General features: G+C 39.7%; 8 protein-coding genes and 1 long non-coding RNA gene across 9 annotated transcripts; 5 read left to right on the forward strand and 4 right to left on the reverse strand.

The window, feature by feature from the left end:
* Positions 1-983: 983 nt before the first annotated feature.
* On the forward strand, positions 984-5,496 carry LOC110806124 (guanine nucleotide-binding protein-like NSN1). Its single transcript, XM_022011763.2, has 9 exons — positions 984-1,184; positions 1,274-1,518; positions 2,357-2,456; positions 2,555-2,728; positions 3,327-3,550; positions 3,696-3,960; positions 4,379-4,558; positions 4,649-4,866; positions 4,951-5,496. The coding sequence occupies exons 1-9, from the start codon at positions 1,166-1,168 to the stop codon at positions 5,344-5,346; spliced, it is 1,821 nt and encodes a 606-aa protein (XP_021867455.2). The 5' UTR covers positions 984-1,165; the 3' UTR covers positions 5,347-5,496.
* A 3,345-nt stretch (positions 5,497-8,841) lies between these two features.
* Positions 8,842-15,585, forward strand: LOC110806131 (uncharacterized). The gene is made up of 12 exons (XM_022011768.2): positions 8,842-9,234; positions 10,382-10,576; positions 10,689-10,773; positions 10,872-10,947; positions 11,171-11,347; positions 11,710-11,812; positions 12,172-12,281; positions 12,523-12,612; positions 12,745-12,825; positions 13,123-13,950; positions 14,134-14,290; positions 15,267-15,585. The coding sequence occupies exons 1-11, from the start codon at positions 8,979-8,981 to the stop codon at positions 14,224-14,226; spliced, it is 2,094 nt and encodes a 697-aa protein (XP_021867460.2). The 5' UTR covers positions 8,842-8,978; the 3' UTR covers positions 14,227-14,290; positions 15,267-15,585.
* Positions 15,586-24,571: 8,986 nt separating this feature from the next.
* LOC130467534 (uncharacterized) lies at positions 24,572-25,387 on the reverse strand. The gene has a single exon (XM_056836067.1). The coding sequence runs from the start codon at positions 25,385-25,387 to the stop codon at positions 24,572-24,574; it is 816 nt and encodes a 271-aa protein (XP_056692045.1).
* On the reverse strand, positions 25,384-26,586 carry LOC110806128 (uncharacterized). The gene has a single exon (XM_022011766.2). It carries the CDS (start codon positions 26,584-26,586, stop codon positions 25,384-25,386), a length of 1,203 nt encoding a protein of 400 aa, XP_021867458.2.
* A 902-nt stretch (positions 26,587-27,488) lies between these two features.
* On the forward strand, positions 27,489-32,697 carry LOC110806123 (uncharacterized). The gene is made up of 6 exons (XM_022011762.2): positions 27,489-27,828; positions 27,947-28,079; positions 28,812-28,915; positions 30,343-30,487; positions 30,577-30,717; positions 30,957-32,697. The coding sequence occupies exons 1-6, from the start codon at positions 27,785-27,787 to the stop codon at positions 32,331-32,333; spliced, it is 1,944 nt and encodes a 647-aa protein (XP_021867454.1). The 5' UTR covers positions 27,489-27,784; the 3' UTR covers positions 32,334-32,697.
* Positions 32,698-34,803: 2,106 nt separating this feature from the next.
* Positions 34,804-36,752, forward strand: LOC130467535 (uncharacterized). The gene is made up of 5 exons (XM_056836069.1): positions 34,804-35,582; positions 35,677-35,857; positions 36,029-36,247; positions 36,310-36,696; positions 36,744-36,752. Exons 1-5 carry the CDS (start codon positions 34,804-34,806, stop codon positions 36,750-36,752), a joined length of 1,575 nt encoding a protein of 524 aa, XP_056692047.1.
* A 461-nt stretch (positions 36,753-37,213) lies between these two features.
* On the reverse strand, positions 37,214-40,853 carry LOC110806132 (uncharacterized). The gene is made up of 2 exons (XR_008927989.1): positions 39,507-40,853; positions 37,214-39,412 (listed from the first exon to the last, which is right to left on the reverse strand). It is a non-coding gene; the product is annotated as an uncharacterized lncRNA (long non-coding RNA).
* Positions 40,854-55,821: 14,968 nt separating this feature from the next.
* LOC110806126 (uncharacterized) lies at positions 55,822-57,205 on the forward strand. Its single transcript, XM_022011765.2, has one exon. The coding sequence runs from the start codon at positions 56,208-56,210 to the stop codon at positions 56,982-56,984; it is 777 nt and encodes a 258-aa protein (XP_021867457.1). The 5' UTR covers positions 55,822-56,207; the 3' UTR covers positions 56,985-57,205.
* Positions 57,206-58,112: 907 nt separating this feature from the next.
* Positions 58,113-60,460, reverse strand: LOC110806133 (ras-related protein Rab5-like). Its single transcript, XM_022011769.2, has 8 exons — positions 60,313-60,460; positions 60,058-60,135; positions 59,815-59,982; positions 59,637-59,685; positions 59,477-59,550; positions 59,115-59,208; positions 58,899-59,011; positions 58,113-58,801 (listed from the first exon to the last, which is right to left on the reverse strand). Exons 1-7 carry the CDS (start codon positions 60,340-60,342, stop codon positions 58,920-58,922), a joined length of 585 nt encoding a protein of 194 aa, XP_021867461.1. The 5' UTR covers positions 60,343-60,460; the 3' UTR covers positions 58,113-58,801; positions 58,899-58,919.
* Positions 60,461-70,105: the final 9,645 nt, after the last annotated feature.

The raw sequence follows: 70,105 nt of genomic DNA on the forward strand, positions 1-70,105 counted from the left end.
GAGTTCGGGTCTGGTCATCCTGAGTCTCGGGTCATGATTTGATAGGGTCATGTCGGGTCATTTTATCACCCGAGTGCATGTCGAGTTCAGGTCGGGTTCGGTCAGGTCGATTATTTGTCAGGTCATGTCGGGTTATTTTTTCATTTTGGTATAGGTCGGGTTCGGTCCGGGTTCGGGTCGGGCCTTTTTCTAGTCGGGTACAATCTCGGGTTCGGGCCTTAACGAGTCGGGTTTGAGTCAAACTTGTAGAAGTTAATTTCGGGTTCGGGTCTTAACGAGTCGGGTTTGAGTCAGACTTGTAGAAGTTAATTTCGGGTTCGGGACAAGTTCGGATCGGATGATTATCGAGTCGGTTAAAATTAAGGTCGGGTTCACTATCGAACACGGGTTAAGATCGGGTCCGATAACTATCAGATCTATTCAAGATTTAACTTTTATAAATTTGGTTAAATTTGGCTTAACGCTTTTTACTTATTCTAGATTAGGTAATTATGAAAAATAATATTAACTTGATTTAAGTTATTATTTAGTTAGGTCAATTACAAATCAGGTTGTCAACAGGTCGTGTAAAATCAGGTAACGGGTTGTTACGAGTTGAGTCAATAACAAGTTTATCGGGTTATAATCAGTGTCGGGTGTTGAATCGGGTCCAACTTATTTTTCGTTCGGGTCAATTGACTTAGTTCTGTTCGGTTATATTTTGGTCGGGTGCCAGAATCGGGTTCGGGTCCGGGTCATGCATTAACGAGTCGAAATCGATCATCGATTTTAATGGGTTGGATACAATCGGGTTACAAATTTGCTATTTTAACTACATTTCGAGTCTTAGATCGGGTGCAGATCTTTAAAAATACAGGTCAGTGTAGGTCGATTTTTCAGGTCGGATCAATTTTTAATAGCTCTACTCGAACCCGAACTGGATGCCACCCTCTCAATTCTCAAAGTCCAATATTGGATTTCTCCTCCGTCAAATACTTTTTGGACCCGTATTGGTAAACGGGGCCATTTCTCTCTCCTCGCCAAAACCTCCCTATTCCCTACTTGTGAGTTGTGAGTCCCTAAACCCTAATCCCTCTCTGTCGACCGCCAAACCCCTGCAAATAACTCTTCAGTGTTCACCAGTTCCTTCGTCCATTGTCTCCTCTATACCTCTCAGTCAAACCCAATGGTGAAGAAAAGCAAAAGTAAGATTAACCCACCATCCATAACCCCCTGAAATGTTCTGGGTCGTTCGAATTTCTAACTTTTGATCTTGTATTTAATTTGATTGCAGAGAGCAAAAGTAAGAGGGTTACATTGAAGCAGAAGCACAAGATTATACGGAAAGTGAAGGAGCATCACAAGAAGAAAGCGAAGGAAGCAAAGAAACTTGGACTCCATAAAAAGACCAAGGTTGAAAAAGATCCTGGTATTCCTAATGATTGGCCTTTTAAGGAGCAGGAGCTTAAAGCTCTAGAGGTTCGCCGTGCTCGTGAGCTCGACGAAATAGAGAAGAAGAAAGTGGCCCGTAAAGAAAAAGTAAGTAATTTTATTTTGGTTTTAATGATTTTGATTTTGTGAGTTGCAGAGGTTGTTATATTGTTCGGTTTTAATGATTATTTGGTAATTGACTCTGTAATTTAGATATGAGTATGATATTGTTGAGTGTATTATGCTGGAAAATGTTAGTTTATAATGTAATGTTTATGTTAGTCGACACATTGTTATTGGTATGAGATTTAGACATTTCATTTTGGATCAAAATCATGCAAAAAAATTCATTAGATGGTCATATTGACACTTGGGCTCGTACCACCAAGGCACAAAGTGACAAAGGTGTGTTTTTAGGCTTTATTGATAATTTGGTGAATTTCTTGTAGTTGTAATTTGGTGTGTGTATGGTGAGTTTATTTCAATTAGTTTGGCTACGTATAGTGGTTGCCTTTTGTGTTTGGGGGTGTGCCTAGTTGATTAGCTGCCCGAGAATGGTTATTTTTGGGGGTGCCCTGATAGAGGTAATCTTGTTGAAGAGTTGTGGTTGATGAATGTTGTAGCAAGAAATGAGGAGCTTTGTACATGAGGTGAAGTGTTGTGGGAGAATGAGAGATCTGCCATTGAAAAAACAAAGATAGAGAACGGGTTGGTGTGTGAAAGGCTCATTTGATGGTATTGCAGGTTTTATTTCCTTCAATATGTTGGCCGAACTTTCTAGCTCATACCTTCCCCAGGATAGTGTGGTATAGAATAGATGGTTGATTGATTTATATTCAATAAAAATGTATTTTCCAATTTAAGTACTGTCTCTCTTTTGCGTGAATTGACCTTAATCATGTATTCCTAAGCTGATATGCTGAAATGCTTCCTGATGTACTTTTAGGCCCGTCTTAAAAAGTTAGGATTACTTGGGGACACTGAGGATACACCTCTTGAGGAGGAAAAGGGAGCAGATCCATCCAAAGAATTTAGTAAAAGCCGAGGTATGCAAAGATAAGAGAGTTTGTTACAGTTAAATTTGCATTTATGCTACAACTTTTCAGATATTTTCTTCCTGTGGTAATAGTTTGATTTTTTGCAGATAATTCCGACAGGGCCTTTTACAAGGAGTTAGTCAAGGTCATTGAAGCATCTGATGTTATTTTGGAAGTTCTAGATGCTCGTGATCCCCTTGGTACCAGATGTGTAGACATGGAGAAATTGGTCCTTAACTCGGGTCCCAATAAGAAGCTTGTTTTGCTCTTGAACAAAATAGGTTTGTCTTTCTTTTGGCCTTCAGGTGTTTTGTTGTGATACTAGCTGTCCAATATGTAGTCAATGTTTGCTTCCTTTATCGTAGTTGGAGCTCTGAAAAGTTCATGCATATTGAGATGTTTCTTTTAGGCTAATGGTCGTGGTTTTGGGGACATGTGGTGTTGTCGGTATATGTTCATGACATGAACTAAGCTAGACGCCAATGTTATGATTTCACATTGGATTACTTCAGACGCTTTCTGCTTGCCTTTGAGCAGGAGCTTCAGTTCGCCCTTGCTCAGCAATCCTGGTGCCTCTGTTGGTACTGTCATTTTTGTGTGTGTGGCAAATGAAGGTATTTATAACCAAAAGGGATAAAGAGTACGGAGTACAAGGCTACAAGTTCAACTGAGCAAACCACCATAAACAATGCTACTGCTACGAACAGCAGAGCACCCATACTTTCATTTTACTACAATACAATTTACCTGAGAGAATATTTGGATATAGTTTTTCAACCATCGTGTTCCCTTAACTCTGAGTTATTTTAATACAGAAAAAAGCTATTATTTGCTCATTTTATCCATATGCTGTATTCTCAATTGTTGCCTATATATCAGATCTTGTACCTCGTGAAGCAGTTGAAAAATGGCTAAAATATCTTAGAGAAGAACTACCAGCAGTGGCCTTCAAATGCAGCACCCAAGAGCAAAGATCAAATTTGGGGTGGAAGTCCTCAAAGTCCTCAAAGACTGCAAAACCTAGCAACATTCTGCAGACCAGTGACTGTCTTGGAGCAGACACACTAATCAAGTTGCTTAAAAATTACTCAAGGAGTCATGATGTAAGATCGCCCATAAAAGAAAAAGGCTGTCAGCCACCAATGTCTATCAGTTGATGTTAACTACGTAATTTGTTGTATTTTCTTTGACAAGTCATCGAAACATATAATCACTGTCTGTTCTTTGTTGATTGTGGGCTCTGTGCAGATCAAAAAGTCGATCACTGTTGGCATTGTGGGGCTTCCCAACGTTGGCAAGAGTAGTCTCATCAATAGTTTGAAGAGAAGCCACGTAGCTAATGTTGGTGCCACTCCTGGATTAACTAGGTCACTGCAAGAAGTTCAGTTGGATAAGAATGTAAAGTTGATGGACTGCCCTGGGGTTGTTATGCTTAAATCTGGGCAGAGTGATGCTTCTGTAGCTCTTCGAAATTGCAAAAGAATTGAAAAGCTTGAAGATCCGATTGCACCAGGTAATACTATTACCTATTTTCAGTCTTCACTTGATATTTTCTGTTATTGATGCAAAGTTTCATGATAGCCTAAAATACTGTACTTGGTGTTTCTGAAACTGAGCCACAAGACTGTCCCAATCATTCTTGGATTCACCCAGGATAAAACTCCATTCTCATTGCATCAATTCTCTCCAATCCACTTCTTTGTTGAAATACCAGGACATTGCGGTGTCTGTAAAGTTTTTTGTTGAGTGGATAATCTATTAATGCTCAAAGAGAGTAATACTGGATATGATTGTTTTGTTTATTTTGTTGTGGAAGAAAGTACTTTCTGATATTAGGATATTAGGTTCCAACATCCCTTCTTTGGTTACAGGTTAAATTTTGTTGTTTTGAATTTTGATGTTAACTGTACTTACAATCTTCTGCCCTGCAGTGAAGGAAATCCTAAGCCTTTGCCCTGCCGAAGTACTAGTCACATTATATAAGGTCCCTACGTTTGATACAGTGGATGACTTCCTATTCAAGGTGGCCACTGTTAGGGGAAGACTTAAAAAAGGTGGCATTGTAGATGTTGATGCAGCTGCAAGGATTGTTCTTCATGACTGGAATGAAGGTATGCTCGTGTAATAAATGACTTTAGGTCATCGCTAAGCAAAAGCAATCTGTGAAGGGTAGAGTTGTGATTGTGTTTGTTAAATTTCAGGAAAAATTCCGTATTATACTATGCCTCCATTGAGGAACAAAGGAGAAGTACCTGATTCCGAAACTAAGATTGTTTCGGAACTTGGTAAGGAGTTCAATATAGACGAGGTCTATGGAACTGAATCTACGTTCATTGGAAGCTTGAAGTCAGTCGATGATTTCCAGCCTGTCGAGGTTCCACCAAATTGCCCATTGAATTTTGATAAACAGATGCTCGAGGTTTGCTCTTTTCTCATTCAGTATTCTGTATATTAAAAAAAGTATGACATTTAACTAACTATATTTCTCATTTACACCAAACAGGAAGATCCACAACCGTCATCACCAACCAAGGAGAGCAATAATTTGGATGAAATGATGGATGCTGATGAGGAGGAAACGGGAAAGACCAAGGTAAAAAATACAGCAAGCAAGCAGAATGAAAAGCTTTATGATGCAGAAGGAATGCTCAACACAAGAAAGCAGCGAGCGGATAAGAAAAAACGGAAAAAGGCCAGCAAGCAAGCTTCTTCAGAAGATGCTATGGATGCTGATGCTGATGCTGATGCTGATGCTGATGCTGATGGTGATTATGATTTTAAGGTTGATTACAAGCGGGGAAAATCATCTATGAGCATTGATGAAGACGACGACGACGACGATGAGGATGAAATCAAAGCTGAGGTGCCAATGGCTGGTGTAAAATTTGACGATGAGTGATAGATAGATAACATGCCCAGTTTCTTTCTTTCATTGGCTCATCATAAAGTTTTGGTAGTTGTTTTTAAATTATGTCAGGAAATTATTGTAGACGAAGAATGCAAAATTATTCAAAGTTGATATGCATAGTGAAATTTATTTGTTCCTTTCCTTATAATGTGTATATTGAGTCTTTGTCAATACGTTCTGCATTCGACACCGCGCAGTCTCCTTGCTTTTCTGAGTAAATTGAAAATCTTTTGGAAAGATTACTGCTATGACAGAAGTTGGTGCTTGGTACTCCTTTGCTTCATGGTACTTCCATTTTCTGAGCTCCATTTTCTTTAATGGAATGTGCTACCACGTATGGAGGGCGGCGAGGCAAATGGGTAAAATCGCATACATTTTGAATAATCTGAGTAACCAATTCTGTTTGCTTACGTGGATTCCGTTACGGAATTATTTTTCCAGCTTGTCATATTCACTTAGTTTCAATTTGGTCTTCGATCTTCTCTCTCTCCTTGCTCGCGTTCTCTGATTCCAAAAACGAAATCGATTTTCTCTGTTGGGTTTGTTCTCGCAATAATCACTCAGGATTGTTGGGTTTGTTCTCGCAAAAATCACTCAAGTTCTAGCCACACCGTATTTCATCTAGATTGTAGCAGTTGTCGGCGATTTGGTGTTTGTGAAGAAGCCCCAATTTTTCGAGGTAAACCTTAAATTTGAAATTATTGTCAATAGTTTATAAATTTGGACATGATACGAATTTTCCATTTACCCTTGAGTGATTTTTTGCATAAATTGAATGTTTGAATTAGTGTTTAATACGAATTTTCCATATACCCTTGAGTTAATTAAATGTTTGAATTAGTTTCATTTTTTTTTTTAATGTTTGAAGTAGTTTCATTTTTTTGGTTAAATGGTTGAATAAGTGTTTGTTTTCGTGTTAAAGAATTTGAAATTGGTCTTATGTGTTGGTGGAGTTGTTATAATGATTTTTTGTTTGTGGTGGTGGCATGCATTATCGGAGGTGGAGGTGGAGGTTAGGTGGTGGTGGCGGTGGTGGGGGTGGTGGTGGTGTGGTCTGCTTGCTGCGATGGAGGTGGATTGTGTAGTAGCATTTGTAGAATCCAACTTCTCATGTATGCTATTTGCAATTCATAGCTAGCTATCTTGGATCAGCAACCTAGGTTCTAATCAGAGTTTTAAGTTTTACTAACTGGGGAGTGGAGATTGTGATTAGTGTTTTTCTGATTGGTGTCTACTTATATGGGTAGGAAATGGATTTATAATCGGAAACTAGTTCTATAAAAAGAGTAGTTGAATGTTTTTTTAGTTCGACATTCGTTTAAGTGAGGGAGTGTGAGGGTGGTTCCAAGCTTGTAAGGCTTGTTGGCCTAGTTGTGAATGTGTTAGGGACTGGTTATAGTTCTCTTTCCCAGCTTCTTATCTGTTGTATATCTGGTTCAAGTCATAATACTCATAAATACAGTTAAGTGTCAAGCGTTTCAGCTGGAACCATCTGCTTAGCTAAGTACTAATGCGCTTAGATTCATGTTAACTTTACCTCAAGCTCCCTTTGTCCAACCCTAATCTTGCTCAACATCATTGCTTCAACTTAAGCCTTAGAATATAACCAAACCAACTCACTAAAACAAATGAGTTGGGTGACGTTCCTGGTTTCATTTGTGTAGTTGATATGTTTTTAAAGTAATCGATGTACGTTGAATTAAATGTTGTTGAAGAATTTACGTTGAATGAAGTGTTGTTGAATTTAGGTTGAGTTTGTTGAATGTAAGAATTATATTATCTAAGTGATTGAAATTTGACTTTGTAATATGAATGGCTTTTCAAGATAAGGTTGTAGTATTTCATCAACCAGAGACACACTAGCGGCATAACCATCCTCCATAAGGGTTCTCGTCTCCTCATTTGACTGGCTTTTCAAGATAAGGTTGTAGTATTTCCTAGCCATGGTTTGGCGCCAAGGTGTGTACTGGACCTCTTCTGGCATTTCATTTTCTAATTTGTTCCAAACCGATGATTTGGCAGATTTTGTCCACCTCTTTTTTATGTACTGTTCCGGAATCCGGTTTACCGAATGAAGGTGCAATATCCTAATGCAGTGGTAACACAACCATCCCGAAGCTTCAAAGTTTTTACACGTACATGATACTGTCTGGCTCTCGTGGATGTATGTTACTCTCTGTTCAGACCAAGGTTCTTCATCAATGGACACAACATAGAATTGAGTAGTACCTGTATTAGTAGTAGTTAAAGTTAGGAAAATCAATATAAAAGTTAGCCCTGGTGTAGTTAAAGTTTAGAAACTTAATTTTTCAGGTTACCTAACTTTTAAAACAAAAAACCTATCTTTAACTTGTTTACCCTAAAATGTTAACTTTAGCTTCTGATATTCAGTAAGGTGGAAAGTTAGGAAAATCATAACACTTATAAAGCTTCATACTTTTATTACTATTCACCCAATAGTGGCATTACTAATATACACCCAATTTCATTCTTAGTTTTTTTTTTTTTGTTGTCTTACTCTTATTAATAGAGCAATGTCTGTTTTACCCCTCCTTACTTCATCGTGCCACGCGTCTCTTCGATCAAGGAACTCTGATAAAACCACAACTGTAAATTCTCTAATAATATCATGTTAAAAATCTAAGCAAATATTCTATATAACTTTAAATTTCACATACTTAACTTTTACTCTGAAATCTTCAACTTTTACTTTGACATCTGTAACTTTTTCAAACACATAATGTACACCAATATCACAGCCAAACCAACAAATTTACGTAACATTTACATGAATATCTCTAACTTTTACTTTCATAACTATAACTTTGACTTCGAACGTATAATTAATTTTCCAACGCATAATTTTTACGCTTTGCAACAACATGATTTATTTAACTATAATGTTGCATATAATAACTTTTACACTATTAAACCTAACTACACCATATGTTTATTCTAACTTTTTCACTAATAAATCACAATTACATATGCTAAAATTAAAATACCTTCAGAATCAGAAATAGTTTGTTGTTCTTCAGCTTCCATTTCGTTATTTGACTCTTCTTCTTCACGTTCCTCTGTCAAAGCATTGTTTTCTATACAATTGTTGAGAATGTCCTCCATTGTTGCATCTTGAATATCAGGTTCAACCGTAACTTGAATGCTTTGTGTTGATTGAATAACACTTCGAATTAGGTTTTCCATCTTAAATTTGATCGAGAATTCAATCAATCTCTCGCGATTTCAGAGATTTCGATCTCTTGCAATTTCAGAGATTTCGATCTCTCACAATTTCGATTTCTCTCTTCTAGGTTGTTTCTCTCTCCTCTTTCTGCGTTTTTTTTTCTTTTCTCCTCTTGTTTTGCATGAATTTTTGTGTCACTGCTTGGGGGAGTCAGCCCTGATCATTTAATTCGCACGTGTGAGAGTCGGTGCACATTAATATTCATGTGCACCGGTTGCACCCAAAACCTTTTGAATCACAAAAGTTAATGCGAAAAAAACGAAGCCGCTTCTAAGTTTGTGGGTAACCTGGTTGTGCATAGACAATTGCCACTCGGTTACCCTGTGTGGGCGATACCATCTTCTTCCTCGCTAGAAACTGAAACAGCAAAAGAGCAACAATGGCGCGCGGAGTAATTGCGTTTCTATCTCCTCAAACCAGAACCACCTCTGTCTCCGCCGTCCTTGCAACTTCAATTTCAACGTTGTACCCAAATAAGCCAAGAAATGGCGTCGTTTCTTTCTTCTTCCGCCGTACTTCTTCTAGTTTCTTCTGCAAATGCTCCCAAAGTAATCAAAACCAACTCCCTATTGAATACACTGAAATCTTTTCAAGAAGGATGCAAATGGCAGCCCTTAAACCCCACCATCGCATTGGTTAGTTCTCAATTTTTATGCTTTGTGTTAATTTCAGTAGTCAATTTATTTTGGTGGGAATTTCTGCAAACTTTGTGCATTTGTTAATTTAGCAATTAATTTTTGTGGGGAGTTATTTATTTATATTTATTTTAGTGGAAGATTTTAGATATAAACTGAGTTGTTCGTTTGGTTGATTTTTATTATCACACCCTTTTCAACTGGAGGAATTTTAATTATAGAATTTGAAAGTTGGTATTGTAGAAATTGAAGAGTTTGGAAGAGTGAAACATTGTATACTCGTAATTGTAATATTCACATTGAATTTTTATTGAATTTTTAGCTCACTATTATCTTCAAGGTTGTTGTGAAAAAAGAGAGTATTTCACTTCAATGAGTATGGTAAGACATTAAGACTTGATGCTTGTCTTGTTCTGGCTTTAGAGTGGAATTGAATCATGTTCAGGAGTGTCACACTACCTTTTCTTTCGTTACCTCAAAGACATTGTAAGTTTTTCAGTGTCATCGTAATACTGCAAGAGCGGTATTACCCATTCGTAATCCCATGTAGTTAGGGAACGATTGCCTGTTTACAGCTGGCTAATACCAAGCCAGCAATGTTGTTGCCGCACCAAAAATGCTCACGAGAACAGAAACGATGAATCCTACTTTTGCCGGGTTTAGGAAAGTATTTAGGCACAATTTTAAATTTGCAGCAAATTATGTCCAAGGACGAGTGGACAAAAATGACAAATCCCACTTATGGTCGAGTTCAGGAAGGTATAGATGTGTGTGGGCTTCATACTAGTGGAAATAACAAAGGATTAAAAACATTGTCAAAACTCAAAAGAAGGGGGGTAGATAAACGGGAGAGTTTAACAAGTAAATCAGTAGGAGTAGAATTGAAAGACTTGAAGAGTTTGCTTCTGCACTTCAAAGTCTTCAATCAGGTGTTTTAGTGTCTTTTCTTTCCACCTCGGTGATACTCTTATCTAAACCTGTAAGGACATAAATGGGAACTTCTGGTTATAACATTTGCTGCCCTTCTGTTTCTACCTGTTCAAAAAATTAGACATATGGTGAAGGAACGAGCTGTTGATTTTTTTTTTTTTTTTTTTTTATTGTCATAACTGCTTACACTTTGTTCTTTTTTGGTACTCTTCTGAAGCTATGGGGGTCTCTGGTGGTGCGGATAGTATGGCCCTATGTGCTCTAATGACACATTGGAAGACTTTTGCAAATGGTGGTTGTTTTGACAGTTCCGGCTTTGTCGATGGCTTACTTGCCATTATCATTGATCATGGGCTAAGGTCAGAGAGTAAAGAAGAGGCAGAGACTGTTTCTCGTTGGGTTTCTGCTATGGGTATTAATCACTTTTGTTTCTTAAGGGATATATTGTAGGAATTTGATGGGTTTGTGATGTTTTGAGTTTGAAAATTTTTGGCAGATTGTTTTCTTACTTGGACTATTTATAGGAATCAGATGTGAGATTGTGCATTGTGATTGGCCTGATGGTCTCCCTAAGCTGGGGCGCCTAGAAGAAGAAGCTCGTGATATGAGGTAATCTTAGTTTTCCCAAAATTATTAATCTTCGGAATTTTCCAAAGTCCAACATCTATTCTACCACAAGAACAATAAGTACTGTTTTGTACGCGTAGGTATAAAATTTTCCAAGATGTTTGCTTCCAGAACCAAATTGGTGTTCTGCTTACTGCACACCATGCAGATGATCAGGTGCCGACTCCCATGTATTTAACTTGCAAGCATTTACTTTAAAGTCCATGTTGGTCGCCCTAAAATCATTGTAACAACTTGTCTCCGAAATTAGGATTTTTCAGTGGCAATATTGACTTTGGGCATGTGATCAAATGTATCTAATTTTTTTTATCACAGTGGTTATTATTAAATTGTTTCAAAGGTTTTTAGTTGTTTTTCCACTTAATATGAAATTGTGCAGGCTGAGTTGTTTATCCTAAGGTTATCTCGCAATAGTGGAGTGCTCGGACTTGCAGGAATGGCATTTACGTGTCAGTTATTCCCTAAATTCCCATGTGTTATTGGTGATATATCAGACAATCAAGGCATTTTATTGGTACGACCCCTCATGGAATTTATCAAAGAAGATCTATACAAGGTTAGTGACTACTTGCATGCAAGAAATAACTCCTTTTGCATCATATTATTCGACTTTAGGGGCAAGTATATTCATCCTCTCACCTGGGCCTTGGAGCTCAGGCTTAATCACTTAGATGGGAGTGGGTGAAAATGAACTAGGAAGGATCAGTCTTGACTTTTGTTTGGTTAGTTATTGGACTTTGAAATGGCATATATGCATTTATGGTATTCTTGCTTTGCCTTCTATTTTGAGGACATTGCTGTTGAGTTTTGACCATTTGTTTTGGTACAAATTTTCTGCATTTCTGTTGTTGGGTCACCCTAGTCTTTACTTCCCTACTGTCTCAGTAATTCTCAGGGGTAAGGTATGTATTTCTGCAGATTTGTAATACCAATAATCGTAAATGGGTGGAAGATCCCTCAAATCGGAGTTCATTATTTGCTCGAAATAGGATCCGCATGGTACTGCAAGATACAAAAACCTGTAAGCTGATGGCTTGACGAAGGGCTACTTTTGTAGTTAATATCTTATTAACATCCTATCATTTGTTAATGTGGCATATGTCTGTCTGATTGGAATGACTTATTCCCTTTTTATATGACCTTATGTTACACTACGTATCTCTTAAAAATTTCTGCATTTGCAGCGAAGTTGATATGTCTTCTGGAAATGATATCTATATTTCTTCACTGAAAGTCCACATACTTCTTCCCCTTGCCCTGACTCTAAAGTCAGCTCGATTCATATATGTGTTTTGCATGTTTCTGGTAGATATGATTTTTTTATTTTATTTTAACCTCGATCATGTGTTGTAGAAGGTAATGAGTAGAGTGGTTTTTCAGGTGGATTCAGGTCTGAACTACAAGGATTAATTGCACTTTGCAGGCAAACACGGTTGTATGTTGATTACAGTTGTCGGCTTCTGTTGGATCAGGCTGTGACCATAATGCCTGTAAGCAACAAATTTACCCAAAATATTTACCATCATTTTACCTCATCTATTTTGTAAACATTCGTTGATACATGCCTAAAAATATGATTTCAATTTGCCCTTTACTCTCTGTTATGGAATCTACCATCGTAATCTGATTTATATAATGTTGCATTTCACCAGATACAGAAATGATGGTTGGATGATTGTTACTATATCCAACCCTTGTCCTCCTAATGATAGCTTTTATTGGTGGCTGCAGTATGGTTATGCTGTTATTGACCTGGCAAGTCTAAACCCATCCCAAACAGAAGAAGTATGTCTGTCTAGATTTCTGGCACTAGTTTTGCAGGTAGTAAGTTTTGTGATATTGCACATTTGACATGTTTATCACTTATTGCAGAAGCCTTTTGAATTGATTGCATTTAGTAAATAGTGAAGCTTTGTACTAATAGAAGTATATGCTTTACCCCTGCTATTCCAGTTCATCTCACAGAGGCAGAGACCAGTGCGTGGAAGTGCTTCTAGGCTGTTGCTGGATTATATTCGAACTTTTCCTTGCAAGGTGCATGCGTATTTCAGAGCTTCTGCTTCCTGCTTTGATCAATGCTTAGTTTTCTTGTCCCCTAACCCATTATAGAATATACATGTTGCACTGCTACCTTTTCTTGTCCTCCATGTTTTATATAGAACACCGCTCCTAATAGGTGCTTTCCTTGATGAAATACGATATATTTTCACTCGACTTTATCATGTGATGTGACAGAACTAAGTCAACTAACCATGTAATATTTAGCTCATCCTGAACCCTCATATTGTTTACTTACTTCATCTACGGTCTTGTTGCTTGCTGACTTTGCAGACCTCCTTTACAGCAGCTGGTTGTTATCTCTGCGCCGCTCCTGGCACCAAAGGAACCAAGGTCCTTGTCTGTTGCTCAGTTCAATCCGTTCTTCCCTCAAAAACAGAATTATATTCCACATATCTTGGCCAGGGGCAAAAACAATGTTTTTCATCTGATGCGGAGCAAATAGTCATAGATCAAAAAAAAATCGTGAACCACTTAGTTTCAGATGCTTCACATGTTCACTTTCACGATGATGTGGCTTCAAACTCTGTCCTAGTTGAAGCTAGAAGACTCAAAATTCTTAGTGAGTGTACCTACGAGTCTATTTTACAGTTGCAGATGAAAGAGAAACAACTGTTTAAGTCTAAATCAGAAACTGTGTGTAGCAGCAAGCCGAAGAATGAAGTAGAATTAGTACCTAGTAAAGAACCATTTCGTCCAGGACATAGCTGTTACTTTATGAGCAGGTTCTATCTTGCATGGATGTCAAATGATGGAAAGGACTCATGTTTTAGTTCCTTGGAAGATGGTGGGAGAACAAGCCATCAGGATTGCAGTTTGTGCATTGGTGGTGATGCAGTAGCTTACATTCGTCACATGATTGATGAAGACTGGTTGTTTCTTGCAAAATTGTCAAAGGCTGAAGATTCCTGCACCTTTAAACAACAGAAGTTCCTTGTTAAAAATGGTATGGAGGAAGTAACTGACAAGATAAGTTTATTTTCCAATTATGCAAGATCGTCAGCTAAACAGGCACTAAAAAATCTGAAAAGTATTCCGGTTGCTGCTCGAAGAAGTTTACCTGTCATAGTCAGTACAGAGGGCTTCCTGCTAAGCATTCCAGTAAGTAGATCGTTTTTTTGCAATTGCAGTTTTCATCTTTATTGATAGTCATATTTGATGTTACTCTTTTATTAGACAGGCTAACCACATAGTGCTCGCCAGGATGTTGTCATCATTTTCATAGTAGATTTCTTGTGTTTATTTTCCAGATTTAACCGCTAACTTGTTTTATCATTGTCTTAGAGCATTGGTTTCAATCATTGCCCTTACTTGGTGATATCCGCACAATTTAAGCCCAGAGTACCACTTGGGGGAGGACATAGTTCATTCATGTAGATAGTTGATATGCAACTTCTGTGAAGAGATGATCAGTTCCGCCAATTTACCTGCACAAAGATCTGTAAGTGCTCCAATACCATTTACATGAATTGCTTGACCACATCAAGCTTTATATTGTTTGAGGTTCTGGTGAATTTAGATCTCAGAGATGACCTTTCTTATATATTTTCATTGACATACAAGGTCATATTATTAGGATCCAACGAGTACTTTGGATCGCAGGATCATATCCAAGACCGTAAGATCCTGCAAGTACTCTTGAGTCTTGACTAAAATTGTTACTGAACATGCAAAAGATTTTTTGTGTAATTATGTTCAAAAGATATCTGGTTGGGGGGGGGGGGGGACAAAACTCAAGAGTTCAGGCATCAAAACTAAAGTAGTATATAGAAATAACAATCTATGTATAGTATACAGATGCAGAGGTTGATATATCATAAAGATGGTGGTAGTAATGGAAAAGGGAGGAGGTTAAGAAAATAGTTAAAGGGATGTATTAATTGAAGGATCATTATTTCGTCCTTTAGAGACTGAAGTATACTAATGATGGTAAAGGGAGGAGGTTAAGAAAATGGTATAAGTGGAATATTATCCTTTTCTCCTTCTTTAGAGATTGTAGTATCCTTGCTAATAGAATAATGCACTCTAAAATTAGAATAGTGGTTAAAACACTTGATATGAATGGGGATGCTGTATTGCATAGGGGAAGTTTTATTTGGTTTAAACTTTGAAGTGGACATTTGATATCTGGGTTGCGAGTTGAGATCATTCAAGGTTAATTCATATCCTTATGGCTCTACTATCAAATCTCGCCATACAAGCACATCTAGGGATTACGTAAGCATCCCTTGGTTTATCACGACAGCAATCACAGTGAGCTGAATATTTTCTTTTGTTGGGGGCAGGCTGATGATATGTTAGATTTGGTTTTGATTTACTTGCCTCGACACAGTGCAACTGCAATTTACGTGGCTTCTTGCTACTTCCATATTGGAATGATACGTTAATAATGACATTGTTCTTCCTTTTGTTAATAGTGTCTGCCCTGAGTTTGTCGCTGAAATGATGACTTCTGGCCTTGCTAAAGGTCGAAATGCTAGCCGCCAAAGTTCCAGTGCTCCCGAAATGAAGATCTGTCCTATCAGTATCCCGAAAAATTAATTTGTAATTTTCCTGGCCCGGGATACAAAAGGAAATGATCCAGATTTTATGGAGTATGTGTTTCCTTTTATGTTTCGATAGTTTTTTTTCCCATGGTTACCCTTGATGTTCTATTGTTTGAGTTTGGTGCCGTAACCTAAAGGATACGGCCATACGGGGTAGAATATAGCTATTAGTATTGTCCTTCGTGGCAGATCCAAGATTTTCAATTAGTGCTAACAGACTAGTAGGGCGCCGCCAACAAACAACAATACTTTTAGTGGGGTTGGCAGTTAGGCACTAGTGGGTTGGGCCTGATTGACAAACACATTGGGCTAGCCCAGACGGGTGGTGGTAGCCCGGATCAAATAGCCATATCCATCTAACGCCGCGTTGGCAGATTTAGATGGAGCAATTTTGAGCTTATTACAACCCCTTCATGAAGTCCAAAATTAGGTATCAAACTATACTCTTACCAGTCTGAGAGCCGAAATCAACGTTGGGTGTTCTCCACAAATGACTCAAAAGCAGTTCCACAACATGATGCTAGTTATTCTCCATTATAACAATTACGGATATTTCTACTTAATTAGAGAGAGAATAAATTCTACATATATTATAATGAAGTAAAAAACACCAAATGTTCTTATTCTTCGATTCTAGTTATTCTTTTATTTTAATCACACAAAAAAAGGCAAAAGAGAAGAACAAATTCTATCCAAAGTAGTGCGTAGTTAAATACCGTTAGAACAACTATAATTACAATGTGTGAATCCAACTGCTTTACTGACAAAAATAACGGCTCAGCAAATATGAGAATTTTTAAAAAATAAATAAAGCAAGAGCTCCACCAAAAGTTTGCGGATCAGCTTACCACATCGGCTTTATTTTATTTTTTCTCCTTTTTTCGCAAATAAACTCTAATGAAAATAGGATAGTAAGCGGAGTTAGGAAGATTCGAACCTGTAATCTATTGTATATATGGCATCATTACTATCAACTTTTATTCATACGACTAGATTCCTAATGTTTCTATTGATGACGTTTTAAGCTGGTGATTAAGATTGAAGGTATGTACGGAGTATACGATATGGTTCCAAATTCAAATTTCTTTTTCTCAATTGTAATTTTATATTGTCTTTACACCTCATTCTCGATAATACAATCATCCGTTCCTCAAGATACTTAAATTATACATATGCTCCGGATGCTCCCTAATCTAACGCTCCTGATCCTATCTACCGCATTATAGTTCGCCTTACCCGACGCATTATGCCTTGTCTTTCTGCTTTTCCTGATTTACCCCTCTTACCTTTATGGTTCTTTAACTAATCATGGTTTTGCCCTTGTTTTGGCTCACTGGGTTAAACATAACGTACATTGTGGCAAGTTCAATTATCACTGGACTATGGCGGATTTAGGATTTTTATGTTGAGGTGTAAATTCTAAAATAAATTTGCAAATAGATGGGTTGGCTTTTTAACTAGATAGAATAAAGGAACTTTGTGTTTTATTTATCTTTTATATCCAGTCCAGATACCATCTTTACACTCATCTATATATATCTATCACTGAATTGAAACCGAAATATTCAGCCAAGCTTGAATAATTCACTACCTAATTACGAAGACTCATTAACACCCCCTACCCCTAACCATACCTAGTTAGCTACTCCGTATTTAAGATGATTGCGGGTTAGGCCGGACTTTGTCTCAAGCCCATGTACCATGAGACTGAACAGGTTTGGCCCACACCAAGTCCACTTGTTCCGTGTATGGCCGGGCTGTGTAAATTTTTTAAAATGGCGGCCCACACGCCCCAAGCCATGTACTCTCGGGCGGGCCATCGTGCCTAAGTCTAATTTAACTAAATTTACCATGTTTTATCGTGCTTCGTAAATTCGTATTAGGCCGTGTTGTATCTCTGAACTCGACCCGGCCTATTGCCATCTCAACCTAATATCCGTGGTTATTGTTTATGCCAAATTTCGTCTAGGGGCGACTTTCGGCTAGGGTCGACACTAACTAAGCGATTAACGAATGAAGCAAATAAAAGAGACACGACACAGAGAAGTGTTGACGCGGAAAACCCAGGAATAAGGTAAAAACCGCGGATAGCTATGAGGCTATCAATCCACTAAGTATTCTATCTGATTGTTTATGTATTTTTCTAATGATCAATACGAGGAATTAAAGAGCTAATACAAGGATTATATGAATGTTTGATAGCTTGAGAGTTTGAGTGCTTGAGTTAACATGTCCTTTGCTTGTCATCGTCTTCGTGCCTTTATAGGATATTTCCAACGGTCCTGTTAGTTGAGAGAATCCCACAAAGATAGGGATCTCCTTATCACACGTTTCTCCAGTCTTCAACCAATTCCGCGCTTCTCGTGCATATCTTGGACTTGTTCTGCTAGCGTGACGGCGCTGCCTGTCATGGGCCTTGGGCTAACCTATCTTTATCAATTTATTCCTCGAGGTTACGTCTCTGTCGCATGCGCATTGTTGTCAGTCCTTCGTCGTCTATGCCTCGTCGTACGATGCTACGTCAGACGCGTCTCCCTGGCACGATGTTTACCTGTGACACGACAGAACCTGGTTGACATGACATGATCAAACGTTAGAGCGGTTATGTCGTTAGTCCAAAAAGTGGCATAACAGTTTGCCCCCAATTGTGAATTTGCGGAGTCACACAGAGCAAAAGAAACAATTCAAATTTAAAAAGCAAAAACCGTCTTCAACCGTCTAGTTCGTGGGACAAAACCGTTCAGAATTCCAGAGTAAAAAATACCAATTCACGACATGCAATAAAGTTCTTCACACCAAGATTTTTCAAAAAATTTCCAGATCTTGAAAGCAGGAGAGAGAAGAGGGAGAAAGTGGAGTTGATTTTCGCACTGAATTTGCCCGATTTCAGGTAAAATTTGCTTTCTTTTCTCGATTTTCCTGTAGAATTTTGTAAGTAAGATGGGTAGATCTAAGTCAATTGTGGTGAGAGGAAAGGGGGAGTCGGGATCTGCCCGGGTTAATTCCCTTCACCCGATATACTCTACCGTGGTGGACCCAGCGACGTTTATTGAACTTGATGGTTTGCCGCCGTCAGCAGAAGTGAAGATTCCCGGCTCGGACGAGGAAGCCTTTGATTGTCCGGAGGGGTATGTAGTCATGTACGAGTATCCGTTCACAATTGGCTTCAAATTCCCTTTCACTCCTCTAGCTAGGTCTTTTATCGAGGTTTTCCATTTGAGTCCGGGTCAATTGATGCCCCAGATATGGCGGGTTTTCACGGTGGTGCATGGGGTTACTGCAAACTGGCGAGCGCCGTTTGATCTGTCTGACTTGATGTACACTTACGACCTAGCGCTGCAGAAGTGTTGTAGGTATACCCTGGTCACGAAGAAGGGGAAGACGAATTTAGGTGTTGGTTTAGGTGTGAACGACAGGGGTTGGCAGAGTCGTTTTGTCTTCGTAAGCAAACATTCCCTGGGAGATAAAGGGCAGTTTCTGGTCGAGGGGTGGACGACGGAAGGTAAATGTGTTGTTTTGTCTTTGTTTCTCGTCGTTTTACTGAACGTCGCCTTACTTGGTTTTGTTTTGCAGTTGTCAAGGCGTCGTCGTTGACTGAGTTGAACGCTGATTCTCACGACAAGTATCAGAAGTTTTTGGGTTACTCTGTCGAGGACAGGTCTTTTAGTCGTGACGGAGAGTTTTTAGACGAGCAAGAGGTGAACCAGTCGGGCGACATCGCCGAGGAGGAGGAAGTAGACGAGGAATCAGGTCAACTGACTCGACGTTGGAAAAGGTTGGATTTGCTCGAAGAGGTAGTGGCAAACTCGTCGTCCACCGAAGGAGAAGTAGGCGATATGGCTGACAACTCAGGTATTTGATGTTTGTTTATTTTGGGGATTATTTTTTTTGCTTTGGGTAATGTTTGACCTTGGCCTTTTTGTACTGGGTGTAGAGCACACTTTGTCGTCTAGGCCTGTGTCGAGGATGTCACAGAGCGAGATTCAGGAGCGTGCGAGGAAACGACTAAGGTCGTCTTCGACTTCTGGTGGGCAAAGTATGACGGTCGTACCTCGGTTCTCTGCGATAGGCTCGTCGGCTGAGATGCCTGTCGTCATAGGACTCGAAGGTTTTCATCCGATTGCTTCGTTGTCGCCTCCGCAGCCGTTCAAGGCGTCGTCTGCTGCTGTCGACGTTGGTAAAGTGTCTGTTGCGTCGGCCAAGAAGTGTCCTGCCGAGAAGAATCCCGTCGAGGATACGGTTATCACTCTGCCCCCAAGCTTCTTGGGCGATGATGAGACGGTTGTTACATGGCCTTTCGCCGATCGCTTGATCCTGCCTACGACGTATCGACGATATCACGAGGTAGATCCTCTTCCTGTCGCGTCGGACGCCGCTGAACTTAGCTTGCGGGTGAGTTTTATTTAACTTTCTTTCTTTGGCATAAAAAAAATGTGCGTTATGTCAATTTGTCGGGTGTAGAATGTACGTTGTGTTAATCTGTTTTGGCATTGGTCTTGCGCAAGCGTCGCAGGCTTCCCTGGCTGTGCGCAGGCAATGTTCGTTGTTGTGCGACAAGGTGACAAATGCAAGACAGCTGGCGGCGACGGCGAAGAAGGCGGCCGTGTCGTGGGAGGCGAAGTGGAAGGCTGCTGAGAAGAAGGTCGTCGACCTCGCTGCGGTGGTTAAGGCTAAGGGTGATCAGTTGAAGGGTAAGGATAAGCAGCTAGCCGACGCGGCTAAGGATTTGGAGAAAGTGAAGGGAGAGTTGGCCTCGACTACGGAGGAGTTAGATGGGTTGAGGAGCTTGTACGATGCCCTGCATGAGGAGGCGAAAGATGTCGAGGCTCTAGCTATATGGAGGACGAGGGCGCGATTGATGTACTCCTGCTTGATTGGGGAGACCAGCATTTGGCCGTGTCAGAAGGAGGTGGACGACTACCTGGCCAATGGCGGTACCATGGCTGATTTGTCGGTACCCGTGGTGGACTCGGAAGAGTTGGCGAAGACGGCCGATACTGCCAGTACCGAGGCGATAGAGGTGGACGCTGCCTTGTTAGTGGAGAACGTGCCTGTTTCGGGGCAAGAGGGGGAGGTGTTAGCCGTACAGCGCGAAGGGGAAGCTTCTGTCGTCGTTCCCTAAGGCGAGGCGTTGGATGTGGCGTCGGTGGAGGTGCCAGTCGTGACCGACGTCGTCGTGCCCCCGGAGCAGGAGTCAGAGCAGGAGATCGTGGCCTCTACTCAAGAAGAAGGGATGTAACAGTCTGTAGTTTGGATTTCTGTTGGTTTTTGTGTTTTGTTTGTGAATTTCTTTACTCGTCGTCGATGGCGACGACGAGGTGGTTTGGATAACTTGTGTTTTGTTTTCGTAACTTGGATGTTTTTACTCGTCGTCGGTGGCGGCGGCGAGGTGTTTGGATAATATTTGTGTTTGTATTTTGGAGGTCGTGGCCCCAGGGGTCGCGCAGTTTGCAATTTGCTATATAAGTGTGTTCCTTTTTCTTTTTACTCGTGCGTTCTTTGTGACTTTCGCGTTGTGTTTCGAAGTTTTTGTCGCGCGTCGTGTAGCATGTGTTTTATGAGGAACAGATATTGAAATGGTAGAACTATATGTATGTAAAACAGTTCCTGCGTCGGTTGTTCATCGCTTGTCACTTGGGATTCGCTTTCCGTCGTACGTCGTCGATTCTAGTTGATATTCATTATGTGTTACCTTCTGCAAAAGAAAACATGGGTTGTTAGGAGGATTGGCCGTTGGGGATGCCAACGGCCCTCCGATGCCTAAGTCAGTAAAGGTTCCGAAAAAATAAAGCGATAAAAAGTAGCGAAAAAAGTAGAAACGATGGTACGACAACTGATAAAATTGGCTACGACGACTATTTAAAAGTGATAGAGTTTAAGATGTGTAGCGTTCCAGCTTCGGGGGACCGACTTGCCGTCTTTGGTGACGAGTCTGTATACCCCCTTTCCGACGATTTTATCGACCAAGTACGGTCCTTCCCAAGTTGGTGCGAGTTTACCTGCGTTTAGTTCTTTTGTATTTTGGAATACCTTGCGCAACACCCAGTCGCCCTCCTTGAACACTTTTATTTTGACGTTCTTGTTGAAGCATTTTGCCACGATCTGTTGCTGCGACACCATCCTTATCAACGCTGCTTCTCTGAGGTCTTCTGTGTTGTCGAGATTTTCACTAAGTTCCACGTTGTTCTGCTCCGGTGTCATGAGTCCATATCGTGCACTGGGCAGTGTCACTTCAGGGGGTAGTACTGCTTCGCACCCGTAAACGAGTGAGAAGGGAGTCTGTCCCGTCGCCGTCCTAGGCGTCGTCCTATTGGCCCATAGGATGGATGGCAGCTCTTCTGCCCATCGTCCCTTTTTGTCGTCCAGCCGCTTTTTTAGCGATGCGGTGATTGTTTTGTTGCTAGATTCTGCCTATCCATTTTCTTGGGGGTATCTTGGCGTCGACGTCTTTAGCTCGATGTTCCATGTCTTGTAGAAAGCCCTAGTCTTGTCGCTGATGAATTGTGATCCGTTATCGCATATGATTTCTGATGGTACTCCGAATCTGCATATAATGTTAGTCCATATGAACGAGCATACCTCTTTGTCTCTTACTTGTTGGAACGCACCTGCTTCTATCCACTTAGAAAAATAATCTGTCAGAGCTAGCATGAAGACCTTTTGTCCTGGGGCGACGGGTAGTTTACCGACGATGTCCATTCCCCATTTCATGAAAGGCCACGGAGTTAAGGTGGGGTGTAAGAATTCAGATGGTTTATGTGTCTTACCTGCGTGTCGTTGACACTTGTCGCACTTAGCTACGTACCTCATCGCGTCTTTGAGCATTGTTGGCCAATAGTATCCGTTTCTTTTGATTCTGGTTGACAGGCTTCGTCCTCCTTCGTGTCCGCCGCATTCTCCTTCGTGGTATTGTTTTTGTAGCTTTTCCCATTCTGTTTTTTCTACGCATCGCATCAACATTCCGTTTGCTGATCTCTTAAATAGTATGTCTTGCAAAATAACATATCGTGATGCTTTGAAAAGTATCTTCCTGGCTTCGAGCTTGTCGTCGGGTAGGGTTTCGTGTGTTAGGTAGTTGAGAATGGGCTTGGTCCAGCTATCCGTGTTTGTGGTTGATAGGACGAGGCTGGCGTTTTGTGGTATGTCTTTTTCAATAGCGGGTGACAGTAGGTGTACTAGAGGTATGGTCGAGAATGGTGATTTTCTGAGTGCGGATCCTAGATTGGCAAGGGCGTCGGCTTGTGTGTTCAAGTCTCGTGGCACTTGTTTAATAGAGAGGGGTTTAAATTTGGAGGCTAGCCTTTTCGCTTTTTCGAGGTATAAGGTCATTTTTAGGTCTTTAGCCTCATAGTCGCCGTTGATCTGGTTGACGATTAATTGCGAGTCGCTGAATATGTTGAGTCCGCTTACCCCCAACTCTTCAGCTAACGTCAGTCCGGCGATTAACGCCTCGTATTCTGCTTCGTTGTTTGTCGCTTTGAAATCGCAGCATATGGCCTGTGCTATCATGTCCCCTTGTGGTGACTTTAGTATGACGCCTAGACCTGCACCGCGAAAGTTAGATGAACCGTCGACGAAGAGTGTCCATACCTCTTCTACGTTATTGACGAGTTTGACTTCGTCGTCCGCTATCTTCTCCAAGTCGGGGCTAAAGTCTGCCACAAAGTCTGCTAGGGCCTGCGATTTTACCGCCGTTCTTGGTTGGTACTTTATGTCGAAGCTTCCTAGCGCCATCGTCCATTTCTCCATTCGACCTGTTAGTTCTGGTCTACACATCACAGACTTGATTGGATAATTAGTCATCACCACTATTTGGTGAGTTTCGAAATAATGCCTTAGTTTCTTGGCTGCAGTAACGAGTGCTAAAACGAGTTTTTCAAGGGAGGAATACCTGGTTTCTGCTTCTAATAGTGACTTACTGATGTAGTAAATAGGTAGCTGTTGCGTTTCGTCTTCTCGAGCTAGGACCGCACTAACTGCTGTTGAGCTGACGGCTAGGTAGAGTTGTAGGACTTCGCCTTTTTCGGGCTTGGACAAGAGGGGTGGCGACATCATGTATTTTTTGAGGTTTTGCAAGGCTGTTTCGTGGTCGTCGGACCAGCTAAAACCTTTGTTTTTGCGCAAGACGTCGTAGAATAGACGACACTTGTCCGACGACCGCGAGATAAACGATTTAGTGCCGCCACTCTTCCTGTCAAGCGCTGTACCTCTTTTATGTTCATGGGGGATTGAATGTTGATGATTGCGCGCACCTGGTCGGGGCTGGCCTCGATTCCTCTTTGGGTGACGATGTAACCTAAGAATTTTCCTGTAGACACTCCGAAAGAACATTTAGTCGGGTTAAGTTTCATACCGTATTTCCTCAATATGTCGAAGGATTGTCGTAGGTGTTCGACATGGTCGTCAGCCTTCCTTGATTTTACTAGCATGTCGTCGATGTAGACCTCCATCGTGTCTCCAAGTTGGTCTTTGAACATTTTGTTGACCAATCGTTGGTATGTCGCACCTGCATTTTTAAGACCAAAAGGCATGACTTTATAACAATAAATTCATCTGTCTGTTACAAAAGATGTTTTTTCCTGGTCGTCTGGGTGCATAAGGATCTGGTTGTATCCGGAGTAGGCGTCCATAAATGTTAGTAGCTCGTGTCCGGCAGTGGCGTCGACCAGGGCGTTGATGTGCGGCAGGGGGAATGGGTCTTTGGGGCATGCTTTGTTGATGTCTGTGAAATCGATGCAAACTCTCCACTTTCCATTCTTTTTACTGACGACGACGACATTTGCTAACCAATCTGGATACTTGACTTCTCTGACTTTCCCGGAATCTATCAGTTTTTGGACCTCTTCGTCTATGATTTTATTTCTTTTAGGCGCGAACTTTCGTCGTTTCTGCTTCACTGGCTTAAAGTTGGGGTCGACATTGAGTTTGTGGGTGATGAAGTCCAGACTGATTCCTGTCATGTCCTCGTGCGACCAAGCGAAGCAGTCCGAGTTTTCTCTTAGGAGTGACACTATCTGACTTTTGATGTTGTCAGGCAGCGACGCTCCGATCCTTACTACTCGGTCTGGCTTTGTCTGATCTAGGATTATCTCATCGATCTGTTGGTCGTCGGGGTTGTCTACCGTCGACCATGGCTGTAATTGCTAGATGGATGACTTTGATGGTTTCAGCGCCGTTTAATAACATTTCTTTGCGTCCCTTTGTTGTCCTTTGATTTCCATGACTCCCCATTTGGTTGGGAACTTGATTGACTGGTGGTATGTTGATGGCACCGCTTTCATTTTGTGGATCCATGGTCGTCCTAAAATGACGTTGTATGCTGATGGGCAGTCGACGACGTTGAATTTGGTCATCACATTAACACCTTCTGCGTACGTAGGCATCGATATCTCCCCTACTGTTCGTAGCGATTCTCCACTGAATCCTACTAAGACTGTCGACCTTCTGATTATACTCTTTTCTTCTAGTCCCATTTCTTGCAGAGCCTCTAAGAACAGTACGTTTGCTGAACTGCCGTTGTCGATCAATATCCTTTTGATGAGAGCGTTGCCTATTGGGAGTGATATGACTAGCCCGTCATGGTGTTCCTGTTGTGTGTCGGTTGAATCTGAATCGTCGAAGGTTATTGTCATCGCTGCTAATGACTTGTCGAGTGCTACTTCATCTTCGGTCTGCCCCTCTTTGACGGCTTCAGATTCGCCTCTGTTGATTTTCTTAGCTGCAGAAGAAGTTAGTCCACATATATCTGAACCGCCAGAAATAATATTTACCACTTTTTCGAACATGGTCGGGGCCGGTCGGTCGCCGCTTGGTGCTGGGCTGGGTTGGGCGTTGTTGTCCTTGTTGTACGTCTCCTTTCCTTTGTCGCTCAGCAGATCCTTCAGGTGGCCTCTTTTCAATAGATATGCTACCTCCTTTTTGAGGGAGATGCATTCCTCGGTTGTGTGGCCATTGTCGCGGTGGAAGTCGCACCACCTGCTCATGTCCTTCATGGAGTCTGGTTGTCGCTCTTCTTAGGCCATCTGACGGTACCACCTACATTTTGAAGGGCGTTTACCACGCCTCCGATGTCGACGTTGAAGCCATACTCGGAGATGGGGGGATAAACGACCCGTTCATTCCTGTAAACATTGTTAGTGTCATCGTATTGATTGACATTTTGTACCTGGTTCTGCCGATTATACGGCTGGTGTCTCCAGCTGATACTCCTTGGGGTGTACGCTCTCCTGTCGCTGCTGCCCCCTGTTGAGCGTTGGGACGCTGTTCGGATGACCTCGTCGTCTTCAATCCGCATTTGGGCGGTGGCTCTCGATCTCACTTCCTCGAAGGTTGCACAGGGGTACTTGGTTATTTCCCGGTACAGTTTCGAGTTGGGAATGAGACCTCTTTTGAATGCCTCGATAGCTGTCCTGACATCACAGTTTTTTATACTAATTTTTTCACAATTAAAGCGGTTAAAGTAATCGCGTACCGACTCGGTTGGTCCTTGAACCAACCGATAGAGGTCACTGGTTTGCTTTTCCAATTGGCGACTGCTGGCGAACTGTTGATAAAAAGCGTTGATTAGGTCGGACAGGCAAGAGATGGATCCGGGGGCGACGTTCATGAGCCATTCCAGAGCTGCTCCATCGAGGGTACCGCCAAACGACTTGCACATGACAGACTCGACCAAATCGTATGGGATTCCGATCTGCCACATGCGCTGCTTGTAGAAGTTGACGTGTCGGTAAGGATCAGACGTCCCATCATACAGGGTGGTCCAGGTAGGGAGTCGAAGTGTGTGTGGAACCGTTACTCTGGCGATCGCTTCACAGAATGGTGATGCCGCATACCCGTCGGTTGGTTCGGTCTCTACTGGTGTGGGTGCTCCGGGTAGTTTGATCATTAGTTTCATCAGGCGAGAGTAATGCTTTGTCATGCGAGCATCCATCTTGTTCAGGCGCTGGGTCACCGGGTCTGGGTTCGATCCGTCTTCCTCACCTTGGGGCTCTTCGTCGTCGGTCAGATCTTCGAAATCTTCGGGCATCTCGAATGTTATCTTTCTCGGCTTCCCACCAGTCTTGAAACGCGACTGGTATTTTGAGCTTTTCACAGAATCAAGCTCCTTTTGCAAGGTTCCAGTGGATGCCCTTTCTTGGGCCAGCTCTGCTTGGGCCTTTTCGTAGGCTGCTTTCATCTCTGCGAGCGTCATCTCTTCAGTAGACATGATGTGAGGGGTGATTTTGTGTGAAACCTAGTTAATGTCCCCACAGACGGCGCCAAACTGTTTATGCCAAATTTCGTCTAGGGGCGACTTTCGGCTAGGGTCGACACTAACTAAGCGATTAACGAATGAAGCAAATAAAAGAGACACGACACAGAGAAGTGTTGACGCGGAAAACCTAGGAATAAGGTAAAAACCGCGGATAGCTATGAGGCTATCAATCCACTAAGTATTCTATCTGATTGTTTATGTATTTTTCTAATGATCAATACGAGGAATTAAAGAGCTAATACAAGGATTATATGAATGTTTGATAGCTTGAGATTTTGAGTGCTTGAGTTAACATGTCCTTTGCTTGTCATCGTCTTCGTGCCTTTATAGGATATTTCCAACGGTCCTGTTAGTTGAGAGAATCCCACAAAGATAGGGATCTCCTTATCACACGTTTCTCCAGTCTTCAACCAATTCCGCGCTTCTCGTGCATATCTTGGACTTGTTCTGCTAGCGTGACGGCGCTGCCTGTCATGGGCCTTGGGCTAACCTATCTTTATCAATTCATTCCTCGAGGTTACGTCTCTGTCGCATGCGCATTGTTGCCAGTCCTTCGTCGTCTATGCCTCGTCGTACGATGCTACGTCAGACGCGTCTCCCTGGCACGATGTTTACCTGTGACACGACAGAACCTGGTTGACATGACATGATCAAACGTTAGAGCGGTTATGTCGTTAGTCCAAAAAGTGGGATAACAGTTATGATTTTTTTATTTTATCCCTAATTTGTTTTAATAGAATTCTATCCCTAAAACTGATTCTAATAGGCAATAGTCCAATGTAGAGAGCTTTTCCATTTAAAAGAGGCCAGGTGCGTCTTTTAGGGAAAAAAAACATTGGAGGGCAAATGTGGAAACTCAGAAAACAAAATGAATAAGCTGGATTAGTAAACGCGAATTCTCTTACCTCTTGTATTTCAAACGCCGAAAAGCGTCACTACTGACTCTATTGTCTTCCAACCAAACAATTGAGAGAAAGCGAGTGAGGAGAGAGAAAAATACAACAGTTGGTGATGCACTAATGCCATTGCTTCCATTTTCGAACTTCATTCCCTTCTACAATCGCCATTGTTAACTCCCTTTTCTCTCTCCAACTCAATCCAAATCGTTGAACGAAAGCGATCGGAAGTAGCTAAGATGTTAGACGGATTGCTCGGAAAAAGTGGATTCTACTCCAAATGGTTTGTTCATTTGTTGCTCAATCTCTTTCTCACCTAGATCTCTCTCTATAATCTACCTCAGAATTTCTGGATTTTTAAAAAAATTAATTTGACAAATTTTTTTTGTTTGCAATTGCAGTAAATCGTTGATTAAGCAGACGAGAACTCGAATTGAAGTTGTGCGTCGGAAGCGAAATGCGACGCAAAAGTTTCTGAGGAAAGACATTGCTGATCTATTGGCTAATGGCCTCGAGAAGAATGCTTACGGAAGAGTGAGTTTATCCGTTGCTTTTTTAGCTGGAAAATTTTAATTAATTTTTTTTATTAGTTTTAGCGTTTTCGATTTGTATTAATTATTTAATGTTAATTTGATTTTTTTTTTAAATTTATTGAAATCTGAGTGGAGAAGACAGTGATAATGTGTTAAAATTTGCCGTTGTGTTTGGAAGGATGCTGAGTAAATGTCGGTGCAATAGAGTACTTTGTTTTTTTGCAATTTCGCTATCAAAATCAGGGGAGTAATTTAGGTCTTAATCGTCTAATTACGTTTTGGTTGAATAATGGATATAACAGAATAATGGATGTAAAAATAAAATTTAGAGTGAAATTATCTTGTTCTGCCAATTCGTTCCAACTATAGTATGGTGTTTGACGCTTTGGTTGATATAAAAGTAAAAACAATTTCATGGAAGTAGAGTATTCTTGTCCTTGTCCACTCTGGATGTGTGATTTGTGTAACATAGTACATGATACTTGATATAGCACTCGGCTTGAATTGAAAGTTGTCTGCGTTGTTAATGTGTGGGACAGTGATGGTTTCAGCTCTTAATTTGTAACACTTCATAGATGTAAGGGAGGAGGGGAGAATGGAAACAAAATACATTGAAGTTCTTATGTATATATCATTCTCTGCCCAAGAAGTCAGAGATATTCTTCTTTCATGTGATATGTTTAAAAACTTTCAATGTGAAGTGTCATCTTGTTTTATTTTTCAATGATGACAGGCAGATGGATTGATTTCGGAGCTGATTCTTTCTTCGTGCTATGAGTTTATTGATCATGTTTGTGAAATTATTTTGAAGCACCTTCCAGTTCTTCAAAAACTAAGGTATATATGGGTTGCTTGCTGCTTTGCTTTTGTTATGCCTTTATCATGCTTGATCTTAAATTAGAAAATCCATAATAGATCTTCTCATGGTATGCTGTGTGTCTTTATATAGCTTGGTTTGTTGCACAAACTGAATCCCCACTATTGTTGATGTTTGGCTGCTGTGGTGATGTATGCCTGATATGGTTAAATTCTATATCAGCTTAAAATCTATACAGATAAAACAACAAATTCTGGAGTTTCTTCGTTTGCGATGAATTTCTAATTCCCTCAATTTCCGATCCTGAACTTAGAAATGATAGTGTAGAATGGCAACCTAGTTGCAAATCATCGTGCCGACTGTTGTTTTCTTGCATCTTGTTCCTAGCATTTAGTAAGCTGTTATCTTGGAGTACTTTAACTACAGAAGAAAATCCATATGGGATTTTGAATTTTGTAGATATTTGAAGTTAAAGGTTATTGGAGTTGGATGGAAGTACCTCGAGAAAATTCTGCCTTTTATGTTCATTTGTGGACCTATATCAAGGAACCCTGATAGCTTTGGCAGTGCAGACCCCTTCTTTTTTATAAGAGTGCGTGGGCTTTTATTTACGAATTCCCTGTGGGTCTTGTCGGTACTCTATGTTTACAACTTGTGGTTTTTGCTGAGCTGCTGAGCATATGCTGCTGGGCCGCTGGGTTCTTATTCTAAGGTTCAATTTATTGAACTAATAATCTGAGTATGCTGCGTATTTTTTGTAAACTTTGTGGTAACATCCTTTCACAACATATGTTTAGACTTTAGATGTCCAGTATTTTACAACATGAACTTTTAGTGGCAATTTTGGTTGAGTCTTCCCCTCCATCCTTGGACATTGGAATGTGCTCTACAATGCGGAAAGTCAAAGTCAAGGCATTGTTCTGGCATATCTTTTTTATATCTGATAGAAGTGTGATATCAGAAGATGTTTCAGATCTAGGCTACTTTATACTGTCTGACATTACTAGGAAACCTACCCTCTAGGCTCTAGCTGTGTAGGATAGTGTAAAAGAAAGGAGGATCATGTTTGTTTGGCCCGTGTATGAGATTGGAAACAAGTTCGCGGTTCGCTACCTAATTTGCTAAATAAAGCAAAAAATGTACCACTTTCATGTTATATATGTGTCATTATTCGAAGTATTCCTTTTCCTGCTCAAATAATTCATTGCTTGCTACATAAACAATATTCTGATATGTAACTCTAACATATTGTTGATCCTCCTTGGATTGTGGAATAGATTCCACAAAAACTGAGGGGAGTTTTATAAACTTTAGAATTACCATGCCATGGCATGTAATTCCTATCATTAAAACCAGATTTTAGGAAACACTCCATCCATTTCTGGGCACTTATCACTGTTGATATTTTGAACTTTGAACTTGGGATTAACTTCATTGCTGCTAACAGGGAATGCCCCGAGGACTGCAGGGAGGCTGTAGCTTCTGTAATGTTTGCTGCTGCCAGGTTTTCGGATTTACCCGAGCTTCGTGAACTCAGAGATTTGTTCCAGGGACGATATGGAAGCTCTGTGGAGTACTATGTAAACCAAAAGGTATTTGTTCACAAATGAGACTGAATCAACATGTTTTGCAGATTTCTTGCTTACATTTTGCAGCTAATAAGTATGTTTCCTTACTGCAGCTTGTGGAGAACATAACTCCTAAACCACCGTCTATGGAGAAAAACATCAAATTATTGGAAGAAATAGCATCCGAATTTACATTAAGATGGGACAGTAGAGGATTCGAAGAGAGGATGGCTAGTTCTTCCATGACTGAGCAGGTAATTCTCTGTCTTCTCAATTTTCATTTCGACCCATATATCTCATTTTCTTGTTCCTTGTGTGAATATGAAATCTTCTGTGCCATAAATTCTTGTTTCTGAATGGATAATCAGTTGCCTTTTCTGCCATCTTTAAGTGAACTGGAACTTCAAGAAAATTGGCTGATTAATAGCAACGCCTTGCATTTTATCCCTCAACTTTTTGATATTTTCTACTTTGTATGTCATATTATCTGCAGAAGCACCAGCGAATTCCTGAGACTCCCCAGGCTGCTCAGGTAAAAGTTTCAGCACCTTTAGCTAAAGAAGCTTTCCATAGGACAGTCAAAGATGAAGTTTTGCCGAAGAAAAAGAGTGAAGCTACTCCTAGTAGAGAACGACAAGTTGATGACAGACATCAAATGGAAAGCAGGAGAGACTGTATTCTTGAGAGAAAAGATGAATTAAAGTATAATGTTTCTAAAGCACCAGAACTCACCAATCACAGATACAAGCCGCCTTCTTATAGGGAAGACAGTATTCAGAAAAGAGAGGACCACGACAATTATCTTCAAGGAAAAGGACAGAAGGCTGATAGACGTGTTTATGAGGATAACAGTGCTAAAGAAGCCATTCAGGTTGGCAATTCATCTCATGGGAAGCGATTGGAGTCTGTTCATAGCCAACACAAGCTGGATAGACATAGACAGGATAACGTGTCAGAAAGCGATGTCTGTAACACCTTGTCCCAACGAAAACCCGATCAACGACCAGCCAGTAATGGAATAAGTTCCCCATCTTCCATGAGTGATGTACCTGCTGAAAACATTCATGTAAAATCCATGAGAAAGAAGCAAGAAGATGAAGTAGATGGGTTAAAGTCTAATTTCAGGGGTGGTGTTCCTCCTCCATATGTTAAACCAAGAAAGAGCAAGCACAAGGTTGATGCAGAAGAGAATGATACTTTAACCTTTTATCCAACAGGCAGGCCAGAAAAGCCCCCAACAAAACCTGATTTTCCTGATGCCCATGAAAATTTGGATAGCATAGGACGAGTCACGGAAGTTTACTACAAAGATGAAGCTGGTGTTGATTCCACTCCTAGACGAAGATCACATAGGAGAAAATATTCGCGATCAACATCTTCTCAAGATGGTAAAGTGAAGGGTGAGGTAGGAAAGGAAGAAAGGGTTCTGCGGCGAGTTTCAACAAGCAGGAGGAAACACGAATCAAGAAAAGGTCTCCAGATAGTGTTTGATGATGACCATTACCGGAAGGATGATGAGGAGAGTATGATTGATCAGCTGTTGCTACATTACAGCAAGAAACCATCTTCCAGTGATCCTGGAAATCCGAGGAGAGAGACTAAGAACAGAACAAGGGATGTGAGCAAATCTCCCGTTCATAAAGCCAAAGTTGGCACTTATGTGGGTGAAGAGGATTTAACACCGAGGAGAGGGACGTCTAGATCAATGTCATTTCCTCCTCGCCAAGTGACCCAGCCCGAGCCACAGAAGGTGTTTGCTCGTGCGGCTTCCTTTCAGCAAGAGATCCCTGCAAAACATGTCCACCCAAAGCTCCCTGACTATGATGATTTAGCTGCAAGATTTGCTGCCCTTAGAGCAAGTCAAGACTGAAGGCTCCAATTTTTGGTAACAGTCTCAAATCATTCCTTGACCCACTCGTACTGTACTACCTGTCTGTTGCATTCACTAAAGCATTCCTGCCACAAGCTAATGTAGGACGTCTGTGTTGAATAATCAAGGTCGAAAAAGGTTATGAGAATCAACCCAACACGGTGCATTTGGTTACCTGGGAATTGCAATATCATTGTATAATATTCAAGAGTAACACATTGTTGACCACACAACTATTATACTTACTTAATATCTTGCCTGTAAAATTGATGTTATCATTTGCAATTTTGCATGTTACTAGATGCAAGAAAAATAGAACTCGTTAACACGGATAAAGATTTATGATCAATATTTTTTGAGGCCAGATTTAATGATTTATGATCAATATGGTGTCAGTACTCAGTAGTTCATATTTTTGAATGAGATTCCATGGACCTGGAGAAGGTACTAGAAGCCCAGTTACCTGGGTGGACGATGAGAAAGGTATAACCGAGTTTACTATGGATTTTTTTGGCAAAGCCGTGTCTTAGAATATCACTTTCTTTGTCTCAAGATAAATGCATCATTTTGATTTTCTACTATTTATATTCTAACTTTGACAAAATATAATTGTATGGAGATATACGCGATCTACCGGACCATCTTGGTCATAGCAGAACGAGTCGACCTCATGGCAAATCCTCTAACAGAACAACTGGATAGGTAATTAGCGAAAGTAACACAAATGCTCAAAGTACCACGCAGGACTATAGGTCTGCGGAGTAACGATCTGCTGGACGACAACATAGATGTGTCGTTAAGCAAAAGGACAAATAACAAGTACATCGCCAGCGTACACGCGGCAGCATCCGAATAGGCCAAAGTACTGAATAGTACGCCTATAAATACCGCCCTCCCCATTCATTTGCGGACACGTTGAATACAAGTACAATTCTTAATCCTCTCTATTTTCTCTCTCTAAGAATACTAATATGTCGGCTGACTTAGCCATCGGAGGGGGTTTCCTCGGTTAAACCCCCGAGGTTATCTTACGTTTGTTCTGCTTGACAGGACTCAATCTCCACCCAGGACGTCTCCTCGGTTCCCGACTCGGAACAAGTGACGCTAGAAGGAGGGGACCTCCTAGACCTCATTCTCTAAAACACCCAGTACCCACGTGATGACAGAGTCAAGTGAGCCAATAATCCAACAAATAGAACCACCTACCTCAAAGAACAACCAAAGACCCACCACAATACCCCAATTCGGCATGTCGCAAAGTGTCGGGCAGCCAAAAGAAACACCACAACCCAGAACCACATCAACCCCAAGCCATATTATTCAAGTTCCAAACGCTGCCTCATTGGCGCGTCTCAGTTCTCGCCAGACCAGATGCGCACAGCTCTAGAAGTTCTGACTTTCCTAACTCAACCCACCCCTAGGCGCAAACCATAAGATTGCCCCTAGAGGCGGAGGTCGAGCAAAGGAGGAAGTGCCCCATACCTCAGAACAGTCCTCATGTTTGGAGGAGAAATTTGCAGCAGGATATGGATGGTGCAGACCATCAAGAGCATGAGGCAAAGAGCATCACACCTAGCAGAGTTCGACCCAGGACAGGGACAGAGCAGAGACCTAGTCCAAGGCATAACTCCATATCAGGTATTCCGAATCCCATTCGAGATATAGTTACACCTAATAATTCCCCCTTTTGCGATGAGATCCTCTCTGAAAGAATGGAAAATATAAAAATGCCCACCTGCAAGTATTCTGGGAAGACAGATCCAGTTAACCACTTATCAGCCTTTGGGGGGCACATGATGTTACGTTGCACACCAACATAGATTCCATGTAGTGCAAGGTGTTCCCTTCCACACTTGAGGGGATAGCACAAAGCTGGTTTGACAAAATACCTAAGGGGACGTTAACATCCTTTCGGCAATTAGCCATTTTGTTTCACACCCAGTATGTGGCAAATAACGCCAGGGAGAGGATGACAGGAGAGCTAATTTCAGTTGTTCAAGGGTCACAAGAGTCTTTAAGGGACTATATTTCCAGATTCAACATGGAAGCGTCGAATATACCCAAGTTACAGCAGGAGGTGGCAGTTCTGGCAATGATGTCTGATTTGCAAGATGGAGAATTCAAGAATTATCTGGGTAGAAAATCATTCACAACCCTGGCGGAAGTACTGGGGAAAGCGAATGAGTTCATAAAGAGTGAAGAAATTGGCAAAGCAACCTCCCGGAAGTATAGAGCAGGCGAGAATAACTACACTAGCCAGAACAGAAAAGAGTCATACATAAAAGAATACGCAGACAGAAGGGACAATCATCAGCCCAAGAAAGAGTGGGGTGGACCAAACAGAAACAAAGGAAGTGAGTTTAGAGCTGAGAAAAGAGGTAAATTTAATGAATACACTCCTTTGGTTGCATCAAGAACTCAAATTTTTGCCATTAGCAAGGAAGATTAAAAGTGGCAGAGGCCACCTAAGATGTACAACAAGTACAGGGACCCGAAAAAATATTGTGACTTTCACAGGGATCATGGTCACCTGACAGAGGAATGCACTCACCTCAAAGACAACATTGAAGACCTGATTCGAAGGGGATATCTAACGCAGTTCAAAGCAAAAAACTCATATAGTAGAACGTATGAGAATAGAGACAATGATAGTAAGTTTGAAAGTAAGAGGGTAGACCACAAGCAAAGCCAGCCAACAGACCAGAAAAGGCCAGGGGATATACTAGTCATAAAAGGAGGACCAGTTTACGCCGGGACTACGACTAGCGGTGCTAAGGCTAGCGTGAACGAGTTCAGGCATCAGGTCAACTACCATAACGCAGGCAAATGGCCTGCCCCTCCGAGGATCCCACATTGCACCTTCACAGAGGATGATTGCAAAGATATAATATACCCCCACGATGGTCCCATGGTGTTAGCCTTGAATGTTGCTAACAGGAAAATCCATCGTATTCTAATAGATGGAGGTAGTTCTGCGAATATCTTGTTCTGGCCAGCCTTTCAAGAACTGCAAATCGATGACAATCATATAAAACCAGTTAACTACCCGGTAATTTGCTTCACATGGGTATCAGTGGTACCAGAAGGAATAGTAAGTCTACCGGTTCAAGTCGGGCAAGGAAGAGACATCAAGGATGTCATGGTAGATTTCATGATAGTAAAAGTTCCTGCAGCCTACAATGCCATCTTGGGCAGACCATTCATTCATGATGCAGGAGCCGTAGTCTCTACTTATCACCTCACGATGATGTACACCACAAATGATAGTCGTTCGGAAAAAAGTCAAAGGAAGCCAAGAGCAGGCCAAAAAATGTTACCACACAACACTTAAGAAACCTCCCAGACCTCCACCCCTGATAGAAGAAGAACTTCCCCAGTCTAGGAAGCGAAAAAGAGAAGAACGTAAAAGAGATACACGGTTGAGTATGGAAAACTTTGAGCATCGTGAGGAAGGGTTGTTGAAGCCTACACCTGCAGAGGAAACCGAAGAGATAGAGTTGGAAGAAGGGGTGAAAGATAGAACAGTTTGAATCGGCACAGACATGGACCTTCCTCTCAGAGTAAACATCATTGATCTGCTATGAGAACACGCATATATCTTCGCCTTCTCAGCTGATGAAATGCCTGGGATTGACCCCAGCGTTATGGTCCATAAGTTGAATGTCAACAAATAAGTTAGGTCGGTGAAACAAAAGAAGAGGAGCTTCTCTGCGGAGAATAATGTAGCCATCCAGGAGGAGGTCAACAAGCTGTTAGCAGCCAAGTTCATAGAGGAATGCGACTATCTAGAATGGCTGGCTAACGTTGTGATGGTCAAGAAAGCAAATGGCCAGTGGCGGATGTGTGTAGATTTCACAGACTTGAACAGGGCCTGCCCAAAGGACTGCTACCCACTCCCTGGGATAGACCAACTGGTAATTCCACGAGTGGACATGCTCTGCTGAGTTTTATGGATGCATTCTCCGGCTATCACCAGATCAGTTTATTGGAATCAGATCGTAAGAAGGCTGCTTTTATCACAGAGGCAGGGGTCTATAATTATAAAGCCATGCCATTCGGGTTGAAAAATGACGGGGCGACGTACCAGAAGCTTGTAGACAAGATATTCGCAGGGAAAAAAGGTCGAAACGTCAAGGTGTACGTGGATGACTCCATAGTAAAAAGTAAAAAGGGGTCAGATCACGTTGAGGATCTGCGAGAAACATTTGCAACACTGAGGCGGTATGGCATAAAGCTCAACCCAAAGAAATGTGTTTTTGGGGTTAAGTCGGGAAAATTTCTGGGTTTCTTGGTCAGTGAAAGAGGAATTGATGCCAACCTGGAAAAGGTGGAGGCCATATTGAACCTACCAGAGCCAAAAAGCGTAAGAGACATTCAGAGGCTGACTAGAAAAATGGCAGCGCTTACCAGATTCATTAGTAACACTAGAGGAAAAAACTTCAAGTGCGGGCTCATTTTAAGGGGTATAGTGCGGGCTTTTATATGTGCAGCACATGGCCTGCCCGCATTTGATGTTTCTCAAGTGCTGCCAAAATATTGGCAGCACTTGATGTTTCAAGTGCTGCCAATTTGGAAAATGAGCCCGCACTTGACATATTTTGTGCTGCCAATTTTAGAACATGAGTCCGCACTTGACATATTTGGTGCTGCCAATTTTGAAAATGAGCCCGCACTTGACATATTTGGTGCTGCCAATTTTGAAAATGAGCCCGCACTTGACATAGAAATAGGCAGCACAAGCATAAAAATGAGCCGCACTTGATATATAAATGAGCAGCACTTGGCCTATAAATGAGCCGCACTTGATCTAGATTTGTTGTATAACCGATTTCCCTGCTACATATTACAATTGGACCACGCCACTGATTAACCTTCATATGTCACATAAAAAGTATCCAATTATATAGATAATTAAATTAAATAGTATATAATTGTAAATATAAAAGTCGATTACATTACAATCATATGAAAAACTAACATCCATAATTTAAGATTCAGTACAAGAAAATATCAAAGACAATCACTGATAATGAAGTTTGCCAACATTTCTCGAACTTCATCTATCTCCTCAAAGGTGAAAGGCCGCTCCCTCGGGCCATTGAATACCTTAAAAAGATCGACCATCAAAAAGTATATATACACTTTAGTTATATTATAAATATTGAATCGTACAATAAATTAAGACTTAATTTGTTCATAACAAAGAAATAATGAACCGTATAATAATAAAATTGGTTAATTTCGGTCACAACTTTCATCTAATGAACTTAAATGAGTATTTTAAAGTCCTTTCATGTTTAATACACTTAGTTTTATGTTTCAAAGACTCATTCTCACCCATTTTGGTGAAGTTATGCACATTAAAGCCTCGTTAGTTCATTATCGGTCACATTTTGACTAAAATGGCTAATTTCGGCCCCAACTTTAACCTAATGAACTAAAATAAGTATTTTAAAGCTTTTCCATGTTCAATACATTTATTTTTATGTTTCAAAGACTCATTCTCACCATTTTGGTGAAGTTAGGAACATTTAAGACTCGTTTGATCATTATCGGACACATTTTGACTAAAATGACTAATTTCGGTCCCAACTTTCAATTAATGAACTTAAATGAGTATTTTAAAGTCTTTCCATGTTTAATACACTTAGTTTTATGTTTCAAAGACTCATTCTCACCATTTTGGTGAACTTCTGCACATTTAAGCCTCGTTAGTTCATTATCGGTCACGTTTTGACTAAAATGGCTAATTTCAGTTCCAACTTTCAACTAATGAACTTAAATGAGTATTTTAAAGTCTTTCCATGTTTGATACACTTAGTTTTATGTTTCAAAGACTCTTTCTCACCCATTTTGGGGAAGTTATGCACATTTAAGCCTCGTTAGTTCATTATCGGTCACATTTTGACTAAAATGACTAATTTCGGCCATAACTTTCAACTAATGAACTAAAATAAGTATTTTAAAGCTTTTCTATGTTCAATAAACTTATTTTTAAGTTTCAAAGACTCATTCTCACCCATTTTTGTGAAGTTATGCACATTTAAGACTCATTTGATCATTATCGGACACATTTTTACTAAAATGGCTAATTTCGGTTCCAACTTTCAACTAATGAAATTAAATGAGTATTTTAAAGTCTTTCCATGTTTAATACACTTAGTTATATGTTTCAAAGACTCTCTCTCACCATTTTGGTGAAGTTTTGCACATTTAAGCCTCGTTAGTTCATTATCGGTCACGTTTTGACTAAAATGGCTAATTTTGGTTCCAACTTTCAACTAATGAACTTAAATGAGTATTTTAAAGTCTTTTCATGTTTTATACACTTAGTTTTATATTTCAAAGACTCATTCTCACCCATTTTGGTGAAGTTATGCACATTTAAGCCTCGTTAGTTCATTATTGGTCACATTTTGACTAAAATGGCTAATTTCGGTCCCAACTTTCAACTAATGAACGTAAATAAGTATTTTAAAGTCTTTACATGTTTGTTACACTTATTTTTATATTTCAAAGACTCATTCTCACCCATTTTGGTGAAGTTATGCACATTTAAGACTCGTTTGATCATTATCGATCACATTTTGACTAAAATGGCTTATTTTGGTCTCAACTTTCAACTAATGAACTTAAATGAGTATTTTAACGTCTTTCCATGTTTGATAAACTTAGTTTTGTGTTTCAAAGACTCATTCTCACCCATTTTGGTGAAGTTATGCACATTTAAGCCTCGTTAGTTCATTATCGGTCACATTTTGACTAAAATGGCTAATTTCGGCCCCAACTTTCAACTAATGAACCAAAATAAGTATTTTAAAGCTTTTTCATGTTCAATACACTTATTTTTATGTTTCAAAGACTCATTATCACCCATATAGGTTAATTTATGCACATATTAGTTAACTTATGCACATTTAAGGCTCGTTAGTTAATTATATTTCAAATATTGGCTAAAATGGCTTATTTAAGGATCGTGCCTCTTCGAGATCCTTGACATCCGTACAACTTGTAACTATATCGTACATGTACTTCATCACGTAGTAGCCGCACTCCGTATTGCCTGTTTGTTGTGCACCCTTGGAATCACACAAATAAATGCATGTAAGACAAAGGTAAGTTTTTGAGCTAATAAACAACTAATGAAAATGTATAATAATTGAAATCATTTACCTTCACTGATTTCCATAGAGGGGTCTTGATCTACTTCCATTTGATTTCTTCAACACACTACACCTCCGCAATAAGAGCTTTTAGTTGCAATATCATGTTTGCATATAAATTAAAAATTGATATGTTGAACAAATTAAATAACTAAATTAAATAACGAGAAAGATATTAGTAGAGTGAGCAACAACTTTTGGCTCGAACACCAGATTGGAAGTAGCAGATCAGATTCACAACTTCTGATCTGATTGCTGCTGCTTCTGATCTGCTCGCAACAGATCTGCAGCATCAGATCAAAGCAGCAGCAGATCAGTTTCACAACTGATGTTCTGATCTGCTGCTGCTTCTGATCTGCACGCAACAAATCTGCAACATAAGTTCACAATAAATCTGCAGCATCAGTTCACAGCAGATCAGTTCACAACTGCTGTTCTGATCTGGTGAACTGATCAGTACAGCAGATCAGTACAAGAAATTATCAGTATGTAATAGTCTATGGTTCAGCACAAGAAGCAGCATATCAGTTGTGAGTGTTCTGATCTTCTCGCAACAAAAATGAAAGAACAGATCAGAAGCAGCAACAGAGTTTGTGAAATGAAAGATCAGATCCGAAGCAGATCAGTTCACAAGCATGCTTCTGATCTGATGCTTCGGATCTGATCTTTCATTTCACAAACTCAATTCACTAGATCAGAACAACAATTGCGAACTGAGCTTTTTTGTACTAGCTACCAAACATTGTAGTTACGGGGAAAAAAAACTTGAAAGTTACAAAGCTCCATCCATCTAATAGGATATCTAAGAAATAAAGACCAACTTTTAAACCAAGAAGCTCAAAGTTTTCCCAGCATGGGTTTTTAAAAGTAAATGTCAACTTATGGAACAATCGTCTACGCGACTGAGGGTGCTAAGCTTGTGAAGGAATTCAGGAACCTTCCCGGTGTCGAAATCTGCCATGTTGATAGGCTCAACTTGTTGAAGCTTGCTCCCGGAGGTCATTTGGGTAGGTTTGTAATCTGGACCAAGGGTGCTTTCCACAAGCTTGATGCAATTTACGGGTCGTTTGATAAGGCTTCTGAAGAGTGAGGCTTTGGTGGAATGTGGATGAAAAGCTTTTGAGGAAAACGGTGAAACTGAAGAATTTACTCTTGGCCACGAAGGAGAGAATAAGTATGAGACAGAAGATGAAGTCTGATTGGCCCATGGATGTGACATAAATTATAAAATGTTCTTCAAGGTAGTTGATGCTTGATGTTAAAAGGTGTTGAAAAAGTATAGAGTTAGAGAGCGACTTTTCCACTTCTACAAGAACCGTTCTCAGAGGAGATGGATAATCACCTTACAGTAGAAGGTTTGGACTTTAAAGTACAGACTAATGCCCTATTTCTGAGGATCACTGATTATTACTTATCAGGATTGGATTTGGGAACACATTGAGTTAAGAAAGTGGTACTTTTTTCTCAACGCCGAGTTCCATAAAAATAAAAGAATTGAGTTCAACCATTGACAAATATACAAAAACAAACCGGAAATACTTCAACATTAGCACAATTCACCACAAACAAACTCATCATACCGGAAAATATAGGAGGCAACTATCATACACAGAGTTTACAAGTGTTAACCAAGGGAATAGCAAGCATTAAAGTTTAGGGTACACGCCTCTAATTCATTGAAATATCTAACAATTTCCATTACAAATTGAAATAAAACTCGTTGAAATATCTACAGCAAGACTATCATCAACAATGAAACTGTGAGCATGTATTGCTTGGCACATTACATGGCTTTTCATGAAGCTGTAAATCGACTTAGCTCACATGAGCCTTTCCCTGGCTGGTTAATGTGAGCTTGATACTTCAATAAGGAACAAAACCTTTATATTGTGATTTCAGTGCTGTTTTTAGGAATTATAATGTAGGTGAATCAGTTTCGCTTCCTTCCATGTTTAAACTTGTTACAATTCAACATTAAATAGTCCATTTGTCCAGTTTAGCCCATGTGGAATTTAGGGTTTAAAAAAAAAGAGTAAACGCCTCTAGTTCATTGAAACATGTAACAATTTCATTGAAACATCTAGCAACTTCATCACAAATTGAAATAAAAATAATTGAAATTCCTACAGCAAGAATATCATCAAGAAAGCATCACATACTATCATAACAAATAAGTAATAACACAAACAAGTACCTTTATCAAATATAGTTCATTCGTAATAACATTGACAAAAATTAAAGAGGTGAAGAGAGAAATATACCTTTGATAGAACCTTCCTTTTCTTCTGGATCTTGCTCTCCTTGGAAGCAGCCCTCTCCTTCTCAGCCAACATAGCCATCCTCTTAGCGGTTTTAGCATATGGGTTCAACTTCAACATCACATTCAGATTCTTCAATGGGTTCTTCTTCAATGGAGCCCTAACATAGTCCTTCTTAATAGGCCTAACCACAGACTGAATCTCATCATAATTGATAATCCTAGCAAGATCGCCATTCAAAATCTTAGCCCTAGGCAACATGTACTTGTTCTTTGGAGACATATCTTTGTGAGTGGCATTCATATATGTACAAAACCAGAGCAGAATATGCAAACACGTCTGAGTTTCTTAAATTTTAGGCTGGAAACAAAAATGGGATACCACAATTGTAGTTCTAACTTAGTCAATATCACCACATAAATCTTACGATGCAAAAATAATCACGTTTTAGCAGAAAATTACTTGAAAAAACAAATTAAATTCAACAAATGAACAATTAAAATTTGAGATTTTCTGAAATAGAAAACAAAAGAGAGAAAAAGAGAACCTTGGAAAGGACACATTGCCGAAGAGATTGCAAAAGATGAAGGCATTTCTCCTGATCGTAATAAGAATCAACCACGCAATTGAGAAGATCCAATGCCTCTTTTCCACACACTGGTTTAGCTGCTTCCATTTTTTCAGATTGAAGAATAGCAAATTTGGGGGTTTAGGGTTTAACTAGGGAAAATAAAATCTGAATTTGGCGGTGGGGGAACAACAGCGTCGACGCGGCTGGAAGAGGAAGAGTTCGTTGGTGGGGGGACACCAGCGGTGGCGCGACAAGTCGTTGGGTGTGTTCGGCGGTGGGTGAACAACAACAGAGAACGAGAAGGGGAAGGAGGAAAGCGGGAAACGAAACAAAATGAAACCTTAGCTTTTAGGAAATCTTTTGTGCTGCTCATTTGTACATGACCCCGCACTTGAACTCAAGTGCTGCCAATTTTCTAAAATGAGCCCGCACTTGTGAAATTGTATTTTTTATTTTTTTTAGTGATCTCAAGTGCTGCCAATTTACTAAATGAGCCGCACTTGATGGGAAGCACATGACGATTTTTCCTCTAGTGTAAGTCTGCTGATAAATCCCTTCCGTTCTTCCAACAGCCGAAAGGAAACAAAACGTTCAAATGGGGAGAGGAACAAGAAAAAGCGTTCGAAGAAGTGAAAAACTACCACAAAAGTCTACCAACTATAGCCAGGACAGAGGTTGGAGATCTGTTACAACTGTACATCTCTGCTTCTAGAAAGACAGTAGCAGCAACTTTGATATTGGAAAAGAACAAGGTCCAACAACCAGTGTATTTCGTGAGTCATATTCTCGCCCCAGCAGAGCAGAGGTATTCTTTGATTGAAAAGATGGCCGATTTTTGAGGGGTTAATGGAAGAAGGAAGGGGAAGAGATAAGTGAGTTAATGGAAGAAGGAAGGGGAGAGAGAAAAGAAAAGAAATGGGTGGGTTAGTGGGTTAATGGATGGGTTAATGTGCTTTGTTAGTGGGTGGGTTGATTAAGGGTGTTAATTAGGGATTAGGTGCGTTAATTATACGTTAAGTGGTTGATTATGGGGTTGATGACGTCATTAATTATATTTGGTGGATTTAGTTTTGAAATAGGGGTATTTCGTGTATTAAGTATTGAAATATGGGTATTTTATGAATTTCTGAAAGTCGATGGGCATTTGGTGAATTACGCCAAAACTCTGGGGTATTTCATGAAAAATCCGAAAAATTAAGCATAAAACCAGGAATCTGATAATGCAGAGGAGCCTTAATTGATTTATCTTCCAAGATTTTGTAGCTGAACGTCCTGTTGTCTTTAGCCGATTTCTATAAATAAAACCATGCAGTGTAGGATCTTCCTAGGTGTCACCTAAATTTTCTCTGTTATCAAGAAATCGTTATCTGAAATCATTTTGTACATAATAAGGAGTCATGATTCGTGATATTGAATTGTGTACACCTTTACATAATTGATGTTATTTCATCTCTCATATCATTGGTATGTAAAAGCAATTTATACATTCTGATGAATTTTTTTTATCAGGCTCGAAAACGTGTATGTGTATCATTGTATGTTCACTGTACAAAGTGTTCTTCATGAGTTATATAGGAGACATTTACTTTTTGAACATGTGCTACATAGAAGGACAAGGTGGGTGGTTTAATTCATAGACTTTATAAAACACAAATCTACAGAAAACCAAGCAAATAAATACATACATGACATTTACAACCTCATACATATCTGTTACACCCATCTAATTTCCCTGATTATCCAACTTCTCAAACTCCAACCTATAGCTACGAGTCTTCATCACATGTAATACAATGGGAACGGCTCATTGGAGATAACATCAACATAGCAAACAATAACAAAAGACTATCTTATTTTCTTTGTTTTTATCGTGTTTGATTAAGGAGACCAAAATTCATCGTTTTTCCTGGAGGGCATCCAAGCGCGATAGTGCGCGGTCTGGATCCTAGTTGAACTAAAAGAAGGAATTGAAAGTGAAAGGTTTCCAATTCGTTATTTAAAACCACAATTGAATTGAACGAAAAAGAGGAATTGAAAGTGAAAGGTTTGAACTTGCCGTGAAATTAAGATTGCGAGTGGCAGATTGGTGAGATCAAGGTTTTTCTTGGACGGCGGCTCCGTAAACGAAGAGGTGCAGAAAGGTAGATACAACCCATGATGATTAGTTGGGAGACGGGAACGAACTAGATTTACGTTGAGATTTTGATAACAATTGTTGCTGCTGATGGTGGTGGTTTTTGTTGGAAATTCTCATTGGGAAACACAAAGGAAAAAAGGGTGAGTGAAAATTCAAGAGTCCCACATTGGAAAAACTCTTCATATTCCTCTTGTTTATTAATTGGGGAATGAGTGTAACTCTTGTTTAAGAAAGTGTGAGAATGGTATGGGTGGACACATCACACACACGCGCGCGCGCGCGCCGGGCCGGGCGCGGGCCGTGGGCCGCGGGCCGTGGGCCGTGGGCCTTGGGCCTTGGGCCTTGGGCCTTGGGCCTTGGTACTTGGTACTTGGTACTTGGTACTTGGTACTTGGTACTTGGTACTTGGTACTTGGTACTTGGTACTTGGTACTTGGGAATGCGGTTCGCGGGCGTGGGGTGGGTACTTGGTACTTGGTACTTGGTACTTGGTACTTGGTACTTGGTACTTGGTACTTGGTACTTGGTACTTGGTACTTGGTACTTGGTACTTGGTACTTGGTACTTGGTACTTGGTACTTGGTACTTGGTACTTGGTACTTGGTACTTGGTACTTGGTACTTGGTACTTGGTACTTGGTACTTGGTACTTGGTACTTGGTACTTGGTACTTGGTACTTGGTACTTGGTACTTGGTACTTGGTACTTGGGAATGCGGTTCGCGGGCGTGGGGTGGGTTTTGTGGGTCAACCCTATTCTTTTTGGTAACTGGACCGTTTTGCTTAAGTCATTGTTACGGGAATCTGTATTGATTACGTAACCGTTGGATTAATTACCATTAATTACGTCCGTTACTACATTCAATGTCTCTGACCGTTTTTGGCTGTTGCAACATTCATTCCCTCAGCCGTTTTTGTCTGTTGCAATGCTTTCCTTCTAATTATTTAAATCAGAGTTTCAGTTCCCTTCTCACAGAAAATCATACACACAAAATACGAAAACACATTCTTACTCTCACACAAAATTGCTCTCGGTTTTGGGCATACGTTCTGACTCCATCCGGCTTTGTGAGTGCACACAACGTCGGAGTTGCGCTAATCCTGGAGGGCGACCGCATTCTGTTCTACTGCACCGGGAGGTAGCGCGGAATCGTCTTTTAGGACAGTGGGTGTCCACGACGCAACAATTGTTCTTCGTTCAGTTCATCGAATCAGATAAGTTTGTTCTAATTTTCGCTTTAATCGCAACAATCTAAAAGACGATTATTATGGCTTTGACTTCCAAATTCATGATTCCTGATATGTCTAAGTTAGAACCTCTTGATGGCAAGAATTATAAACGTTGGGCTGTTAGGATGCGATTCTATTTAGAACAAATTGAGATTGCTTATGTGCTTGATGACGTTGTCGAACCTGATGATGAAACTGAATTGCATGCTTTTGAGTTGAAATTTGCTAAAGATGATAGGACATGTAAGGGCATGTTGCTGCATCATATGTCGAATACTTTGCTTGATATCTATATGGGGTTTAATCATGCTAGGGATATTTGGGATGCATTAGAAAAGAAATATGGAACTGATGATGCTGGTACTAAGCGTTATTGTGTCAGTAAGTGGTTAGCTTTTCAAGTCCAAGATGATAAACCAATTATTGATCAGATTCATGCTTATGAAAATATTTGCATTGCTATGGCTGCCGAGGGTTTGAGTATTTGTGATATTACCCTTGCTATAGTTTTAATTGAGAAACTCCCACCCTCTTGGAAAGATTTTCGTAATCAGTTAATGCATAAGAAAAAGGACCTTACCTTAGAGGAGCTTGTAGGTCACCTGAAAATTGAGGAGGAAAATCGTATTAAGGATAAGGGTCAATCTGTGTTTTCCGGGTCTGCTAAGGCTAACCTTGTAGAACCTAAGCCTCATGCATATTCTGAAAAGTTTAAGGGAAAGGGAAGTCCTTTCAAGCCTCAAGGGAAACCAATGAAGTATAAGTTCAAGGGCAAGTGTTTTGAATGTGGGAAAACTGGTCACAAGTCTGTAGATTGCAGATCCAAGAAGAAGTCGGATCAGAACCAAGCCAACCTTGCTGAAGCTAATGAAGTTTCTAATCCTAACCATTTTGTTGCGGTTGTTTCAGAAGCTAACTTGACAGGTAATGTTGCTGAATGGATCGTTGATACTGGAGCAACGAGACATATCTGCACCAACAAAGACATGTTCACTACCTACGAAAAAACTGATGGTGAAAATGTCTTCATGGGTAATTCAGCTTCTGCAACTGTTCAAGGCAAAGGGAAGATCGTTCTCACTCTTACCTCTGGAAAACTTATTACTCTTACCAATGTGTTGCATGTTCCAGAAATGCGTAGGAACCTGATTTCTGGTAGCTTGCTAATGAAGGCTGGATTGAAGCTTTCATTTGATTCTGATAGGCTTGTTATTACTCATAATGGGGAGTTTGTGGGAAAGGGTTTCTGTAATGGGGGTTTATTTACTCTTGATGTCAAACTTGAAATTATGAATAAGAATGCTAGTACTTCTTCTGTTTATATTGCTGAGTCTATTGATTTATGGCATGCAAGGTTGGGTCATCTTAACATTGCTTCAATTAAAAGGCTTAAACAACTTAACTTGATTCCCAGTTTTTCTAAAACTGATTTTGCAAAATGTGAAGTATGTGTTGAGGCCAAGTTTGCAAAGAAGCCATTTAAATCAATAGATAGACAAACTAAAGTACTAGAGCTTGTTCATAGTGACTTGGGGGATTTTAAAAATTATGAGAGCAGGGGTGGTAAAAGGTATTATATTACTTTTGTTGATGACTGCTCAAGATTCACCATGGTTTATCTTCTCAGGTCAAAAGATGAGGCTGAGGAAATGTTCCTCAAATACAAGGCCGAAGTGGAGAACCAACTTGATAGGAAGATCAAGAGACTTAGGAGTGATAGGGGTGGTGAATATGACCCTAACACTCTTAAGGCATTTTGTGAGCAGAATGGGATCATTCATGAGACAACGGCTCCCTACACACCCGAGCAGAACGGGATTGCTGAAAGGAAGAACAGAACATTGAAGAACATGATGAATTCTATGCTTATTAGTTCTGGGTTTTCTGATAACATGTGGGGGGAAGCTATATTATCTGCTTGTCATGTTTTAAACAGGGTACCTCACAAGAAGCTAGACAAGACTCCATACGAAATATGGAAGGGTCGTGCACCTAACCTAAGTTATTTGAAAGTGTGGGGGTGTCTAGCAAAGGTGGCTATACCCAGCTTCAAAAGGGACAAGATTGGTCCTAAAACGGTTGATTGTATTTTTATTGGTTATGCTTACCAAAGTGCTGCATATCGTTTTCTTGTTAAAGGTGCTAACAATTCTTATGCAGGTGGTAACATCATTGAGGCAAGAGATGCCGAGTTTTTTGAAACAGTATTTCCTTTGAAAATATCTTGTATCAATGATGTGCCTTCTTCTAGCACTTCTTCTAGTATGCCTGTTGTTGCTCCTCCCACCTCTGATGTGAATTCTGAATTGGAGCCAAGGAGGAGCAAGAGGGCAAGAAAGGAAACCAGTTATGGTGATGATTTTATTACTGCTTTCTTAACTGAACCTTACTTGATTGATGATGACTTTGTTTATGTCTTTATTTTGGAAGATGATCCTAGGACCTATGAAGAGGCTATGAAATCTGTTGATGCAGTGTTTTGGAAAGAGGCAATAGATAGTGAACTTCAGTCAATCCTAAGTAACAATACTTGGGAGTTGGTTGATCTGCCTAGGGGTTGCAAGCCCATTACTTGTAAATGGATCTTTAGGAAAAAATTGAAATCCACTGGATCCATTGACAAGTATAAGGCTAGAATTGTGGTAAGGGGATTCACCCAAAGGCATGGTATTGATTATTTTGATACTTATTCTCCTGTCACTAAAATTGCTACTATTAGAACTTTGATTGCTCTTGCTTGCATTCATGATCTTGTTGTGCATCAAATGGATGTTAAAACTGCATTCTTAAATGGTGATTTGGATGAGGAAATTTACATGGTTCAACCGGAAGGGTTTGTTGTTCCTGGTCAAGAGAATAAGGTTTGTAAATTAGTCAAGTCCTTGTATGGGCTTAAGCAAGCTCCAAAGCAATGGCATGACAAATTTGACAAGACTATGACAGGTAATGGGTTCCATGTAAATGAAGGTGATTCTTGTGTTTACTCTAAGCATGATTCTGATGGTTGTGTGATTATTTGTCTTTATGTGGATGATATGTTAATTTTTGGGACTAATTTGGATCGAGTAAATGAGACAAAAAGTTTTCTAAGTTCTAAGTTTGAAATGAAAGATATGGGTGAGGCAGATGTGATTTTAGGAGTGAAAATCAAGAGAACTCCAAATGGCATTTGTCTTAGCCAAGCTCACTATGTTGAAAAGTTACTTAAAAAATTTAACTCTTTTGACGTCGATCCAGTTAGGACTCCCTATGATCCAAGCATCCACTTAAGGAAAAATAATGGTGATCCTGTTAGCCAATCTGAATATGCTAAGATTATTGGTAGTGTTATGTTTCTGATGAACTACACTAGACCTGACATTGCTTATTCTGTGAGTAGATTAAGCAGGTATACTCATAACCCAAGTCATGAACATTGGGATGCTTTGAAGAGATTGCTCAGGTACCTTAAGGGTACCATGGATTGGAGTTTGCACTACTCCAAGTTTCCAGGAGTTTTGGAAGGCTATTGTGATGCTAACTGGGTTTCTGGCAATGATGAAATTAACTCTACCAGTGGTTATGTTTTCACCCTAGGGGGTGGAGCTGTGTCTTGGAAATCTTGTAAACAATCTTGTACTGCTATGTCTACTATGGAATCTGAGTTTATTGCTCTTGAATTGGCAGGTCATGAGGCAGAATGGTTGAGAAATGTGCTTGCAGATATTCCGCTGTGGGGGAAGCCAGCTCCTTCAGTTGCACTTCATTGTGATTCGCAAGCGGCTATTGCTGTGGCAAACAACCATGCCTACAATGGGAAGAAAAGGCACATTCGTTTGAGGCACAAGGCCATCAAAGAATTGTTGTCAAGTGGGGTGATATCACTAGACTATGTAAAGTCTGAAATGAACATTGCGGATCCGTTAACGAAAGGCCTATGTAGAAAACTAGTTTTGGAAACATCGGAAGGGATGGGCCTGAAGCCCGTTGAATGAATTGTAAAATAATGAACTCCTACTCACAGAGTTCAAAGGACGACATTATTGTTATAATTCGGAAGCACAAAATTTTATTTTTTGTCCATCCCCTAGATGTTATAATGTGCTTGCTACAATAGGAAAGAGGTTGAGCATACGGCTCTTAATGAACCCATACCATATGTTTGGTGGTGTGAATGTAGCTCACACTTGATGGGATTCACCTACGTAGGTGTGGAAGTGTGGCCGCTTCCTATGAGAATTGCGATATGGGCTATTCTCTAGAGCACCTATGAGCATATCCAGGTCGGACGTATGGCCAGTATAAGGCGTCACTTTATTCGCGGAGTCAGAATGTCATACATATTCAGTTGCGTGCTTTAAGTGACGGGTTTCTATCTCCCTATCAAGTTCAATACGAAAGTCACTTGGTAGGAAAGAGATCATAGCTTAAATGTCACTAAGTGTTAATTCAAGTCGAAAGACATTGACACCTATTCAATTGTTTTGTTTGCCCAAAACCAATATCCTTCTCCTTTCTTTTCTTTCTTTTCCGCATATTCGAACCTGTGGGGGATTGTTGGAAATTCTCATTGGGAAACACAAAGGAAAAAAGGGTGAGTGAAAATTCAAGAGTCCCACATTGGAAAAACTCTTCATATTCCTCTTGTTTATTAATTGGGGAATGAGTGTAACTCTTGTTTAAGAAAGTGTGAGAATGGTATGGGTGGACACATCACACACACGCGCGCGCGCGCCGGGCCGGCCGCGGGCCGCGGGCCGCGGGCCGTGGGCCGTGGGCCGTGGGCCTTGGGCCGTGGGCCTTGGGCCTTGGGCCTTGGGCCTTGGGCCTTGGTACTTGGTACTTGGTACTTGGTACTTGGTACTTGGTACTTGGTACTTGGTACTTGGTACTTGGGAATGCGGTTCGCGGGCGTGGGGTGGGTTTTGTGGGTCAACCCTATTCTTTTTGGTAACTGGACCGTTTTGCTTAAGTCATTGTTACGGGAATCTGTATTGATTACGTAACCGTTGGATTAATTACCATTAATTACGTCCGTTACTACATTCAATGTCTCTGACCGTTTTTGGCTGTTGCAACATTCATTCCCTCAGCCGTTTTTGTCTGTTGCAATGCTTTCCTTCTAATTATTTAAATCAGAGTTTCAGTTCCCTTTTCACAGAAAATCATACACACAAAATACGAAAACACATTCTTACTCTCACACAAAATTGCTCTCGGTTTTGGGCATACGTTCTGACTCCATCCGGCTTTGTGAGTGCACACAACGTCGGAGTTGCGCTAATCCTGGAGGGCGACCGCATTCTGTTCTACTGCACCGGGAGGTAGCGCGGAATCGTCTTTTAGGACAGTGGGTGTCCACGACGCAACAATTGTTCTTCGTTCAGTTCATCGAATCAGATAAGTTTGTTCTAATTTTCGCTTTAATCGCAACAGTTTTCCCAGCATAGCTCTCGAGAATAGTCTTATCATGGCTGCTCCATACGAGGTTTAGGGTTTTCTGCTCTGTTTTTCCCAGATATAAGAAAACAAAGAAGGGTGAGGGGAGGGCCGAAGTGGCTTTCTGAGTTAATTTTGAAAGCTCCAAATTTCGGTAACAGTCTCAAATCATTCCTTTACTACTCGTACTATACTACCTGTCTGCTTCATTCACTAAAGCATTCCTGCCACGCTATTATTTGGGATGTCTATGTCCAATAATCGAGGATGGAACATGTTCTAAGAATTTGATGGTGCATCACGGTGCATTTGGTTTCCTTGGTATTGCGGTACCATTGTATAATGTTCAAGAGTTTAGTTTACATGGGGTATGAAACTTAGATAAGTTTGAAGGTTATTAATTTAATGATAAATATTTGATTCAAACTTTGGATTTGCATAACTTATACGGAGTAGCTCTTATAGGTGTTGCCTTCGATACATTTTGTTTGAGCATGAGTATGCACGAACAACATATATTACCTGATGTTTGTATTCACACCTTTTCTTTTCCGATGGATGTTTGAAATCCTTACACATTATAAGCTTCAAGAGTATATTTGTTATAGCAGTTCATTGAGATATATACTTTTCATGCAGTAATTCATTTAGATGTTTACCCAATGTTATTGGTGAATATATATGTCCACATTATTTTCAGAAAAAAAAGGCTTTGCTTGAAGTCACTGACTCAAATTTATGTCGTGCAGATGAAGAAAGGGCCGAAGAAGCTTTAATTGATTGGGAATGTTCCTTGCATCTTCCTCTATGGGTTTGTAAGACAGAGAAGACTTCTATAGAAAAGCGTCGTGACAATTTTACTGCACTGTTGGAAGAGAGTGATGCTAATGTCGTTTCACTTGCAGCATCCTTAAGGAAACCTCTATGCCCTTTATGGATGTCATAAAAATCTGTCATCTGGTTAAACTTAAATGAGTTACCTGATCATAATTCCTGGGATTTCACACCATTTATACTTGTTTCTGCATCCTCCTTGAATGGTTTTCTTCAACAAAGGATAAGCTCCGAGTTCAGCTGGAACTATATATATTCCTGGGGCAGGAGATGATGAAGAAAGTTGGGCTAGGGGTCTAAGTGTCTAACACCTCTTTTGTTCTGGAATCATGTGTATGACCTCATACATTGCGGGCCTGATTTGTGTAACCATAAAGTTTCTGAAATTGTTGAAACAGTCAGAGTATATCCAACACAAAGAGGACTGGTTGCTCCTCAGATTTTGATGAAGTCTCAAAACGCCTTCCTAGAGTAATGGACATCAGGAGTTTCCATTGGAGATACTGCAATATGTTAGTTGAGTTCGACAAAGATCGATGTGGCCTAGTCACTACTCAACTTGGTAATTACTCCCTCCATCCCGGAATACTCCAAACGCTTTCCTTATAAGGTCATCCTGGATTATTTGCAACGTTTCTAAAAATGGAATCTTTTATTAATATTATATCAATTTTTCACTTACCCAATGACGCACCTACATCCCCTACTCCATAAAAAAAACATTAAAAATTCCACCACCCCGCCCCCACCCCCTACCCCTTTAAAAGTTTGACACACATCCCGCTACCTATATTAAAAAAAATACATCACTACCAACTACCATTTAATTAAATAATAAGTCAATTACAATGCATTAAACTCTGTGTCAGTCAAACCGTTCCAATTATTCCGGGACGGAGGGAGTATATTGCTATTTTTATTTAGTTTTTGTTAGGAATTAAACACAACTTAGTTAAGTCGACAAGAATACGAAACAGACTCGTAGTCAAATATAAGTCTTGTTTGGTTTAATATCTTGTTTGCTAGTTTAATTAGAATTGTAATTAGGAAACTAGATATATTTTGGTATGTAACAATCTCTAGAATTATTTAGACTTGGGGAGCAAGTATAATTTTAGTAGATGTGGGTTTCTAGTTTAGTCTATAAAAAGAGTTTAGGCCTAGATAAAAAATAAGTAAGAGGGAAAAATACATTGGTGAGAGGAATCATCAATTGAGGGGTTATTGTGTTATTTTGCAGAAACTTAATAATGCGATAATATTTGAGGGGTAATCTAAAGGAGGCATATTTGCTGAACTATTAGAGCGCCACCTAGGATTACTAATGGTTTCGGCCAATGAAAAATAAGATTTCTAATTTATTTTTGAATTAAAAAAATCGAGTGCCACGTAGATAATTAATTAGGTGTCACATAGATATTTAAATTAATTAATTAATTACTAATATATACATTCCATCCAAAATCAAACCCTCTAATAATTAAAAAATAAATCTAAAATAAAATTCATCCAAAATCAAACACCAATCTAAAATAAAATTCAATCCAAAATCAAACATTAATGCAATATTAGAGCGCCACGTAGGAAATCCAATGGTTTCGGCCAATGAAAAATAAGACTTCAAAATTATATTTGAATTAAAAAGTCGAATGCCAAGTAGATAAATTATTAGGTGCCACGTAGATATTTTTATTAATTAATTTTTAATATTTCTTATATACAATTTCATCCAAAATCAAACACTATAATAATTAAAAAATAAATCTAAAATGAAATTCTATCAAAACTAAAAAAAAACCAATCTCATCTAATATAAATATAGCAGTTGATATATATAGGAGTTTTATTTTAACGTAATAATTTAATAGAAACCGTGCATCGCACGGGCTAAAATTTAGTACGATAATATTTGAGGGGAGGAAATTTAAATTTCCTCACAAACACTTGTGTCTTTAATTATTGTTTTTGCTATTTGTTCTATATTGTATTTGCAGGGTTTGTTCAAATCGTTCGTGGCAAGTATTTGGTTATAACAGTTTTTCATCTTAGCTTTTTTTAAGTGCTTGACATATTGGTACCTAGCATTTTGTAAACCAACGGGAAATTTAATCATGAAACTCCATGCTATCCGAAATAAGCAACGTCTTGCCTGTGAAATTGATGTTATCATTTGCAAATTGCAATTTTGCATGTTAGTAGATCCGAGAAAAATACAACTCGTTAACACGGATAAAGATTTATGATCAAATATAGTTTCCGTACTTCATATTTTCATACGAAGTGCTCTTTATATTCCTAAATGATTTTCTCAAATGCTACAGAGTAATCTATTAGGAACCGAGGGAGTATTATGTAGTATACTCAAAGTCTCAAATGAAGATCATCAGTGTTGTTATGTGACGAATCTGACGACACTGTTATACTACAGCTGTGTTCTGTTCATACTAGTAGTTCACCAACCTCATGGTCAAATCAAGGTTAGTTTTTGGTAAGTTTCAGATTTCAGAACAAAGGGGTTTTGATTTTTGAAGCATCTTCCAGATTCTAGAATGACCATAATACCCTCCTTAATCGTTACGCACTTACGCCATCTAGGCCTACGACGAGTCCTTCTATATGACTCGTCTTCCAAAGTACTCCAGTCCTTTTACAGTTTTACCTGCCATATGGGGACTAACTACTCTTTCCCGCCAAAAAATAAAGGTATCCCATGAAAAAATAACCACCTTTTATTGGCCCTTTTCTCAAATCTCAATGTTCCTTAATTCATTTTGTCATTCTTCAACGTTATTCTACTGCTCCCTCCGTCCTATAATTATAGTCTCGTTTGATTAAAAATATGGATTTTAAGAAAAATTGATATGGTACATGGAAAAGTAAAATAAATTACAAAGGATGATTGAGTTGGATGGAAAAGTGGAATAAAGTACATGGAAAAGAGAATATAGTACATAGGAAAGTGGAATATAGTATATGGGTGGGGTTTTTAATGATTTTTTAATTAATATAGTACATGAGACAGTGGGACCTTAATAGCCAAAATTAGAAATAGTACTATAATTTTGAGACGCCCGATTTGAAAAACAGGGCTATAATTTTGTGACGGAAGGAGTAAGAGGGAGATGAGAGGGTCCTGTCTCGACCTATTTAACCGATCTATTTTAGACCGATATTCAATAGTTCTAACTCGTTTCATGCCGCTATTCAATAACTTGACTCGATTTGAGTCCAACTTGATATGATATAAACCTATTATTATCCTACTAAATTCATTTACAATATGACTATACCTCGACCGGGTATAAACAAGACCCAATATAAACTCGTACTTAGAAATTCCATTATAATCCGACCGGCTAATTTTCAAACCTGATTATATACTCCCTCTGTATTTATTTAAGAGATACACTTGCCTTTTTCGGTCGTATTTATTTAAGAGATACACTTGCCATTTTTAGTAACTTATCAAACCCACCATCTAATTAAATAATATATCTACATCCCACCCCCACCCCCACTCCCTACAATGAAATGTTCCCACTTGTTTTTCCTATTAAAATATCTATTCAACCCCACTTATTTTATTAGTTTATTTCATTCAATTATTTTTCTTAATACTCATACCCGACCAAGTGTATCTCTCAAATAAATACGGAGGGAGTATTAGCCAAACGAACCCGTTCAACCCGTTCTGATGAACCTGATCCAAACTCGGTCAGTTGACCGAATTGACACCCCTTAATAGTCCAAATCTTTTGCAGTTTTACCTGCCATATGCTAACTACTCTTTCCCGCCAAAAGTAAAGGTATCCTGTGGAATAAAAAACACAGCTTTAGTTAGCCTTTCTCTCTTTGTTTCCTTAAGGTCATATTTAGTTCATTATTAGTAAAGGAAAGGAAGAGAAAAGAAAAGAAAGGAAAAGAAAGGAAGGGAAATAGGTTTTATTTTCCTGTGTTTGGTTTAGGGGAAAGAAATGAAGGGAAGAGAAGGGAAAGCTAAATGACAGCTTTTAATTTTCTCTTTCCTTCCGAATTCCTCCAATTTTGGAAGGAAAGGAAAGTGAAAATTTTGTAAAGGAGCTTTCCTTCCAATTCCTTTCATTTCCTCCCACTTCCCATATAATTATTTGTACCAAATACAGGAAACCTTATTTTATCTTTCCTTTATTTTCTTTTCCTTCCAATTCCTCCCAACCAAATAAAGCCTAATTCATTTGGTCATTCCACAACGTTATTCTAGAGAGAGAAACAGACATTAAAGAGAGATGAAAGGGTCCTCGAAGGTGATAATGGGAGCAACAATGTCAATTGTAATCATCCTTGCCATTGTGCTATGCTTAGTTTTAGTGCTTCTAGCCGAGCTTTATTGTTCGATCCTTTTCCGGCGACGAAAGCTCAAGTCAGCGAAACCCGATTCGATTCCCGAAAACCCGATATCTCAACCTCAACAACAACCCCAAGAACAGTTAGTCCCTTCTCCTCTTAGCAGCTTCTATGCTCAAGGAGTTCTAGATGCTCCTAGAAGCTTCCTCTTCCCCAAACTCCCTAGCAAGCGAGAACACCGAGTTGAAAACGATGACATCGAAAGGCCAAAACATGGGAAACTCCATCAGTTCCTTAGTGTTCAATCCCCACAACAAATCGGCCTTACTTCTTCCTCCATCAAACCACACCAACAACCTGATGAAAACCCTGAAATCAATTTCATGTACATTTCAAACCCTGTTTTCGACAACGAGGTTGCCCGGCTGAGCCACGTTGCAACCCCGTTCGAGACCCCGGACAGCTCCCCTTCCCAGTTAAACCAGAGCGGGTCATCCGGGGAAGACGACGAGGAGGAGGAAGAGAGAAGAAATGAAAATCCAGCAACCTCAAGTCCATCTTCACTGCCATTAAGTCCAATGAAGGAGCTCCCTGTTAAAGCTGCTTCTGTTGCTTTGAGGAATGCTAGGTCTTTAGGCCCTTCTGCTAGTGAATCAACTAGTCATATTGGTCGATCTTCATCTTCTTCGGGTTCACCTCGTACTTCACCTTCGTGGTAATGTTTTTATTTCCCAATTAGGTACATTTTGGTGGTGTCAAACTTGATTGTTCTATGAGAATTTCACTTGTTTTTAGTCAAAGTTGAAGCATCAATCAAATGTTCTTTGTAACAGGTAGGAAATGATTTTGGCATAGTAAAAGTTGATTTAAGTACTGAATTTAAGCACACCCTCTGTGAAAACACAATTTTATGTGATTCATGCTTCTACAATTCTGTTCATGTAATATGTATCGGAAGATGATTTTACCTACTGTAAAAACACAATTTTCTCTGTGTCACGCTTCTACGGTTCTAATCAAAATCAATTTTCAGGTGGATCATATAGTCTATCTTAGGCTCCGTTTGTTAGGGTGTAAAATCTTTTTAATCATTTTACGTTGTTTTGTTGGATAAGGGATGAAAAACAATTTTTTCATGATTCCCTCAAAGGTGGAAAACCCTTTTCCATTTGAAAGGGAGGGAAACTAATTTTCCTTCTTCCCTCCTTACTTCCATCTCCTTTTTTCCCTTCAATCTTCACCATCTTCTCCCATTTTCCTTTAAGGTACCAAACAAAGGAAAAACTAGTTTGGAATTGTGTTTTCCTTTGAAAAATATTTTTCATAGAAAATCGTTTTACAATGAAATCGTTTTACGCCTTACCAAACGGAAGGTAAGAAATAGAACTTCCAAATTCTCTCCTTTTTTGTGTGTTTTGTTTCTTTACTTCTCTTTGATAGACTACTACGTAGTACGAATGTAAGTATGTAGCAGTAAATTTGTAGCATGTAGCAGTAAATTATGGAAGAAGTGGTGCTTTTACTGGCAACAGGCGTGGTAAAAGGCACGTGAACCCATGCCAATATGCCATGCTTTCACCTAACTTTAGCTCGTTCTTTTACTTGTCTTGGTTTTTTTTGATAGAGATGTTTATGTCTGTTAAGATTCTATTTTTGTATTTTTGGTGCTATTTTGTTTTGGAATTGTGGGCACGTGAGGTGCAACTGGTTTTTAGAAATTCACATAATAATATAAAAAAGAATTAAGGAAATTGGAAAAAAAAAATCTTAGATTTTTTACGGGGTTGCTAATTATGGTGATTCCAAGGGTATGGAAGCTTAACAAATAACAATGCATTTGTCTATTTTGGACATGGACAAATCTCTTTAATCTATTGTATGAACCCTAGAAAGAAGCTTCAGATTCTGTTTTAGCCACAAAATTTTATCAATACCAATAAACTTAATTATTAATGAATCCAGTAACAAGTAGGGTAGCGGTGGGATCCCTGGAGGTGGGTTTCGGCCTTCTTGATTTAAAAATGGAGTAGGGTAATTGTTACAAGTAATGCAAATGCTAATCTTTATGTTAGTACCATTACAAATTATGTGAATACCAATAACACGATATGACTTTTATTCAATAACACGATATGACTTGTATTGGTGGTACTTCTAAGTAATTTTACATTTTGGTACTGACATATTATGTGTTGGTACTCAAGATGGTTGTATTTGGATCACTTGTGTCCATAGGCAAGCCATTTGAGGTTTAGAAACCCTCTTCTAGGGGGTGTTGGTATTGTGAATAGTAGGGTGACAACAATTCAGAAGCGAATTTTGTTCAGGATCTAAAACTTTCGGCAGTATGGGGGTTTAAGTGTATGGTTTTCAGTTTTTCACACAATAACATAGTAAAAGTTACAGCCAAGTACAAGAGAACAAGACTTAAGAATGCACAATGTATCTGTCGAGGCAGTGTTCTGCCCTCTGACTTGGTATATTTTAGCATCTGTCTTTTGAAACAATGTCATTCATCAACAAATTGGCAATAAACCTGTAAAAATCAAACAGAAAAAACTTCAAGAATTTAGTAACGTCTTTCAGCTATGTCACTATAAATTGGAAAATTCCAGAGGAGATTAAGTACGTACAGTGAACACCAGAGAAATCAATCAACTGAAGCAACAAAACATTCCTGGTCGACCTTCTTGTCTGATTTGCATTCCACTTGAACGCGATGGACAAGTTCTTGCCATTGTCTTTGCTGCAAAAACAACATACATCTCTTCATAATCATGTACATACTGATAGGACCAAGCAGAGCGCAAAGTGAGTAGAGGTACATAGTACAGTAGATGAAAAGTAACCTATTTCATAAAAGAGCTCATTGACATTCTGTGCAGTTTTAGCTGAAGTTTCAAAGAATTTCAATTCGTTTTCCTTTGCGTATTCCTCTGCTTCCTGCAACAGATATCAGTTTCATAAAAATCCTCCGGAAGCGTTCATTAACCAAAACTTCATTGAATAAACTAACACGAGTATCTGGTAATGTCTCAGACTCTCAATTTTACTGCAGCTACATGTACATTTCTCTTATGAGAAAGTTGAGCAGAACAAAGCTATGAATTGTCCTACATGAACCTCGAGAAAAAGAACAACGATGTAATACACATAATCCAGGCATTAATGCAACTAATTAACCATAACATCTTATTTCACGCTAGTATACCTCGTTGTCGACCTCCCTCTTCTCATCAAGGTCTGCCTTGTTGCCAACCAAGGCCGTGAACATGCGAGGGCTTGCTGATTGGTAAGGAAAGGCGAAATGATTGTTAAAATAAAAACCGTATCATGCAACAGTTAACAGACAGACATAGGTACGTTGTTACCTTGCCTCTGCAATTCCTGAATCCATCTCTTTGCTTTCCCAAATGATTCCTATACATCAATAACCAGGTTTCATGATATCAGAATCTGTTTTAATCAACACAATAACATGAAGTTCGAGTTATTCGAGCAGAAATAAAGCTTCATTCTCTAAGATACACTGCTATGTCCTACAGTTACCATGCTAGTAATGTCATAGACCACGACAGCTGCAGCTGCACCGCGGTAATACATAGGAGCTAAGCTTTGGTATCGTTCTTGACCAGCAGTGTCCCATATATCAAGCTTCACAATTGATTCATCTAAGGACAATACCTCTGTGAAAAATGCTGCTCCAATTGTTGATTCCTGCAGGTTAACACAGTCCCATTAAAAAGATTGCTCCTCGATATCAAGTGTATGCAATTGTTGAAGATTTGTAACCTGATAATCGAAGAACTTCCCCTTGACAAATCTCAAAACTAAGCTTGTTTTTCCTGTTCCCATATCCCCGAGAAGCACCTAGAAGATAATCAATAAAGTCGGAGTAATTATGCAACATACAAAGATAGGTTCTTTTTGTTCAGTGAACATCAGCTTTGAATTTTTTGTCAGAAAAACAACCAACATAAGTTTAATCAGTTTTAATCAACAAAAGTCACTTCAGTTTCGTAAAATATAGATGAAGAGAGTACACACCAGCTTGGCTTGGATGTTTTTGGTGCCCATGTTGGTGACTGCATCAATTTGATCAATCCCAGATATATCGAAAATTCGAGAATCTGAAATAAGAAATAAAAAGGCTTAATTACTTGAATTGTAACTCTGGAAATGAAAATGATCAGAAAATAATAAGGGAGGGCATACAACAAATTAAGACTGTTAGGTTTGACTGGTAAGTTGGTTAGTTTAAGAACTTTTTGCTTAGATTTTTGGTTGGTTTTTTTAACCTATTTTAGGTAATTATAATGGCAATTTGGCCAACACTCCACCAATTTCTTCTTCCTTAAGGATTGAAGTTTCCTTTCTCAGAATGACACAAAACAATAAAATTGTTGTCCAGATGTTCTCTATTTTGGCTTGTGTAAGAAAAACAACAATATGGATCTCGAGCAGAAAAACATTTTATTACTTATGTTAATATAAACCCAATATGGCAATGAGTTTCAGTTATGGTATATTACTAGATATTTATTTAGGAGATATATTATGTTATTGTATTCCTATTTTACGAGTTGTATTTTAGGGATAGATTTGTTAATATATTGGTTTCTCCTAAATTGTAATATTCTAATAATATTGTGTTTCCTAATACTAGGGCTAGGGTTAGGAAGTTGGGGTATATAAATAGGGATTTATATACCATTATGATTGATATGCTTGAGATCCTGAGCTTGAGCAAAGTTTGAGAGAAACACCTGTGAGGTTGATTGATTGTATTATTAATAACGGTTTTGATTAATAATACAAGTTGGGACGTGGGTGTGAGGGGTAGAAAAAGCACGAGGCTAATGCGTGACCTCGTCCCTCGTGGGTGTGACGCTTCTTTTTGTCAAATCAAGTGTAATTGGATTTCCTGTGAGTTTACACCCAATTGACTAGTAATATAGGAGTCGCCATTCAGTTTTTAACGACAATGAGAAAAACTGACAAAACCCGGTTATCGTGACATAAAGGGAGTGCAATTATGTTTGACAACGACGGCCGTAGGTTCCCTTGTGATCCCTGGTGGTGGGGATCGCTCAACGTACACCCGCAGGGTAGAGATTGAGGGTTCGGGGGACTGTAACTACCGAGAGGAGTACTCGCTCTTCGATAACTCTAGAGGCAGGATATCCTTACTAGCTCAGCATAAATAATTGAAGGGACATGCGTTAACTATTAAACTAATCTGAGTTGATTTTATCAATATGCAACATATAGTACTAGATCGAACACGATTATCTGATTTAGATTGTTTTAAGGGACCTAGCATGATAATCCAATTTCCCAAAAATATCATATTTATTAAGCGTGATCGAACAATCAGATTTTAGTTAGTTTAACAGTTCATAAAAGGGCGAGGAAAGCAATTAAACCATGGAAAAGAGACACATTACGACGCACCCTTGAGAGGTGCGTCACGGTTCTCAGAATACTAACCACTTTGACTTTGCTATTTCTCCTTTTATTTAACGAATCTCAAATTATGGGACGGGATACGTTCTGTTCGATTTATGGATCGATTGCGACAGAACGCGTGATCAGTTTTGCAGCGTGAGGCTTAGGCTTAGGGGTTTAGAGTCAATACTCAGAATAATAATTGTGTGTTGTGTGTGTCCTTTTCACGTCGAACTTAAGGCCCTATTTATAGAAAAGAGTTCGTGGAAAGATAGAATTGCAGAACTCTAATCCATGAGGAATTAGGAAAAAACACGTACCAGGTATTTTCAGCGCCCAGCTCTGGGCGTCAAAGATTTCGGCGCCCAGGGCTGGGCGTTGAAAATAGAGATCCATGCAATTTCGACGCCCAGGGCTGGGCGTTGAAAGTGATGTCTGGGCCGAGTTCTTTGTCGGATTCGTATTCCTAGAATCCGGAGTGTTTGAGACTTAATCGAGTCTTCTAGTGCATATCAACTTTATGACGGAATGCGTCTGGGCCCGTTACGAACTCTAGGCTCGTTAGGATTTTAATTAATACGTGACTCTTACTTTCGAATCATATTAGGAATAGGATTCTCTCGCAATTTCTATCTCATTTAGGATTTATGTTGGAGTGCAACACCTAATTCTGACAGGTTTCTATCTTTTATGACTTGCCACTTTTAACAACTACCCATTACGGCAGTTACTATTTTTAGCAGGTTTCCATAAATAGCAGGTTTCGGGTGAAATGAAAAGGGGTAATGAGATTCGTTATTTTATAGGAGATGTGTTGTCAAGTGGAGATTTACGTTCTCATCATCGAACCTTCCCTTTCGGGAATGGGGACAAAAGTAGGTGTCTACAGTGGGTATACCACGTTATTAATATTGTGTGTGCTTTGTCTAGATTGTTATCTCGTACTATTTCTAACAACTTAAAATATGTATGTCAACTAGATTAATTGGTACAATTAATCCTTGATGTCTATTGGTGTACTCCCTCCCCTAAAGAAAACAAATAAGCTATATAGGCACGTGCTTTCTTTAAAAAAAATTGCATATATATTTTTAAGAAACCAGAAATCTCTCATTTTTGTTTTCTCTCTCCCAGAGGTTTCTCTCTCCTCTTTTGTATGTGATTTTTTTCTAATCTCGAGTAACAATGTCGATGCGACGAATTCATAGCATGGATTTAGTTTGAATTAAGAATACACTTTCTGTAGCAAAGCCCACTTTGGGTATCTCATCTTTGTAATCTAAATTCAAACAAATCAATAAAACAACACCAAAAATTATCAAAAAAAAAAACAATGTCGATCGGAGAATCTGTTTGCGTTTGCGCCGCCCTTATCCTTCACGACAATGAAGTCGTTGCCACTAGCTGTAAACTTAGTTTCTCTTTTTTCCTTTTTTTGCTTTTAATTTTCTTAATTTTCGTGGTTTCTGATTGAATTTATATGTTGATTAGAAACATGTATTTGATAACTTAGAAGGTTTTTCCTTTTTATGTTTTACGTATGTGTGCACATCAATTTTTATGTGATTTAGAAATTTTCTGGTTGAATATCCATTTCTCTCTCCATTTTCTTGTAAAATTTCTTCAAAAATCGGATCTAGAAATTTTTATGTCCAGATCTAGATTTTTCAATATGTTCATATTTATATATGGTTATGTTCATTTTGTGAGATTTTGATATTCATATCACTTTATTATGATTGTTTATTAAGTTGGCAAAAGCTGACGGGTGCCCCTGGGGCGTTAGATAAGTAGAATATGATACATGATTTATTTATTAATCTTTGTGAATTGAAACTAAAATGTTTGTGCAATGAAATAAATATTACTCCTTCTCCCAATAATAATACTTTGTGAATTGAAACTTAATATTTGTGTCAAAGATTAATTAAAGCAAATATAGAAACTTGTGAAACGATATTATTGAGATACTTCGGACTAGCTACATGGAATATTTATGCAAATAAATTATTTTGGTCTTTTACTAGTACTCTATGATTATGGTTAGCAAACTAATACTCATATGATTATGGTTAACAAATAACGGCATTATTTGACCATGTAATTTTTTCGTTTTGCTATTTACTCCAAATTCTTCAACGACATTATTTGACTATATATAGGAAATTGTAATATGCTCTAACTACATTGTTTGACTACATTCCATGTCCCATGTATCAAATAAGGTTTAAAATATGAACACAATCTCTACTAATTTTCTCAGATTTTGATACTTGGTAGTCGAGTTCAACCAGGAAAGGAAATTGACCCAAATAAGGAGCAAAGAAACAGAGTCTCAATTAGATGTAATTGTAATGCTCATTTGCGTATCAAATTGAGGAGATGTAATGAAATATTTCCTGAAGAGTGGCATGCAACTACATTTGTAGAAGAGCATAATCATGATCTACTATCTCAATCCCAAGTGTGGTTCCTTCCTGCTAATAGAATGATAAGTCAAGAAGATGAGAAACATATTCTATTATTAAAAGAAGCTAGTTTATCGGTGAGACAAATTATTCGTGTACTTGAGCTTGAAAAAGATGTACAACATGGAGAGCTTCCTTTTCTTGAAAAAGATATCCGGAATCTTTTTACCAAAGTGAGGAAAACGGTTTCTGGAGATGATGTTTCTAATCTAATAGAGTATTTCAAATCTTGCAAACAAGAAAATTCCTACTTCCACTACGTTGTTAAGGTTCATCATGAGAAGAAGATGGAGCACTTATCAATTGAGTGGTATCAAAAATATGGAGATGTTGTGGTCTTCGACACTACTTATTAGGTAAATTTATACGACATGCCGTGTGGCATATTTGTGGGTATCAATAACCATGGGAAGACAATATTTTTTCGATGTGCGTTGCTCTGAAATGAAACTACAAATGCTTTCAAATGGTTAATCAAGGTATACGTTATTTTCATTTACTTTTCTCATACAAAATAGCTTACTTACTTTTGCCATACAAATTATATTTTCTATAGCTTACTTTTGCCATACATGTAAAATTATATGCATATCCTTAGTAGTGACATACTCCCTCCGTCCCGGAATACTTGACCTGTTTTCCTTATCGGGTCGTCCCTTAATACTTGACCTGTTTCTACAAATGGAAATATTCTAACAATATTATATTATTTCTCACTCCACCCCTATTAACCCACCTACCCCCTACTCCATACAAAAAATAATTAAAAATTCAACCCCAACCCCACCTCTTAACCCACCTCCCACTAACTACATTAAAATAATACCCCACTATCAACTACTACCTATTAAATTAAATATAAGTCAATTCAAGTCCCTTAAACTCTGTGCCGGTCAAACCGGGTCGAGTATTTTGGGACGGAGGGAGTATATCTCATTAGTTAATTCTAACATACTTGTTTTTATTTTCTGAAAGCCACCAAAAACAATCATAACAGATCAAGATCCATGGATGACACAAGCAACTTCTGACGAGTTGCCACACACAAAACATTGCTTTTGTATATGGCATATCACTTCAAAATTTAGTGGTTAGTTCACATTTATTCTACGTCATAAATACCAAGAGTGGTGCAAAGATTTTTATATGCTTTATAAATTGGAGACCATCGAAGATTTTGAGACCCAATGGCCCCTTGTTGTCAGCAAATACAACTTGCTTGACAATAAGCATGTAAAAGGTTTGTATCATATCAAAGAATTTTGGGCACCAGCTGTAGACACCTACTTTTGTCCCTATTCCCGAAAGGGAAAGGTTTGATGATGAAAGCATAAATCTCCACTTGACAACGCATCTCCTATAAAATAACGAATCTCAATTCCCCTTTTCATTTCACCCGAAACCTGCTATTTATAGAAACCTGCTATTTATAGAAACCTGCTATTTATGGAAACCTGCTAAAAATAGTAACCGCCGTAATGGGCAGCTGTTAAAAGTGGCAAGTCATAAAAGATATAAACCTGTTAGAATTAGGTGTTGCACTCCAACATAAATCCTAAATGAGATAGAAAACTGCGAGAATCCTATTCCTAATATGATAAGAGTTACGTATTAATTAAAATCCTAACGAGCCTAGAGTTCGTAACGGGCCCAGACGCATTCCGTCATGAAATTTATACGCACTAAAAGACTCGATTAAGTCTCAAACACTACGGATTTCAGGAATCCGAATCTGACTAAGAAAACAGCCCAGACCCTATTTTCAACGCCTGGCTCTGGGCGCCGAAATCTTCGGCGCCCAGGCCTGGGCGCTGAAAATACCTGGGTACGTGTTTTTCCCTAATTCTTTGTGGATTAGGGCTCTGCAATTCTATCTTTCCACAAACTCTTCCCTATAAATACAGCCCCAAATTCGACGTGAAGGGGACACAACACACAATTCATATTCTGAGTATTGACTCCAACCCTTAGCCTAAGCCTCACGCTGCGAAATTGTTCACGCGTTCTGTCGCAATCGATCAATAAATCGAACAGAACGTATCCTGTCCCATAATTTGAGATTCGTTAAATAAAAAGGAGAAATAGTAAAGTCAAAGTGGTTAGTTTTCTGAGAACCGTGACGCACCTCTCAAGGGTGCGTCGTAATGTGTCCCTTTTCCATAGTTTAATTGCTTTCCTCGCCCTTTTTATGAACTGTTAAACTAACTAAATCTTATTGTTCTACCACGCCTAACAAATATAATATTTTTGGGAAATTGGATTATCATGCTAGGTCCCTTAATGTTATTTGAATCCATAATCGCGATCGATCTAGTATTATATGTTGCATATTGTTAAAATCAACTCAGATTAGTTTAATAGTTAACGCATGCCCCTTCAATTATTTATGCTGAGCTAGTAAGGATATCCTGCCTCTGGAGTTATCGACGAGCGAGTACTCCTCTCGGTAGTTACAGTCCCCCGAACCCTCAATCTCTACCTTGCGGGTGTATGTTGAGAGATCCCCACACCAGGGATCACAAGGGAACCTACGGCCGTCGTGGTCAAACATAATTGCACTCCCTTTATGTCACGATAACCGGGTTTTGTCAGTTTTTCTCATTGTCGTTAAAAACTGAATGGCGACTCCTATATTACTAGTCAATTGGGTGTAAACTCACAGGAAATCCAAGTACACTTGATTGAATAAAAAGAATCGTCACACCCACGAGGGACGAGGTCACGCATTAGCCTCGTGCTTTTTCGACCCCCTCACAGTGGCGACTCCACTGGGGATAGTGAAGGAAATACTCGTGCTTGTAGGTAATCAAAATAGCCGAAGGGTGAAACAATCCTATCCCGCGTTTATTTCCCCATCAAGTTGGGACGACTTGAAAATCAGCATATTAATGTGAACGGGCAGAACCGCATAACGAATCTCGGCTCCCTCGGGAGTTGGGACTAAGGATACCTTTTCTCGCCAATAGGGGGTTGCATACGCCGCGCATGTTGCCCACTCGGTACTTGTGCAGGTAGTACACCTATCCCGAACCCAATCGCTCGCTCATTAGGTCCCTCTCGCCTGCATGCCCCCTTGGCTTGCACTTGCGGGTTGGCCTCTTGAGCGAAATTCGTCTATTGAAGACACTACCTCGACCGGGGCATGTGTTGGATCTACGATAGAAGCGGTACCAAGCCAGGCGCAAATAACTACCCATAGAAGCCTATCATAAACTACATGACATGTTCAAAGTACGACCAAAGTACGACCAAAGTACGACCAAAGAACAAACGACAACAAGGTGGAAAAGAATTGGCAAAACAAACAAGACATTGTTCAAAGTGTAGGAAACCTGGACATTATGCAAACAATTTTTGGATGGATAAAGATAATACTGCTTCTAATGGTGCACCGACAAAAAAAAAAAACAAAGTTGATGCATATGGTGAAGATTTAAATCCTATTTTTTAGTCAAATATTAGATTATTATAGTAAACCACTATTGACAACTAAAATATGGTTTTTGTCGAATCTTCTAAAGCTTTAGTAAACTGCTATTTTTCTCACTTTGGCATGTATTGTTCAAAATTGGCATATATTGTTTCACTCCTTAATAAAATACATGCAGGAACTTATAAAAAAGGAGCCCCTTTAAATCTAAAGCTTCTAAATACATGCATTTAAGTACATGGCCACATTGACATTGAGATAAATAAAACTTGTGTAGTGTTAATACCAAAGTGCAAAGAACCGGAAACAATGAGCGACTTTAGACCAATTAGCCTTTGCAATGTGGTGTACAAAATTGTGTCAAAAGTGTTGGCTAATAGATTGAAGGGGCTGCTCCCTGGTCTAATATCGCACCATCAAAGTGTTTTCGTGCTGGGAAGGCTTATCACAGATAACGCCCTTGTAGCTTTCGAGATAGTTCATGCCATGAAAAGGAAGGGTGAGGGTATGACAGGGACAATAGCCATGAAGCTAGATATGAGCAAGGCGTATGACCGAGTCGAATGGGCCTTCTTAGAACGGGTTATGTTCAAGTTGGGTTTTAGTGGAGAATGGGTCAGACGTGTTCTGAATTGTTTGAGCAGCGTGTCATACACTTTTAAGTTGAATGGGAGTGTGGGCGGTTTAGTAGTGCCATCGAGGGGAATAAGACAAGGCGATCCAATATCGCCGTACTTATTTCTTCTATGCGCGGAGGCTTTTAGCTCTCTCCTTACTCGAGCAGCTACGGGTGGTAGTATTCACGGGGCCAAAGTTTGAAGGGGTGAACCAAGGGTGTCTCACTTATTTTTTGCAGACGACAATATTCTTTTTGCTAGGGTTACTCTTCAGGAATGCTCCGAAATTGCCAACATTATAGGCATTTATGAGCGGGCATCTGGGCAGAAAATCAATTTCAATAAATCTGAAGTGTCCTTTAGCAAAAATGTGGAGGCTAGTAGAAGGGGTGATATTGTAAGAATTCTTGGTGTCAAGGAGGTAAGCAGACATGTGAAATATCTAGGGCTCCCCACTGTCATTGGTCGGTCAAAGAAGGAATTTTTTGCGTGCATAAAGGAGCAAGTTTGGAAGAAGTTACAAGGGTGGAAAGAGAAACTTTTATCAAGGCCCGGGAAGGAAATCTTGATCAAGGCGGTTTCTCAAGCAATCCCAACCTATATGATGAGTGTTTTTAAGCTTCCGGAAGGTTTACTTGATGAGATTAATACAATGTTGGCACGTTTCTGGTGGGGCAGTGATAATACTCGCCGCAAGATGCATTGGTTGAGTTGGGAAAAACTATGTCTCCCGAAAAGCATGGGTGGGATGGGGTTTAGAGATTTAAGGATCTTCAATCAATCTCTCCTGGCGAAGCAATGTTGGAGGTTGATGACGGATACAGGCACGCTGGTACATCAGGTACTCAAGGCACGATACTTCAAGAACGGAGAATTCATTGAGTCTCAAAGGGGATATGATCCGAGTTTTACATGGAGGTCAATATGGGGGTCCAAGGCTCTACTTCTTGATGGCTTGAAATGGCGAGTTAGGAGGGGAGACATGATTAACGTGTGGGATGAGGCATGGCTCCCGGGAGACTCATCTAGCAAGGTGCCCACGCCCTACCTTAACAGCCCAAGTGAGCTGCGGGTGTGTGACTTAATTGAGGAACAACACTGTAGGTGGAATGAGGAGGTGCTGCAAGAACATTTTAATGAGGAAGATACTAAGCTAATCCGCGAAATACCACTGAGCAACAGGAGGCCACATGATACTCTTTATTGGTGGCCTACACCGAATGGCGTCTACTCGACAAAATCGGGGTACTGGCTAGGGCGCCTGGGCCACATACAGGGATGGTCACAACAATACGCTGGGATAGGTGAAGCTGTTTGGAAAGAAATATGGAAGCTGGGTGGGCCTCCTAAGTTAATCCATTTTATATGGAAAGCTTGCACAAACTCACTGGCAACCCAAGGGAGATTGCGGGAACGCCATGTGACGGATGACGCAATGTGTTTGTTATGTGGTGATGCCAACGAGTCTATCATACACACCCTTATTGAGTGCCCTGAAGTTCAGCAGGTATGGATGAGCTCTCCCTTTGCTGATGTGGTGCAAGCAGCCCCGAAGTCCTCCTTTATGGATGTTTTCGCGTAGCTAATAGGAAGGCTAACTAAGGCGGAACTGCTATCGTGTGCTACCATCGCGTGGGCGGCATGGACCTTCAGAAACTCAGTGGTCTTTAATGATCCGTGGAGAAGTTTAAAGAGTGGAGTATGTGGTTTTGTCAAGCTGGTAGAGGACTACAAGTCATATGCAATAGATGTGTTCAAGCCTGTCAGAAGAGATAGTGGAGTGACTTCGCGCCCCGGTTGGTGCGCTCCAGCTAGAGGTAGGGTGAAAGTGAATGTGGACGCGACATTGTTTCCAGGGGGTGGTGTAGGATTGGGTA

This window comes from Spinacia oleracea, chromosome 2 (assembly GCF_020520425.1).
Source record: "Spinacia oleracea cultivar Varoflay chromosome 2, BTI_SOV_V1, whole genome shotgun sequence".
Taxonomy (NCBI): Eukaryota; Viridiplantae; Streptophyta; class Magnoliopsida; order Caryophyllales; family Amaranthaceae; genus Spinacia; species Spinacia oleracea.

Coding starts and splice junctions, on each gene's coding strand:
- LOC110806133 (XM_022011769.2), bottom strand. CDS start 60,342: ATGGGCACCAAAAACATCCAAGCCAAGCTG. Junction 60,136..60,312: donor AAAACATCCAAGCCAAGCTG/GTGTGTACTCTC, acceptor ATTATCTTCTAG/GTGCTTCTCGGGGATATGGG. Junction 59,209..59,476: donor AGAGGGAGGTCGACAACGAG/GTATACTAGCGT, acceptor TATCTGTTGCAG/GAAGCAGAGGAATACGCAAA.
- LOC110806131 (XM_022011768.2), top strand. CDS start 8,979: ATGGCGCGCGGAGTAATTGCGTTTCTATCTCCTCAAACCAGAACCACC. Junction 12,613..12,744: donor TTCTGGCACTAGTTTTGCAG/GTAGTAAGTTTT, acceptor CTGCTATTCCAG/TTCATCTCACAGAGGCAGAG. Junction 12,826..13,122: donor TTCGAACTTTTCCTTGCAAG/GTGCATGCGTAT, acceptor CTGACTTTGCAG/ACCTCCTTTACAGCAGCTGG.
- LOC130467534 (XM_056836067.1), bottom strand. CDS start 25,387: ATGAAGGACATGAGCAGGTGGTGCGACTTCCACCGCGACAATGGCCAC.
- LOC110806124 (XM_022011763.2), top strand. Junction 2,729..3,326: donor TTTGCTCTTGAACAAAATAG/GTTTGTCTTTCT, acceptor CCTATATATCAG/ATCTTGTACCTCGTGAAGCA. Junction 3,551..3,695: donor ATTACTCAAGGAGTCATGAT/GTAAGATCGCCC, acceptor GGCTCTGTGCAG/ATCAAAAAGTCGATCACTGT.
- LOC110806128 (XM_022011766.2), bottom strand. CDS start 26,586: ATGACGCTCGCAGAGATGAAAGCAGCCTACGAAAAGGCCCAAGCAGAG.
- LOC130467535 (XM_056836069.1), top strand. CDS start 34,804: ATGTACAACAAGTACAGGGACCCGAAAAAATATTGTGACTTTCACAGG. Junction 35,583..35,676: donor ACTTATCACCTCACGATGAT/GTACACCACAAA, acceptor GAAACCTCCCAG/ACCTCCACCCCTGATAGAAG. Junction 35,858..36,028: donor AAGGGGTGAAAGATAGAACA/GTTTGAATCGGC, acceptor GTGAAACAAAAG/AAGAGGAGCTTCTCTGCGGA.
- LOC110806126 (XM_022011765.2), top strand. CDS start 56,208: ATGAAAGGGTCCTCGAAGGTGATAATGGGAGCAACAATGTCAATTGTA.
- LOC110806123 (XM_022011762.2), top strand. CDS start 27,785: ATGTTAGACGGATTGCTCGGAAAAAGTGGATTCTACTCCAAATG. Junction 28,080..28,811: donor AGAAGAATGCTTACGGAAGA/GTGAGTTTATCC, acceptor CAATGATGACAG/GCAGATGGATTGATTTCGGA. Junction 28,916..30,342: donor CCAGTTCTTCAAAAACTAAG/GTATATATGGGT, acceptor TGCTGCTAACAG/GGAATGCCCCGAGGACTGCA.